The 60,948-nt window shown below is 43.1% G+C and overlaps 4 protein-coding genes across 9 annotated transcripts; 3 read left to right on the forward strand and 1 right to left on the reverse strand.

Moving 5' to 3' along the window:
* The first annotated feature begins 15,175 nt into the window (after positions 1-15,175).
* LOC136756964 (galactose-specific lectin nattectin) lies at positions 15,176-31,583 on the forward strand. 6 transcript variants are annotated; one of them, XM_066712362.1, is made up of 10 exons: positions 15,176-15,585; positions 19,356-19,591; positions 22,869-23,104; positions 27,887-28,122; positions 28,617-28,715; positions 28,805-28,906; positions 29,002-29,175; positions 30,241-30,392; positions 30,584-30,705; positions 30,889-31,583. In XM_066712362.1, exons 5-10 carry the CDS (start codon positions 28,619-28,621, stop codon positions 31,046-31,048), a joined length of 807 nt encoding a protein of 268 aa, XP_066568459.1. In that variant the 5' UTR covers positions 15,176-15,585; positions 19,356-19,591; positions 22,869-23,104; positions 27,887-28,122; positions 28,617-28,618; the 3' UTR covers positions 31,049-31,583. The 6 variants fall into 6 exon arrangements, with proteins under 6 accessions (XP_066568459.1, XP_066568462.1, XP_066568461.1 ...); XM_066712364.1 differs by lacking the exon at positions 15,176-15,585 and having other exon boundaries at positions 19,181-19,591; positions 28,092-28,122; XM_066712359.1 differs by lacking the exon at positions 15,176-15,585 and having other exon boundaries at positions 19,182-19,591.
* An 874-nt stretch (positions 31,584-32,457) lies between these two features.
* On the reverse strand, positions 32,458-39,597 carry lag3 (lymphocyte activating 3). The gene is made up of 8 exons (XM_066712366.1): positions 39,080-39,597; positions 37,208-37,328; positions 36,808-37,025; positions 36,357-36,620; positions 35,832-36,122; positions 35,413-35,664; positions 35,065-35,189; positions 32,458-33,265 (listed from the first exon to the last, which is right to left on the reverse strand). Exons 1-8 carry the CDS (start codon positions 39,126-39,128, stop codon positions 33,143-33,145), a joined length of 1,443 nt encoding a protein of 480 aa, XP_066568463.1. The 5' UTR covers positions 39,129-39,597; the 3' UTR covers positions 32,458-33,142.
* Positions 39,598-49,568: 9,971 nt separating this feature from the next.
* mrpl51 (mitochondrial ribosomal protein L51) lies at positions 49,569-54,170 on the forward strand. Its single transcript, XM_066712368.1, has 4 exons — positions 49,569-49,803; positions 50,059-50,143; positions 53,532-53,639; positions 53,884-54,170. The coding sequence occupies exons 2-4, from the start codon at positions 50,059-50,061 to the stop codon at positions 54,078-54,080; spliced, it is 390 nt and encodes a 129-aa protein (XP_066568465.1). The 5' UTR covers positions 49,569-49,803; the 3' UTR covers positions 54,081-54,170.
* Positions 54,171-54,719: 549 nt separating this feature from the next.
* On the forward strand, positions 54,720-60,737 carry vamp1b (vesicle associated membrane protein 1b). The gene is made up of 5 exons (XM_066712369.1): positions 54,720-55,499; positions 57,100-57,241; positions 57,493-57,651; positions 57,977-58,028; positions 58,164-60,737. Coding segments are annotated over exons 1-5 (372 nt in total). The 5' UTR covers positions 54,720-55,497; the 3' UTR covers positions 58,181-60,737.
* The last annotated feature ends 211 nt before the right edge of the window (positions 60,738-60,948 follow it).

The following is a 60,948-nucleotide window of genomic DNA, read 5'->3' on the forward strand; positions in this document are numbered from 1 at the left end:
TTTCACTTGTTTGAATACTTCTATTAATTTTCACTATTGTTTTGATTTTGACCAGTGCAGAGCGCAGCAGGCAGTTACGCCTGGATGTGAGAAGGGAACAGGACAGCACTGCAGGGAGCAAGGCAGGAGGGTGTGCAGCAACTGGGAACAATAAAGGCCAGGAAGACCGAACCTTGAGGACCAAAGGAAGCCACTGATTGGAACAGGGGAATGGGTCACGACAGGATAAGTACACTGTTCTATGGGAAAACTCTCCTGTTTTGAATGAGAGTTTTGGTTGATTGCTGCGCACATTTCCTGGTTCCTAGCCGTCTCTTTGTAATAAGAACCTAGTATCTAAGTATAGATACTGGACAGATTTTTGTATGATTTCTACTGATCTCGTAGGGCTGGTAGAGGCGGTGTGTTCCCCTAGTGGTCAGCTGGGACTGAGGTGGAAAGCAGTGCACCTGTGGAGAGACGCACTGGGGAAGAGGATAGCAGAGGGACGTGAATGGGGAAAATAACATCTGTAGTGTGTGTGGTTTCACTTACCTGGCCTCAACGATGCGTCCCTCCTGAATTTCCTTTTCTTGTTTCACTCTCCCATCCCAGGATTGGTGGCACTGCAGAGCCTGGTCCAGAGGCTCACATTGTGGAAGGGGGACCCCGTGCTGCCAAGCCCCCTAGAGATCTACCTGCTACAAACTCAAATAGACATTGGTGGCTAAGAGACTCCCTTTTGTGAATTTGCACTGTATTTCTGGGACTTTGACTTTGGTGGCGGCAGGACAGGCTTGGCTTTTAGTACAGTTTTATGGGGGATTTTTAGGATTAGTTTTAGTGTTTTATTGCCTGTCTTTTAAACTTTTTTTTTTGATTGCCAGCGCAATTGCCTATTGAAGGCAGTTTTAGTTATTTTTATTAGTAATAGGGCGTCTAGCCTGACTGACTTTGTGCCCCGCCTGGCAACCATTGTAATATACTTTGTTTTGCAACTCCAAACATTGACTCTGTGGTGTGTACATTGGGATCTTGCTAAAGCCTCTGTGTGGGGAGAGGGGGAATAGGGAGACCCCCTCCTCCCTGGAATAAAATTGGGGTGGTGTGGTCACGTGATGGTGGCAATTGTTTCCCCCCTTTGTCATGGTCACATACACCTGCGAGAACAAACATTGGAGATGTTAAAAATCAATATCTGCATCTATAAAGTGATGTTTTCTGCTCCCTAGGTTAAAACCTTTTTAAAGAGATTTGGGCAGAAATCGAACACTTCAGGTTAAGCTCACAGCAGCCACCATCTCAATCTCTGATATCCAACTAGACTTTACAGACTACCCCCATTTAAAAAGAGCCAGCTTTATAAAGTTGGTGCGACCAGGTCCTCCCACTTGGGGTTCACATCACTTAGCCACAAAACAGGGGCGATTCAAAATAAATAAAGACGTTGTCTGGCCAGAAATACCCATACAAACACTTTTAAAGTTATCAAAATGAGAATTCCATATTTATCCTAAATCGCTGCATCTCTATTAATACTTTAAACACAGAAAAGAAAACCCTAGTCTCCTGTTATGTAGGCGATGGTTCCCTCCTCTGCCTTCATAAGTGTGACTAGTGCGCCGCCACCTGTGCTAGGATGACGTCACGCAGCGGCCATGACAAGCGCTGCCACCGCATAACGCTTACTTCAATACACACACAAATGCATGTAATGACTTTACACCAGTTAGCACTGGGCAAATACACAGCCATATTAGCATTGTATTCAAACCAAGCAATCACTGAACCTTCAGTATCATCTGAGCTCAGGTTTAAACCCTGCTCTCCCCCTGCGGCCGACGAGCAGAGCGCCTCCGTGACGACAGGAGTACGGCAAGCCGGTGTGACATTTAATCCTTAACCGGATGTTAATTAGTATGCATTTTTGATATCAAGAATACAATTACTGATATCAAGAATTAACTGCCAATTGTTGATATCAACAATTGTATTTTTGATATAAGTTGTATTTTGGATATCAGCAATTCAATTCTTGATATCAAAAATGCATACGTTCTGTTCTTTATTTTCATATTTGCGGTACATTTTCTGGAGGTAAAATGTCTGCAACTGAGGTGAATGCGTTCTTCGGGCAATACAGAGAAAGTGCGCAGCGGTCAAACGGGCTCCGCAACTCAGCTGCAGCAAGTCCACTCTGCGATTTGAAATTGAAGGTTTCGTCAGCAGGCCAGTACAAGACGAACTTAACACAAGCCTTCAGGATCTTCGAAATGTAATCATTGGCGGAACTAGAGTTGTATACATGGGGTGGCCAAGGCTACTTCAGGGGGTCCATAGACCATGACAGAAAATTAGTGTGTAACTCTAACCTGGCATCTAAGGAGCATGAATGAATCCTATGATAGCTGATTAGAGGTAGAAGTGATAATTCACTTAAGCCGGAGTTGTTCAATGTGGCAGGCAGTGTGGTCCAAAAGGGTCACTTCACTAGAACTCTTTAACATGCTATGAACAGTCAGTGTCTCTACCTCGGACCTGCAGCTCTGTTTCTCTCTCACACACACGCACGCACACAGTACCGTACTCACATACTGGAGAGACTTGGGTCACTGTTTTCATAAATGTATAATCTGGGTCTATAAGTGTTGAACATCCAAAACATTTTCAGAAAATAAAGCTCAAGCACCAAAGAGATAAGATAGCATTTGTATGTTACATGAATTGCATAGTTTATTTACAAAGTCTGATATCTCTCCCTTTCTTTTCATGTTTAATTGGCCCTATGCAAAACTAAGACATTCTATGGTTACATCTAAGCATCCAGTCTCAAACTTAATTAATTACTAGTTAGATCAGGGGTAGTCAATTATTTTGTGTCAAAGTACAAAGTTCTTGGTTAAGGTATAGTCAAGATCCAGACATCACCTTCAAATGACCCTTTCCAACACACACAATTCTGTGAATTAGTAATATCCCCCGTTGCTTATATTTAGTACATTAATCTGACAAAGTACAAAAATAAAAGGTTTAAATAAATGTATACATTAGTATTAAAACGGTTTCAGACCACTTACATTTTAATTGTTAAAGATTATTGTAGTCATATAGATAAACATAATAGAAACTTTCAAGCAGTTTGTGTTTTATTAGATTTAAGTTTTTTAACATTCCCCTTTGTCTCACTGTGCACTGCACAAAACTAGTGTTGAAAAATGAGGGCAGGGTGTATGGAGTAATTCAGGGCGGGTGGGGGGGTGCTCCCCGCTCCCCCATAAGATTTTGACAATTGGAGACCTGAAATGCGTGATTCGAAGTAAAAAAAACATAGCTCAAAATCTCCAAGAAATCAGGTAGATTTAGACTCAAACATACATTTGCTTCACAACCACATATCACCTACGAAAAACACATATCAACCAACATTATATGTGCAAACTAGACGCGGTTTCTGGTGCTTCTCAATCACAGATCTATGTCGCTGTGTCTCTGTAATTGAAACGGGTCATTGCATTGGAAATCAGCCGTTTCCACCCCTGACTTTGGAGTTTCTAGGTGAACACAAGCTGTGGCACCGTGCACCACCCAGTCATGTGTATACACTTTTATATTTTAGAGGCAAGGTTGACATTTTAGCTGCTTATTTATAGAAATCAGGAAAACCGAATAGCGGTTTTTGTGTTGTGTTTTTGACAGGACACAGTGCCGCTCTTGCCCAGTCCAGACTGTACAGAGACACTGAACCTGGAATCTGCGAGCAATACTACCAAAAATACAGATTTCCAGAGAACAGCTGAAATTACTGTTAAATCAGGGGTTTAACGCAAATATGTCTAAACTTCATATGTTCTGCTTCATACGTCTATAAGAAATTGAAGACCCACGGGATCTCTTTGAAACGAAGATTTTCTCCCATCTCTGATGAAGAGCTAGATGATAATGTTAGACGCCTACATAATGAGTATCCCCGATCTGGAACATTGCTATATTACGGACTCGTAGCGTGATGCCATTTAATTGCTAATTGATCGTTATAATCCAGTATTAAATGTACATTATAGAAAGTTGATGTTATTATTCTGCAAAGGTGGTGTGCGTTTCAGAATTTAAAATCAGTAGCCTATAGGTAGACCAATCGTGCTTTTTAATCCATCTTTTTAAACTACAATACCGACAGAAACTACAGCCAGGCACAAATACAGTTTATAAAAGGGGTCTTAAAACATTCAATCTATGAAGATAATGATCTTTTTACACAATAAGAGCATTGATTTATAAACATGTGTTTTAATAGATGATGAGGTCTTCAGAGACGCAGGGTGCGCTGCTCTTTGACAAGGATAGATGGAGTAATGCCATCCCTAGACGGACTTGCCACGTCCCGTTTCCAAACAGCTTGTGGCACATTGACAGTCACATGCGTCTTGTTAGGTATGTACAGTATGTTAAATTCTAAAAATGTGAAACAAAACTGCAGCAATCTTTGTATATTATTTGTGCACAGTATTTTAGTTTTATAAACTAATGCATCACCATGCAAGTTTTTCCACAGAGCTAATACAAGTCAGGTATACAACCTCAGGATTCATCTTGTTTCTATTTTTCAGGTGGGGAATTGTTACCCATGGATGTGTAGATGGATTGTCCCATCTTGTCACCTACCTAAACTGCAGCACTGATAACAGGCATAGACTGTTCTGTCACACTTCTTGAAAGATACATGTCAGCATGGCTTACCATCTAGAGTCAGGTCTGACCACGGAAGTAAAAATACTTAAGGTAGCTTTGTTCATGAACCTTATTCAAGGAATCCAGCGAAGCAGTCATATTACAGGGGAGTACGTTCATACGCATTGAGCATTTATGGAGAGATGTGTTTGTTCAGGTGTTGGACAAGTTTTATCATCTTTTTTACAGCTATGAGGAAGAGCAGATTCTCAATCCATCCGAAGACATTCAGGTGTTTTCCTTACAAATGTTTTTTTTTGCCAGAAATTCAGAAGAGGCTTGAACTTTTCAGATAGGGGTGGAACAGACACAAAGTTCAAACAGAACACAACAGAACAGAACACCACAACAAATCTGGACTGAAGGTATGCTAAGCAACATTGAATCAGACAGTACGGCAATTAATAATGTGTTTGGCACAGATCCATTAGTGGAAGCCAACTTTGAAGGTCTTGCCCCCCCTCCCCCTCCTCCTCCCTCATCTCTCACTGCTGATGATTTCGCCTCCTTTTTCTCCTCCAAGATTGCAGACTCCACCCTCATCTCCCATCACACCCAAACCTCCCACCGATCAAGCTTCCTTTTTTTCATTCTCGCCTCTCTCAGATGCTGAAGTTTCTGCTCTCCTCCTACGTCACAAACCTACAACGTGTGCCTTGGACCCTCTCCCTTCTCGCCTCTTCCAAGCGACCGCTCCTGATCTTCTCCCCTTCATCTCCTCCCCTTCATCTCCTCCCTCCTCAACTCCTCACTCCTCTCTGGCTGTTTCCCCTCTGCATTTAAACAAGCTGCTGTCATCCCACTGCTCAAGAAACCAACCCTTGATGCCACCTGTCCTCAGAACTACCGCCCTGTCTCCCTACTCCCCTTCCTCTCAAAGACGAGCGGGCGGTCCACCGTCAGCTCTCTGATTTTCTGTCCCAACACTCACTCCTTGATCCTCTGCAATCCGGCTTCTGCACAGCTCACTCCACTGAGACGGCTCTCCTTGCTGTCACTGACTCCCTCAGCCGCGCTCGGGTGCCTCCCTCTCCTCAGTCCTCCCTTGACCTCTCCGCAGCATTTGACACCGTTGATCACTCCATCCTCCTCTCCTGCCTCGCTGACCTTGGGATCTCTGGGTCTGTTCTCACCTGGTTCCCCTCCTACCTCAGTGACTGGTTCTACCAAGTGACATGGCGAGGCTCCTCATCCACCCCCCAACCTCTCCTCACAGGCGTTCCCCAAGGCTTGGTCCTGGGCACGCTCCTGTTCTCTCTCTACACTCGGTCACCTCATCGCATCCCATGGTTTCTCCTACCACTTCTACGCTGATGATGCCCAGATCTTCCTGTCTTCTTCTGACCCTCTCATCGCCTCTCGTATCTCTTACTGCTTGTCTGCTATCTTCGCCTGGATACACTCGCACCACCTCAGGCTCAACCTCTCCAAATCGGATCTCCTGTTTTTCCTCCACTCTTCCTCACCTTCTGCTGATCTCTCCATCTCGATCCCCTTGGAATGCACCACACTCTCTCCTTCTTCTTCCGCAAAAAATCTAGGAGTCACCCTCGATCCTGCGCTCTCCTACTCCCAGCACATCACCACACTGACAGGCTCCTGCAGATTCTTCCTGAGCAACATACACCGGATCCGTCCCTTCCTCACCGACTACTCGACTCAGCTGCTCGTCCAGTCACTGGTCCTCTCCCGCCTGGATACTGCAACTCCCTCCTGGCCGGCCTGCCTGCATCTACTACCCGCCGCTCCAGCTCATCCAGAACTCTGCGGCTCGTCTGGTATTCTCTCTGCCACGATTCACACACGCTACTCCACTGCTCCCGATATCGGCACGCATCCAGTTCAAGACATTGACCCTCACCTACCGCTGTCTTGACCACACTGCACCAAGCTACCTTCAGTCACTCGTCTCTCCATACATCCCCTCCAGACCACTGCGCTCCTCCAGTGCCAGAAGACTAACTCTGCCTCCTCTCCACTCTCCTTCCTCCAGAGCCGCTCCTTCTCATCCCTGAACCCTAAATGGTGGAACGACCTGCCCACCGAAGTCAAAACAGCAGAGTCCTTGACCTCTGGCGCTTACTCAAGACACATCTTTTCCGACAGTACTTGTAATATTAGTCCTTTTATTATTGCTAGATAGCACTTCACAGTTTTATTATGCTTCTTGCGTTTTTGATTGTTTTCCTCCTTGCTCCCTTTCCTGTAGCCCTTGACTGTGACCCTACATCTTGACAGCACTTACTGTACTTGTGTAAATTGTGAATTGGAATTTGTAAAATGTATTTTGAATTGCTATGCTTTAGTTAAATTGAATTTATAATGATTGATGCCTTGTATTTCACTGTATTTTTGCACTTTGTTTTGCACTTATGTTGTAAGTCGCCCTGGATAAGGGCATCTGCCAAGAAATAAAAAAAAATAATAATAATAATAAAAAGGTCTGCTTGCAAATTATGGCATTGCTCCTGCCCAGCTCGATGAATCAGTTGAAGACAATGAAGAGAACTTGCAGACTCTGAGATTTCCAGAGCCAGAGGTCTATGTTAGCCTGGAACAACAAGAAGCTGTACGTCTTATTGTTTCAGAGTACACTTGTTGTATAGTGCACTATTATTTCTACAACAAATAGGCACACACATGAAACCAGAGTTGCCTAAATAAACGTGTAGGCTTTTATTACGTCTCTTCAGAACTGACGCTCCCAGTTTACCAAAAACAGGATGTGACCCGGAGGCGTGACGGGTCACCTAGAGGGACAAACTACTGTAGCAATACACAACAACACTGATGTCAGAGAAAAGTATGTGACTTGCTGTAGAGAGGTGGCGCGGCCCGTCAGAGGTACCTGACATGCTTTTTTAAAAGCAGAACTTATATTTTCCCAATGTTCACAATGCAAATTCAATGTTTTTTTCCTTTTTTTTTGGTACACTTTGATCTGAAATTGTTTTGTTGATGGCTAAGTGTCACCTTGCTATAAAACTATTATAGTCAATACACTGGAGAGAATACAACATGACAAAATGCTATGTTAATGCATTTATTAAACACTTCCAAAAAACTTTGGGTACTGTGTTATTGTGTATTAAGATTTTTTCATTCAGAGAAGTAGATGTCACAGGCATCTGAAGCCTACCCCACATCCTTAGAAATACCAGTAAACTGAAAAAAGTGTAGGCAATTAAAATAATGTTCTTACATCAATGCATAAAAATCAAAATGTAAAAATATGAACTTTTTTCTAATAATACAAAAAAATTACAAACAAAAATAAAATTGCACAAAGCTGAGATTTCATGCTTTCCCAAAGCCAACAGACTCCTTTACTGCTCTCGTAATTAACATTTTAAGTTCATTTTCATCCTCAACCCCTCTTGGGAGGTAGATTGAAGCATATGGGATCCTGCAAAGCCCCTGTTCCTGTTGATAGAAATCAATGGAAGATCTGCTTGGGAATCCAAGAGAAGGAATTGCATCCGCTCCAGTGATGAAGATCAACAAGTCTTCATATGTCACTTCGGTTTCCTTCTCTATGGAAGAACAATATTTAACACAACTGATACATATGTTTATTTATTTTGAAAAAATTAACAGATACCACTTTGGTATAGATTTGTTTTATATACAGAAAAAAATTACTTACCATTTATCATGTTAACAAATAGTTCCCAGGCGTATATAGTTTCCTCCTGTGCTTCTCTTTTGTTGGATCCGTCCACACTCCAGCAAATGTCAAAAAGACATTTAAAAGCAGTTCTAGTCAGCGGTGTTCTTGTGTTTGTGAAGACAGGTAGGAAAGCCAGCATGTTTTCCCTGACCATGTCCCACAGATTCCCAAGGCCATTCAGCCCCTCAACAAACTGACCAATCATGCTTGCAGTCCTAAAAACACAAAATATAAACCAACATATGTTAAGTGCTCTATTAGTACTTCAGATTATAAAATATTTATCTGGTTTATAAAAATTTGTATAGGACAACACCTGTGATAGATGTAGTGCTTCACAACACTTGAATAAATATTTCCAATGTCTTGGACTTGGGCTGTGAAAATCCATGGCACACCATACTCACTTATCCAGTCACCAAGCTTTTGTTTAAGGTCTTCTACATCATGCTCTAACATGAACTGTGAAAACTAAAAAACATAACAAATGAACAAAACAAATCTAGACATAAAATATTGTACTGCTGGGGTTTAAAATATTTTCAAATTGACATTTTCTAATGTTTTTCTAACAGTTTATAAATACACTACACTGTAATTTCTGTTGTGTGTCTGCATCAGGGAGATAGCTGTAATCAAAATTGTCTAACTTTGGTGACTCTCCACACATCAATTTATACAAGGTGAGGTTAATGCCCTGATCCCTGGCCCACCATGTGCCAGAGTCCAGGCCATCAGCTTCCCTGCTTTGAAATATTTCCTCTCTTCTAAAGCTTTCTGATCATATGTGAAAAACAAGTGCCCTGGTCTTCCCTCAAATACTCCAAAACTGGACTGCACTTCTAACATAAGAAGCCTAACAAAAGAGAAAATAATGCATTTGACATGTGTTATGTACTCGGTTTGAAAGCAACAGCACAAAACAGAACATTTAAGTACAATAAACTGCTGGCATCAATGAAAAAGGGGATTAATGAGATAGTATGGGGTTTCTTAATTTCTTGTATGTGTATTAAACAAAGGACATACCTGAAAAACTCGCATTGGGGTCCTCCATAATCATCCGCTTCTTCCCCAACAAATTCAACATGAGGACCTTTGTCCCATTGGAAGTTCGGTTTGTTTACTGCTTTAAGAGTATCGTGAAGTATCTTCCTCCTCCTTACAATTACAGTAGTTTGAAGTTCAAGGGTAGTGCTTTCCAATTTATATACTTTCAACAAGGAAGTCAAATCCACATCTGTCTAAAATTTCTAAAAAATCATATAAATACTGTGACATTCACAATAATGTACAACTCTGATTTTACGAGAACAAAAAATAAAGACTTACGATTCCAGTAGTTCTGTTGTTACTACTGTGATCAATCATTTCTTCTTCATCACTGTCACTAGAAATGCTAAGCAGGAAGTCCTCCCATAAACATATCACACAGCAATGCATTATATTAATGGGCAGATATAGCTGCATTCTGAGACATCTGTAGTATCCTTTATTTAATGGGTTGGAAACCCTGGTTCTGCAAGTCCTTCCCTGACTTTTGTTAAAATTTTGCCCCAAATTACTTAATTGGAACAAGGTCCTGACTCTCCGTGATCATTAAAGATCCCAATGCACTGTTCGAAAAGGGTAGGTGTACCAACCCTTTTGTCCTGGCCAAATTCCAAGTGTTTCCTCATATTCACCCACTCCACTTCCAATTGTAATGATTTCCTAATCATTATAACGCAGTTTGATATTAAAGCGCTATAGAAAAAAATCTAATAATATTAGACATTATTGTTCAATTAAAAAACACAGGATACCGTTTAGGTAGAGTTTCACAAGTTTGTTGGAACTGGGTTCTGCTGCACCGTCTGCTGCCCTCTGCAATCGTCTATAATAAATCTACACAAAAATTAAGAGCTTTGATTTCTATGGGCTTGATCTGTCATTTTATTAATTTAAGACACACACAAAAGTCCTATTACTATACTTTAAAATGTATTACTAAAACATATTAAAAGATTTGTTCTGATTTTAATACAGGATGGCATTATGCATTCACAGTTAACTTAACAAGGAACCAAGGAGAACATGAAAACTCCCAAAATCCAGTGACTTAAAATCTCTGTAGTGTTTTGCTAATTGGTATATAGGAAATATTAAAATATGTTAAAGATAGTGTATTAGTAAATAAAGCTTACATTTGGTGTTCCTGCATTTTGCCATTCTGATTCACTTAACGATTCATCCTGTTTGAAATAAAACATTTAAAAAAGTTATGTTTGCTTCATGTACATCTTACATGCTTGTTATAGCCTCTCTCTGTTTAAACGAATGCTGAATTTGTGTAAAATTCAAATAAAGGTACAATTATTAAATGTTATGAAATAATGACAAATAATTAGTGAACACTAACAAGACAGTGAACTTATCAAGGGGTGTTGCATTTTAAGGGTTACCTCAAAGTTTGATATTTTATGTGAAGGTTGTTGAACAGCTTGAGCTGTATTTGCCACCAAAGTTGTTTCAGTTAAAATCAGCTGCTATTGATGCTCATGAGTCTATGGATTAAATGTCACAACGGCTTGCCATACAGGAGTGAATTGGATGTGTATATGCATAGAGAACTGTTACAGATGTAAACCGCTAAATCAAACTTTTCCCCTTTCCCCCTCGCTATGCCTCTGTAGATCTTCCTCGGATTATTATCATTGAAATGCAGATGAACTGAAGGCGCTGTGTGAGGAGCGCACTGCTCTGCAGGTTTGACTGGCATCACTCTGCAGTGGATTGGACAGCCGGAAGCTCTTTTTTTGTGCTGCAGGGAGTTTCATGTGGACATTGTTGTGGATTTTTAGTTTTTCTGGATTGCCTTGGCTTTTAACTATTTTAAATCTTTTTGTTTTACAGTTTTTAGCATACCGGAAATCTATAATACAATAAATGCGCCCTGTGTTTGTCTCCATGCTGTGGACAGGCATAAGATCCAGTGATTGATCTCTTTCTGTAAGTGAGGACCAGAATTGGCAGTTTGAGTCCTAGTGCCTACGGTGGCCCTGATATGGTGGCCCTGAAGTGCAACTGCTGAAAAAATAAAACAGCATTTTCAGAAGCAATTACGGAAAGGATGAAAGGATGAATGGGTGAAAGGGTGATGAAAGTCACGTCGGCCGAGCCTGCTTCCCCGGAAGAGTCAACAAATTTTGAGAAAGGGGCGCCAACTGCGCAGTGCGCTAAGTGTCATATTAATATTGCTGTGTCTTCTGCTCTCTGTCCACTTTTTGGTGACATATTAACAGTTATAGGGCTGTCCTAACATGTATTCGAAATTAATGAAAGCTTATAGGAGACAGAATGGGGTTAAAAGTAGCTATATTTACTAAATGAACAACTGTACTTCATTATTACAAGGCAGTGTGACAGTGCTTTATTTTTATTATTATTCTTAAGCACTGACAGAAAACATCCGTTAACAATTCCATCAGAAGGAGCAGTTTACGGATTTAATAGACAAGAGCAGGAGCTAATTTGGAAATGCAAAATGAGACGGCTTTAACAAATATGAATATCTCCAAAAAACTAAGAAACAATAATAAACAACACATTCATATAAAATAGTATTTTTATTTTAGGGCGGCACGGTGGCGCTGGGTCGGGTCTCGGCTCGGTGTCTGTCTGCGCGGTTTCCCGGGTCTCCCGCTTTTCCCACCGTCCGCCAGGTTGATCGGCAAAGATAAACTGCCTGCACTGGGCTGCGTCCGTCCTGGGGTGTTCCTGTGTTCCTGCCGATCCGCCATGGGCTTCCCGCCACCCTGACCAGGATAAGCGGCTTCGAAAATGGATGGATTTTTATTTTATTAAGGACTTTTGCATTGTCTCTCTAACTTATCTTAATTCTACATGCGTTTTATACTGAATGTACTTTTCTGCTTTAAAACCACGACCTGTCTGTAGTGTTCTGTACAAAACCTGTTGGGAACCTTAACCTTTGTTTTATTGTCTACTTCAAATAAACCATTCACAAATGTGCCTGCACAAATGTATACATTATAAAGCAAACAAAAAAAAAAAATATATATATATATATACATTAACCCATTGATACAATAAAGTTGTAAGAAAAGTATATTTAATTTATGTTATTATTATTATTATTATTATTATTATTATTATTATTATTATTATTATTAATGAGTGTTATTCTATCTTTTGGAATTGCCCTCAAATTTGCCTGCCCCAATTATGCGTGACCAGACATTGTAATTTACATTGGATCAGGACTACTTTACTTTTTTAATGTAAAATCTTTCAAATACAGTTAACACAAAATAAAGCTTCTACAATAAATTAATAACTGTAACAGAAAAAACACCAACCGAGTACATACTCACTCTAAACATGTATGATTCTTCAGCGGTTCTATCGACCCTTTGGGTTGTTCGTGAGTTAAAGGGTTCGTTAAGAAGCGTGAGTTCGGTGGTAACACAAGGGAGCATTTAAGAGCCCTTTTCATCATAATCGCGATTGATTTAACACACATTCAACTGCTTTAAGGATCCTGGTTTGCAGGACCCTTTAGGGTTCCTCTACAGTATCAACCCTGGGAATCCAAAAAGGTTCTTATTAGAACCTTCACTTCGTACAGTTTACGTATAAGCTGAGTACTGTAATTGTATAAGAAAATATACATGTTTAGGTAAATTAGTGTTACTATTAGCTTTCATTCATTTCTGATACATTTTAGGACAGATCTATAACTCTTAATATGTCAGCACAAAGTGGATAGAGAGCAGAAGATCACAACAATATTAATATGATACTTCATGCACTGCGCAGTTGGCGCCCGTTTCTCTGTTGTCTCTTCTGAGAAGCTGCTCGGCCGACGTGACTTGCTTGCTGTCCAATGGCATCTGTCAAATATACTTCACAATGTCCCTCCCTTTCCGTAATTGCTTCTGAAAATGCTGCAGCTGTTGCTTTATTTTTTCAGTAGTCGCAGGGCCACCGTAGTAATGTCATTCTTTATCAGTCTCCATGAGCAAAGTCCCGTTAGCATAAATCCAGGACAGGCCAGATGTACAGGAGGTCGCCTAGGGCCCCAGAATATCAAAGCGCCCCTAAAATTTCACATTTATTTATTTTATTAAAAAAAAAACAAATCCACTGGGCGCAGGTTACATTGGTGCTGCTAATGCGACAGCGCTATGAGGTGGAGAGATGGCATCTTTTAAAAGAAAAGAGAGAGGAGATACGAGGCTGGGAAGGTGCAAGGCAGAGATATGCTTATAGACAGTGGCGTAGCCAGGAGTTCCTGCGTAACAGAATGAGTAATTCAAGGCAGGGGGGTCTGGGGGGATTACTCCATAAAATGTTGAACATTTGAGACCTGAAATGCGCGATTGTGTGTCATTTCGAAGTCGAATCAGGCAGAATTTGACTGAAACGTATCTTTGTTTCACAAACACACATCAGTACTGGGCACATTCAGTGAAAAATCACACATCGCCCAACATTATGCAGCAAACTAGACGTGGTTTCTGGTGTTTGTCAGTCACAGATGTCTATTTTGGTGGAGTTCTGTAACTGAAACGGGTTACAATGCACAACGGTCATTTGTGCACCTGATAGAAATATGCGTCTTCATTGGAAATCAGCTGTTTCCACCGCTGATGATGGACTTTCTAGGTGAATGCAAGCATGATGCCCGAATTCATCAATAACATCAACATACAGTACTCTGAGGTGCTTAGTTATGTACAGGTGAGCGAGCACATAAAGACTTTCTTCTGGAGCGCAAACATGTTCTGGGAGTCTGCGCATGTCCGTGTGTTTAGAACTTCACTGAGGAAAACACTGGTGAACACTGATGAGCACTGGTGAACACTGGGAGAAGAGTACAGAGTTGCCTCTTGTTAGTTACATGTAAGTAATTACGAAAAAAAAAAATCGAAGTTTATTAAACAAAAAAGCATGGGACCCCCGCACCACCTCAATTCAAACACTGAGGGAACAGCGGGTCAGCTGTTCAGGGTTGTGCTTGTCCACCTCACTCAGCATGGCGTCACATAGTGTCCAGTCAGTCAGTGTTAATGTGCTGTAGTGTCCAGTCAGTCAGTGTTAATGTGCTGTAGTGTCCAGTCAGTCAGTCAGTGTTAATGTGCTGTAGTGTCCAGTCAGTCAGTGTTAATGTACTGTAGTGTTCAGTCAGTCAGTCAGTGTAAATGTGCTGTAGTGTCCAGTCAGTCAGTCAGTGTTAATGTGCTGTAGTGTCCAGTCAGTCAGTGTTAATGTACTGTAGTGTCCAGTCAGTCAGTCAGTGTTAATGTGCTGTAGTGTCCAGTCAGTCAGTCAGTGTTAATGTGCTGTAGTGTCCAGTCAGTCAGTCAGTCAGTCAGTGTTAATGTGCTGTAGTGTCCAGTCAGTCAGTCAGTGTTAATGTACTGTAGTGTCCAGTCAGTCAGTGTTAATGTACTGTAGTGTATAGTCAGTCAGTGTTAATGTGCTGTAGTGTCCAGTCAGTCAGTGTTAATGTACTGTAGTGTCCAGTCAGTCAGTCAGTGTTAATGTACTGTAGTGTCCAGTCAGCCAGGCAGTGTGTGTACCCCCCTCAGTGTGAAGAAGAGGATATTGTTGTTTCAGGTGCACTCAAAACATTATGCAATCAGAGAGAGAGAGTCAGAGATAGAGGAAGTGTACATATTTCACAATTTCGGCATGTCCAGTTTTGTGTTATTCACTTATTGCGTCAGATTCCCAACCTCTCCCTCTCCTCCTCCACGTGTTGTGTTAATGGACCGTGGTGTCCAGTCAGTCAGTGTTTCAACACTCCATTTCTCAATTAATCTCTCTCCCTTTCCCTTTCTCCCTCTCTCCCTCTCTCCCTCCCTATCTCTCTCCCTTTCCCTCTCCCTCTCCCATTCTCTCTGTGTTGGTTCATTCTGTACTTTCTTCTTCCCCACACCCTCTGCACCCCATGCTGATAAATAGCAAACAGAGCGAGAGAGGTTAGAGTGACAAAGTACAGAGAGACACGCTTTGAACCTTATCCAGTGAAACAGCAGGGACAGAGAGAGACAGCAAGGGAGGACAAATGAGCCAGCATTAGAGAGAGAAAAAGAAAGAGAGGAAAGGAAGGAGAGAGAGCAACTAGTTGAAAGAATACAAAGAGAGAGTATAATTATTCACATTACAGCTCATCTGCAGACGTGATACTACAGACACAGGTAATACAATGAATATACGCATACTACTGCTGCTAATACTTAAAATAATAATAATACTGATACTACTACTATTGCTGATAATTCTAAGTCTAGTGATACAAATACAACCCATCACAGTGTTATTGCAACAACTACTTCAGTACTATTAGCATTGCTTCTGCTACTGCATTACTACTACTGCTACTGCTATACATTGTGTAGTATTTAATCACTCTGTAGATTCAAATATAATCTATCCCTCATTCTCTCTCTCTTACAGTCAGTGTTAATGTGCTGTAGTGTCCAGTCAGTCAGTGTTAATGTACTGTAGTGTCCAGTCAGTCAGTGTTAATGTACTGTAGTGTTCAGTCAGTCAGTCAGTGTTAATGTACTGTAGTGTTCAGTCAGTCAGTCAGTGTTAATGTACTGTAGTGTCCAGTCAGTCAGTCAGTGTTAATGTACTGTAGTGTCCAGTCAGTCAGTCAGTGTTAATGTACTGTAGTGTCCAGTCAGTCAGTGTTAATGTATTGTAGTGTTCAGTCAATCAGTGTTAATGTGCTGTAGTGTTCAGTCAGTCAGTCAGTGTTAATGTACTGTAGTGTCCAGTCAGTCAGTGTTAATGTACTGTAGTGTCCAGTCAGTCAGTGTTAACGTGCTGTAGTGTCCAGTCAGTCAGTCAGTGTTAATGTGCTGTAATGTCCAGTCAGTCAGTGTTAATGTGCTGTAGTGTCCAGTCAGTCAGTGTTAATGTACTGTAGTGTTCAGTCAGTCAGTCAGTGTTAATGTTCTGTAGTGTTCAGTCAGTCAGTCAGTGTTAATGTACTGTAGTGTCCAGTCAGTCAGTGTTAATGTGCTGTAGTGTCCAGTCAGTCAGTGTTAATGTACTGTAGTGTCCAGTCAGTCAGTGTTAATGTGCTGTAGTGTCCAGTCAGTCAGTGTTAATGTGCTGTAGTGTCCAGTCAGTCAGTCAGTGTTAATGTGCTGTAGTGTCCAGTCAGTCAGTGTTAATGTGCTGTAGTGTCCAGTCAGTCAGTGTTAATGTGCTGTAGTGTCCAGTCAGTCAGTCAGTGTTAATGAAGTGTAGTGTCCAGTCAGTCAGTCAGTGTTAATGTGCTGTAGTGTCCAGTCAGTCAGTCAGTGTTAATGTGCTGTAGTGTCCAGTCAGTCAGTGTTAATGTGCTGTAGTGTCCAGTCAGTCAGTGTTAATGTACTGTAGTGTCCAGTCAGTCAGTGTTAATGTGCTGTATTGTCCAATCAGTCAGTCAGTGTTAATGTGCTGTATTGTCCAATCAGTCAGTCAGTGTTAATGTGCTGTAGTGTCCAATCAGTCAGTCAGTGTTAATGTGCTGTAGTGTCCAGTCAGTCAGTGCTAATGTGCTGTAGTGTCCAGTCAGTCAGTGTTAATGTGCTGTAGTGTCCAGTCAGTCAGTGTTAATGTGCTGTAGTGTCCAGTCAGTCAGTGTTAATGTGCTGTAGTGTCCAGTCAGTCAGTCAGTGTTAATGTACTGTAGTGTCCAGTCAGTCAGTCAGTGTTAATGTGCTGTAGTGTCCAGTCAGTCAGTGTTAATGTGCTGTAGTGTCCAGTCAGTCAGTGTTAATGTACTGTAGTGTCCAGTCAGTCAGTGTTAATGTACTGTAGTGTCCAGTCAGTCAGTGTTAATGTACTGTAGTGTCCAGTCAGTCAGTGTTAATGTACTGTAGTGTTCAGTCAGTCAGTCAGTGTTAATGTGCTGTTGTGTCCAGTCAGTCAGTGTGAATGTACTGTAGTGTCCAGTCAGTCAGTGTTAATGTGCTGTAGTGTCCAGTCAGTCAGTGTTAATGTACTGTATTGTTCAGTCAGTCAGTCAGTGTTAATGTGCTGTAGTGTCCAGTCAGTCAGTGTTAATGTGCTGTAGTGTCCAGTCAGTCAGTGTTAATGTGCTGTAGTGTCCAGTCAGTCAGTCAGTGTTAATGTGCTGTAGTGTCCAGTCAGTCAGTGTTCATGTGCTGTAGTGTCCAGTCAGTCAGTGTTAATGTGCTGTAGTGTCCAGTCAGTCAGTGTTAATGTACTGTAGTGTCCAGTCAGTCAGTCAGTGTTAATGTGCTGTAGTGTCCAGTCAGTCAGTCAGTGTTAATGTACTGTAGTGTCCAGTCAGTCAGTGTTAATGTACTGTAGTGTTCAGTCAGTCAGTGTTAATGTACTGTAGTGTTCAGTCAGTCAGTGTTAATGTACTGTAGTCTTCAGTCAGTCAGTCAGTGTTAATGTACTGTAGTGTCCAGTCAGTCAGTGTTAATGTACTGTAGTGTCCAGTCAGTCAGTGTTAATGTACTGCAGTGTTCAGTCAGTCAGTCAGTGTTAATGTGCTGTAGTGTCCAGTAAGTTAGTGTTAATGTACTGTAGTGTCCAGTCAGTCAGTGTTAATGTGCTGTAGTGTCCAGTCAGTCAGTCAGTGTTAATGTGCTGTAGTGTCCAGTCAGTCAGTGTTAATGTGCTGTAGTGTCCAGTCAGTCAGTGTTAATGTACTGTAGTGTTCAGTCAGTCAGTCAGTGTAAATGTGCTGTAGTGTCCAGTCAGTCAGTCAGTGTTAATGTGCTGTAGTGTCCAGTCAGTCAGTGTTAATGTGCTGTAGTGTCCAGTCAGTCAGTCAGTGTTAATGTGCTGTAGTGTCCAGTCAGTCAGTCAGTGTTAATGTGCTGTAGTGTTCAGTCAGTCAGTGTTAATGTACTGTAGTCTTCAGTCAGTCAGTCAGTGTTAATGTACTGTAGTGTCCAGTCAGTCAGTGTTAATGTACTGTAGTGTCCAGTCAGTCAGTGTTAATGTACTGCAGTGTTCAGTCAGTCAGTCAGTGTTAATGTGCTGTAGTGTCCAGTAAGTTAGTGTTAATGTACTGTAGTGTCCAGTCAGTCAGTGTTAATGTGCTGTAGTGTCCAGTCAGTCAGTCAGTGTTAATGTGCTGTAGTGTCCAGTCAGTCAGTGTTAATGTGCTGTAGTGTCCAGTCAGTCAGTGTTAATGTACTGTAGTGTTCAGTCAGTCAGTCAGTGTAAATGTGCTGTAGTGTCCAGTCAGTCAGTCAGTGTTAATGTGCTGTAGTGTCCAGTCAGTCAGTGTTAATGTGCTGTAGTGTCCAGTCAGTCAGTCAGTGTTAATGTGCTGTAGTGTCCAGTCAGTCAGTCAGTGTTAATGTGCTGTAGTGTCCAGTCAGTCAGTCAGTCAGTCAGTGTTAATGTGCTGTAGTGTCCAGTCAGTCAGTCAGTGTTAATGTACTGTAGTGTCCAGTCAGTCAGTGTTAATGTACTGTAGTGTATAGTCAGTCAGTGTTAATGTGCTGTAGTGTCCAGTCAGTCAGTGTTAATGTACTGTAGTGTCCAGTCAGTCAGTCAGTGTTAATGTACTGTAGTGTCCAGTCAGCCAGGCAGTGTGTGTACCCCCCTCAGTGTGAAGAAGAGGATATTGTTGTTTCAGGTGCACTCAAAACATTATGCAATCAGAGAGAGAGAGTCAGAGATAGAGGAAGTGTACATATTTCACAATTTCGGCATGTCCAGTTTTGTGTTATTCACTTATTGCGTCAGATTCCCAACCTCTCCCTCTCCTCCTCCACGTGTTGTGTTAATGGACCGTGGTGTCCAGTCAGTCAGTGTTTCAACACTCCATTTCTCAATTAATCTCTCTCCCTTTCCCTTTCTCCCTCTCTCCCTCTCTCCCTCCCTATCTCTCTCCCTTTCCCTCTCCCTCTCCCATTCTCTCTGTGTTGGTTCATTCTGTACTTTCTTCTTCCCCACACCCTCTGCACCCCATGCTGATAAATAGCAAACAGAGCGAGAGAGGTTAGAGTGACAAAGTACAGAGAGACACGCTTTGAACCTTATCCAGTGAAACAGCAGGGACAGAGAGAGACAGCAAGGGAGGACAAATGAGCCAGCATTAGAGAGAGAAAAAGAAAGAGAGGAAAGGAAGGAGAGAGAGCAACTAGTTGAAAGAATACAAAGAGAGAGTATAATTATTCACATTACAGCTCATCTGCAGACGTGATACTACAGACACAGGTAATACAATGAATATACGCATACTACTGCTGCTAATACTTAAAATAATAATAATACTGATACTACTACTATTGCTGATAATTCTAAGTCTAGTGATACAAATACAACCCATCACAGTGTTATTGCAACAACTACTTCAGTACTATTAGCATTGCTTCTGCTACTGCATTACTACTACTGCTACTGCTATACATTGTGTAGTATTTAATCACTCTGTAGATTCAAATATAATCTATCCCTCATTCTCTCTCTCTTACAGTCAGTGTTAATGTGCTGTAGTGTCCAGTCAGTCAGTGTTAATGTACTGTAGTGTCCAGTCAGTCAGTGTTAATGTACTGTAGTGTTCAGTCAGTCAGTCAGTGTTAATGTACTGTAGTGTTCAGTCAGTCAGTCAGTGTTAATGTACTGTAGTGTCCAGTCAGTCAGTCAGTGTTAATGTACTGTAGTGTCCAGTCAGTCAGTCAGTGTTAATGTACTGTAGTGTCCAGTCAGTCAGTGTTAATGTATTGTAGTGTTCAGTCAATCAGTGTTAATGTGCTGTAGTGTTCAGTCAGTCAGTCAGTGTTAATGTACTGTAGTGTCCAGTCAGTCAGTGTTAATGTACTGTAGTGTCCAGTCAGTCAGTGTTAACGTGCTGTAGTGTCCAGTCAGTCAGTCAGTGTTAATGTGCTGTAATGTCCAGTCAGTCAGTGTTAATGTGCTGTAGTGTCCAGTCAGTCAGTGTTAATGTACTGTAGTGTTCAGTCAGTCAGTCAGTGTTAATGTTCTGTAGTGTTCAGTCAGTCAGTCAGTGTTAATGTACTGTAGTGTCCAGTCAGTCAGTGTTAATGTGCTGTAGTGTCCAGTCAGTCAGTGTTAATGTACTGTAGTGTCCAGTCAGTCAGTGTTAATGTGCTGTAGTGTCCAGTCAGTCAGTGTTAATGTGCTGTAGTGTCCAGTCAGTCAGTCAGTGTTAATGTGCTGTAGTGTCCAGTCAGTCAGTGTTAATGTGCTGTAGTGTCCAGTCAGTCAGTGTTAATGTGCTGTAGTGTCCAGTCAGTCAGTCAGTGTTAATGAAGTGTAGTGTCCAGTCAGTCAGTCAGTGTTAATGTGCTGTAGTGTCCAGTCAGTCAGTCAGTGTTAATGTGCTGTAGTGTCCAGTCAGTCAGTGTTAATGTGCTGTAGTGTCCAGTCAGTCAGTGTTAATGTACTGTAGTGTCCAGTCAGTCAGTGTTAATGTGCTGTATTGTCCAATCAGTCAGTCAGTGTTAATGTGCTGTATTGTCCAATCAGTCAGTCAGTGTTAATGTGCTGTAGTGTCCAATCAGTCAGTCAGTGTTAATGTGCTGTAGTGTCCAGTCAGTCAGTGCTAATGTGCTGTAGTGTCCAGTCAGTCAGTGTTAATGTGCTGTAGTGTCCAGTCAGTCAGTGTTAATGTGCTGTAGTGTCCAGTCAGTCAGTGTTAATGTGCTGTAGTGTCCAGTCAGTCAGTCAGTGTTAATGTACTGTAGTGTCCAGTCAGTCAGTCAGTGTTAATGTGCTGTAGTGTCCAGTCAGTCAGTGTTAATGTGCTGTAGTGTCCAGTCAGTCAGTGTTAATGTACTGTAGTGTCCAGTCAGTCAGTGTTAATGTACTGTAGTGTCCAGTCAGTCAGTGTTAATGTACTGTAGTGTCCAGTCAGTCAGTGTTAATGTACTGTAGTGTTCAGTCAGTCAGTCAGTGTTAATGTGCTGTTGTGTCCAGTCAGTCAGTGTGAATGTACTGTAGTGTCCAGTCAGTCAGTGTTAATGTGCTGTAGTGTCCAGTCAGTCAGTGTTAATGTACTGTATTGTTCAGTCAGTCAGTCAGTGTTAATGTGCTGTAGTGTCCAGTCAGTCAGTGTTAATGTGCTGTAGTGTCCAGTCAGTCAGTGTTAATGTGCTGTAGTGTCCAGTCAGTCAGTCAGTGTTAATGTGCTGTAGTGTCCAGTCAGTCAGTGTTCATGTGCTGTAGTGTCCAGTCAGTCAGTGTTAATGTGCTGTAGTGTCCAGTCAGTCAGTGTTAATGTACTGTAGTGTCCAGTCAGTCAGTCAGTGTTAATGTGCTGTAGTGTCCAGTCAGTCAGTCAGTGTTAATGTACTGTAGTGTCCAGTCAGTCAGTGTTAATGTACTGTAGTGTTCAGTCAGTCAGTGTTAATGTACTGTAGTGTTCAGTCAGTCAGTGTTAATGTACTGTAGTCTTCAGTCAGTCAGTCAGTGTTAATGTACTGTAGTGTCCAGTCAGTCAGTGTTAATGTACTGTAGTGTCCAGTCAGTCAGTGTTAATGTACTGCAGTGTTCAGTCAGTCAGTCAGTGTTAATGTGCTGTAGTGTCCAGTAAGTTAGTGTTAATGTACTGTAGTGTCCAGTCAGTCAGTGTTAATGTGCTGTAGTGTCCAGTCAGTCAGTCAGTGTTAATGTGCTGTAGTGTCCAGTCAGTCAGTGTTAATGTGCTGTAGTGTCCAGTCAGTCAGTGTTAATGTACTGTAGTGTTCAGTCAGTCAGTCAGTGTAAATGTGCTGTAGTGTCCAGTCAGTCAGTCAGTGTTAATGTGCTGTAGTGTCCAGTCAGTCAGTGTTAATGTGCTGTAGTGTCCAGTCAGTCAGTCAGTGTTAATGTGCTGTAGTGTCCAGTCAGTCAGTCAGTGTTAATGTGCTGTAGTGTCCAGTCAGTCAGTCAGTCAGTCAGTGTTAATGTGCTGTAGTGTCCAGTCAGTCAGTCAGTGTTAATGTACTGTAGTGTCCAGTCAGTCAGTGTTAATGTACTGTAGTGTATAGTCAGTCAGTGTTAATGTGCTGTAGTGTCCAGTCAGTCAGTGTTAATGTACTGTAGTGTCCAGTCAGTCAGTCAGTGTTAATGTACTGTAGTGTCCAGTCAGCCAGGCAGTGTGTGTACCCCCCTCAGTGTGAAGAAGAGGATATTGTTGTTTCAGGTGCACTCAAAACATTATGCAATCAGAGAGAGAGAGTCAGAGATAGAGGAAGTGTACATATTTCACAATTTCGGCATGTCCAGTTTTGTGTTATTCACTTATTGCGTCAGATTCCCAACCTCTCCCTCTCCTCCTCCACGTGTTGTGTTAATGGACCGTGGTGTCCAGTCAGTCAGTGTTTCAACACTCCATTTCTCAATTAATCTCTCTCCCTTTCCCTTTCTCCCTCTCTCCCTCTCTCCCTCCCTATCTCTCTCCCTTTCCCTCTCCCTCTCCCATTCTCTCTGTGTTGGTTCATTCTGTACTTTCTTCTTCCCCACACCCTCTGCACCCCATGCTGATAAATAGCAAACAGAGCGAGAGAGGTTAGAGTGACAAAGTACAGAGAGACACGCTTTGAACCTTATCCAGTGAAACAGCAGGGACAGAGAGAGACAGCAAGGGAGGACAAATGAGCCAGCATTAGAGAGAGAAAAAGAAAGAGAGGAAAGGAAGGAGAGAGAGCAACTAGTTGAAAGAATACAAAGAGAGAGTATAATTATTCACATTACAGCTCATCTGCAGACGTGATACTACAGACACAGGTAATACAATGAATATACGCATACTACTGCTGCTAATACTTAAAATAATAATAATACTGATACTACTACTATTGCTGATAATTCTAAGTCTAGTGATACAAATACAACCCATCACAGTGTTATTGCAACAACTACTTCAGTACTATTAGCATTGCTTCTGCTACTGCATTACTACTACTGCTACTGCTATACATTGTGTAGTATTTAATCACTCTGTAGATTCAAATATAATCTATCCCTCATTCTCTCTCTCTTACAGTCAGTGTTAATGTGCTGTAGTGTCCAGTCAGTCAGTGTTAATGTACTGTAGTGTCCAGTCAGTCAGTGTTAATGTACTGTAGTGTTCAGTCAGTCAGTCAGTGTTAATGTACTGTAGTGTTCAGTCAGTCAGTCAGTGTTAATGTACTGTAGTGTCCAGTCAGTCAGTCAGTGTTAATGTACTGTAGTGTCCAGTCAGTCAGTCAGTGTTAATGTACTGTAGTGTCCAGTCAGTCAGTGTTAATGTATTGTAGTGTTCAGTCAATCAGTGTTAATGTGCTGTAGTGTTCAGTCAGTCAGTCAGTGTTAATGTACTGTAGTGTCCAGTCAGTCAGTGTTAATGTACTGTAGTGTCCAGTCAGTCAGTGTTAACGTGCTGTAGTGTCCAGTCAGTCAGTCAGTGTTAATGTGCTGTAATGTCCAGTCAGTCAGTGTTAATGTGCTGTAGTGTCCAGTCAGTCAGTGTTAATGTACTGTAGTGTTCAGTCAGTCAGTCAGTGTTAATGTTCTGTAGTGTTCAGTCAGTCAGTCAGTGTTAATGTACTGTAGTGTCCAGTCAGTCAGTGTTAATGTGCTGTAGTGTCCAGTCAGTCAGTGTTAATGTACTGTAGTGTCCAGTCAGTCAGTGTTAATGTGCTGTAGTGTCCAGTCAGTCAGTGTTAATGTGCTGTAGTGTCCAGTCAGTCAGTCAGTGTTAATGTGCTGTAGTGTCCAGTCAGTCAGTGTTAATGTGCTGTAGTGTCCAGTCAGTCAGTGTTAATGTGCTGTAGTGTCCAGTCAGTCAGTCAGTGTTAATGAAGTGTAGTGTCCAGTCAGTCAGTCAGTGTTAATGTGCTGTAGTGTCCAGTCAGTCAGTCAGTGTTAATGTGCTGTAGTGTCCAGTCAGTCAGTGTTAATGTGCTGTAGTGTCCAGTCAGTCAGTGTTAATGTACTGTAGTGTCCAGTCAGTCAGTGTTAATGTGCTGTATTGTCCAATCAGTCAGTCAGTGTTAATGTGCTGTATTGTCCAATCAGTCAGTCAGTGTTAATGTGCTGTAGTGTCCAATCAGTCAGTCAGTGTTAATGTGCTGTAGTGTCCAGTCAGTCAGTGCTAATGTGCTGTAGTGTCCAGTCAGTCAGTGTTAATGTGCTGTAGTGTCCAGTCAGTCAGTGTTAATGTGCTGTAGTGTCCAGTCAGTCAGTGTTAATGTGCTGTAGTGTCCAGTCAGTCAGTCAGTGTTAATGTACTGTAGTGTCCAGTCAGTCAGTCAGTGTTAATGTGCTGTAGTGTCCAGTCAGTCAGTGTTAATGTGCTGTAGTGTCCAGTCAGTCAGTGTTAATGTACTGTAGTGTCCAGTCAGTCAGTGTTAATGTGCTGTAGTGTCCAGTCAGTCAGTGTTAATGTACTGTAGTGTTCAGTCAGTCAGTGTTAATGTACTGTAGTGTTCAGTCAGTCAGTCAGTGTTAATGTACTGTAGTGTCCAGTCAGTCAGTGTTAATGTACTGTAGTGTCCAGTCAGTCAGTGTTAATGTACTGTAGTGTTCAGTCAGTCAGTCAGTGTTAATGTGCTGTTGTGTCCAGTCAGTCAGTGTTAATGTACTGTAGTGTCCAGTCAGTCAGTGTTAATGTGCTGTAGTGTCCAGTCAGTCAGTGTTAATGTACTGTATTGTTCAGTCAGTCAGTCAGTGTTAATGTGCTGTAGTGTCCAGTCAGTCAGTGTTAATGTGCTGTAGTGTCCAGTCAGTCAGTGTTAATGTGCTGTAGTGTCCAGTCAGTCAGTCAGTGTTAATGTGCTGTAGTGTCCAGTCAGTCAGTGTTCATGTGCTGTAGTGTCCAGTCAGTCAGTGTTAATGTGCTGTAGTGTCCAGTCAGTCAGTGTTAATGTACTGTAGTGTCCAGTCAGTCAGTCAGTGTTAATGTGCTGTAGTGTCCAGTCAGTCAGTCAGTGTTAATGTACTGTAGTGTCCAGTCAGTCAGTGTTAATGTACTGTAGTGTTCAGTCAGTCAGTGTTAATGTACTGTAGTGTTCAGTCAGTCAGTGTTAATGTACTGTAGTCTTCAGTCAGTCAGTCAGTGTTAATGTACTGTAGTGTCCAGTCAGTCAGTGTTAATGTACTGTAGTGTCCAGTCAGTCAGTGTTAATGTACTGCAGTGTTCAGTCAGTCAGTCAGTGTTAATGTGCTGTAGTGTCCAGTAAGTTAGTGTTAATGTACTGTAGTGTCCAGTCAGTCAGTGTTAATGTGCTGTAGTGTCCAGTCAGTCAGTCAGTGTTAATGTGCTGTAGTGTCCAGTCAGTCAGTGTTAATGTGCTGTAGTGTCCAGTCAGTCAGTGTTAATGTACTGTAGTGTCCAGTCAGTCAGTCAGTGTTAATGTGCTGTAGTGTCCAGTCAGTCAGTGTTAATGTACTGTAGTGTCCAGTCAGTCAGTGTTAATGTGCTGTAGTGTCCAGTCAGTCAGTCAGTGTTAATGTACTGTAGTGTATAGTCAGTCAGTGTTAATGTACTGTAGTGTCCAGTCAGTCAGTGTTAATGTACTGTAGTGTCCAGTCAGTCAGTCAGTGTTAATGTACTGTAGTGTCCAGTCAGTCAGTCAGTGTTAATGTGCTGTAGTGTCCAGTCAGTCAGTGTTAATGTGCTGTAGTGTCCAGTCAGTCAGTGTTAATGTGCTGTAGTGTCCAGTCAGTCAGTGTTAATGTGCTGTAGTGTCCAGTCAGTCAGTCAGTGTTAATGTGCTGTAGTGTCCAGTCAGTCAGTGTTCATGTGCTGTAGTGTCCAGTCAGTCAGTGTTAATGTGCTGTAGTGTCCAGTCAGTCAGTGTTAATGTACTGTAGTGTCCAGTCAGTCAGTCAGTGTTAATGTGCTGTAGTGTCCAGTCAGTCAGTCAGTGTTAATGTACTGTAGTGTCCAGTCAGCCAGGCAGTGTTAATGTACTGTAGTGTCCAGTCAGTCAGTGTTAATGTACTGTAGTGTTCAGTCAGTCAGTGTTAATGTACTGTAGTGTTCAGTCAGTCAGTCAGTGTTAATGTACTGTAGTGTCCAGTCAGTCAGTGTTAATGTACTGTAGTGTTCAGTCAGTCAGTGTTAATGTACTGTAGTGTTCAGTCAGTCAGTCAGTGTTAATGTACTGTAGTGTCCAGTCAGTCAGTGTTAATGTACTGTAGTGTCCAGTCAGTCAGTGTTAATGTACTGTAGTGTCCAGTCAGTCAGTCAGTGTTAATGTGCTATAGTGTCCAGTCAGTCAGTGTTAATGTGCTGTAGTGTCCAGTCAGTCAGTCAGTGTTAATGTGCTGTAGTGTCCAGTCAGTCAGTGTTAATGTGCTGTAGTGTACAGTCAGTCAGTGTTAATGTGCTGTAGTGTCCAGTCAGTCAGTGTTAATGTGCTGTAGTGTCCAGTCAGTCAGTGTTCATGTGCTGTAGTGTCCAGTCAGTCAGTGTTAATGTGCTGTAGTGTCCAGTCAGTCAGTGTTAATGTACTGTAGTGTCCAGTCAGTCAGTCAGTGTTAATGTGCTGTAGTGTCCAGTCAGTCAGTCAGTGTTAATGTACTGTAGTGTCCAGTCAGTCAGTGTTAATGTACTGTAGTGTTCAGTCAGTCAGTGTTAATGTACTGTAGTGTTCAGTCAGTCAGTGTTAATGTACTGTAGTCTTCAGTCAGTCAGTCAGTGTTAATGTACTGTAGTGTCCAGTCAGTCAGTGTTAATGTACTGTAGTGTCCAGTCAGTCAGTGTTAATGTACTGTAGTGTTCAGTCAGTCAGTCAGTGTTAATGTGCTGTAGTGTCCAGTCAGTTAGTGTTAATGTACTGTAGTGTCCAGTCAGTCAGTGTTAATGTGCTGTAGTGTCCAGTCAGTCAGTCAGTGTTAATGTGCTGTAGTGTCCAGTCAGTCAGTGTTAATGTACTGTAGTGTCCAGTCAGTCAGTGTTAATGTACTGTAGTGTCCAGTCAGTCAGTCAGTGTTAATGTGCTGTAGTGTCCAGTCAGTCAGTGTTAATGTACTGTAGTGTCCAGTCAGTCAGTGTTAATGTGCTGTAGTGTCCAGTCAGTCAGTCAGTGTTAATGTACTGTAGTGTATAGTCAGTCAGTGTTAATGTACTGTAGTGTCCAGTCAGTCAGTCAGTGTTAATGTACTGTAGTGTCCAGTCAGCCAGGCAGTGTGTGTACCCCCCTCAGTGTGAAGCAGAGGATATTGTTGTTTCAGGTGCACTCAAAACATTATGCAATCAGAGAGAGAGAGTCAGAGATAGAGGAAGTGTACATATTTCACAATTTCGGCATGTCCAGTTTTGTGTTATTCACTTATTGCGTCAGATTCCCAATCTCTCCCTCTCCTCCTCCACGTGTTGTGTTAATGGACCGTGGTGTCCAGTCAGTCAGTGTTTCAACACTCCATTTCTCAATTAATCTCTCTCCCTTTCCCTTTCTCCCTCTCTCCCTCTCTCCCTCCCTATCTCTCTCCCTTTCCCTCTCCCTCTCCCATTCTCTCTGTGTTGGTTCATTCTGTACTTTCTTCTTCCCCACACCCTCTGCACCCCATGCTGATAAATAGCAAACAGAGCGAGAGAGGTTAGAGTGACAAAGTACAGAGAGACACGCTTTGAACCTTATCCAGTGAAACAGCAGGGACAGAGAGAGACAGCAAGGGAGGACAAATGAGCCAGCATTAGAGAGAGAAAAAGAAAGAGAGGAAAGGAAGGAGAGAGAGCAACTAGTTGAAAGAATACAAAGAGAGAGTATAATTATTCACATTACAGCTCATCTGCAGACGTGATACTACAGACACAGGTAATACAATGAATATACGAATACTACTGCTGCTAATACTTAAAATAATAATAATACTGATACTACTACTATTGCTGATAATTCTAAGTCTAGTGATACAAATACAACCCATCACAGTGTTATTGCAACAACTACTTCAGTACTATTAGCATTGCTTCTGCTACTGCATTACTACTACTGCTACTGCTATACATTGTGTAGTATTTAATCACTCTGTAGATTCAAATATAATCTATCCCTCATTCTCTCTCTCTTACAGTCAGTGTTAATGTGCTGTAGTGTCCAGTCAGTCAGTGTTAATGTACTGTAGTGTCCAGTCAGTCAGTGTTAATGTACTGTAGTGTCCAGTCAGTCAGTCAGTGTTAATGTGCTGTAGTGTCCAGTCAGTCAGTGTTAATGTGCTGTAGTGTCCAGTCAGTCAGTCAGTGTTAATGTACTGTAGTGTCCAGTCAGTCTGAGTGTGTACACTGTATTCTCCCTCTCTTTCTCTGCAGTGATGGATGAATCGGATAACTACACCTCTCTGCATGAGTACAATGATGACAGTCTCAAGGGGAAGAGACCTATCCTTCCCCCCGCCAACAGTCTCCAAGGTAAAACAGCATTACTCTGTGTATCAGTGTGTCAGTCAGTGTGTCAGTCAGTCAGTGTGTCACTGTTGATTGATGTCCTATGTGCTCAGGTGCGCAGGGCTTTGTTAAGAGAGCGATGCACCAGACTCACCTGATCCTCACGGTGGCGCTTCTGATCTCTGTGGCCGCAAACATTGCCTTCACCATTGTCTGTGAGTCACTCCACTCACTCTGTGTATGTGTGTGTGTCTGTGTCTCAATCTTTATCAGTAAAGTCAATATAAATCTCTCTCTATATCTCTCCCAGTGTCTGGAAGACAGGAGCCCACCCCCCCGTGTCCGAATGTAAGCAGGCAGTGTACCGACGGGCAGGGAGACCCCACCCTAATCCTCCAGATCTCAGACCTGGAGACACGATATTCTTCCCTGTGTAAAGAGTTCAAGGCACTGGGCAGAAACTGCTCCCTCACTGACAAGCAAAGTGAGTGAGAGTCTCAGTCAGTCAGTGTTAATGTGCTGTAGTGTCCAGTCAGTGTTAATGTGCTGTAGTGTCCAGTCAGTCAGTCACTGTTAATGTACTGTAGTGTCCAGTCAGTCAGTGTTAATGTGCTGTAGTGTCCAGTCAGTCAGTCAGTGTTAATGTGCTGTAGTGTCCAGTCAGTCAGTCAGTGTTAATGTGCTGTAGTGTCCAGTCAATGTTAATGTGCTGTAGTGTCCAGTCAGTCAGGGTTAATGTGCTGTGGTGTCCAGTCAGTCAGTGTTAATGTGCTGTAGTGTCCAGTCAGTCAGTCAGTGTTAATGTGCTGTAGTGTCCAGTCAGTCAGTCAGTGTTAATGTGCTGTAGTGTCCAGTCAATGTTAATGTGCTGTAGTGTCCAGTCAGTCAGGGTTAATGTGCTGTAGAGTCCAGTCAGTCAGTGTTAATGTACTGTAGTGTCCAGTCAGTCAGTGCTAATGTGCTGTAGTGTCCAGTCAGTGTTAATGTGCTGTTGTGTCCAGTCAGTCAGTGTTAATGTACTGTAGTGTCCAGTCAGTCAGTGTTAATGTGCTGTAGTGTCCTGTCAGTCAGTCAGTCAGTGTTAATGTGCTGTAGTGTCCAGTCAGTCAGTGTTAATGTGCTGTAGTGTCCAGTCAGTCAGTCAGTGTTAATGTACTGTAGTGTCCAGTCAGTCAGTCAGTGTTAATGTGCTGTAGTGTCCAGTCAGTCAGTATTAATGTGCTGTAGTGTCCAGTCAGTCAGTGTTAATGTACTGTAGTTTCCAGTCAGTCAGTGTTAGTGTACTGTAGTGTCCAGTCAGTCAGTGTTAATGTACTGTAGTGTCCAGTCAGTCAGTGCTAATGTGCAGTAGTGTCCAGTCAGTGTTAATGTGCTGTAGTGTCCAGTCAGTCAGTGTTAATGTACTGTACTGTCCAGTCAGTCAGTGTTAATGTGCTGTAGTGTCCAGTCAGTCAGTCAGTGTTAATGTACTGTAGTGTCCAGTCAGTCAGTGTTAATGTGCTTTAGTGTCCAGCCAGTCAGTGTCTCTTTCTGTCTCTCTCTCTCTCAGTCCAGCAGTGTCAATCCTGTCCTGACCAGTGGCACCACTTCTCAGACAGCTGCTTCTATTTCAGCCGCAAGAAGATGGATTGGCCGTCAGCACAGACACAGTGTGAGGATCTGGGTGGCCGGCTGGTCATCGTGCACACACACCAGGAGCATGTGAGCCTTTGACCGCTGACTGACCACAACACTGACTGACGACTGTGATTTTACTCTCATTCAATTCCGCTCTTACACTATTCATACTTGTGTGTTACTCCACCCTTACTCCACCTTTACACTGCCCTAACTCCAATATTCTCCAGTTGCCATCTCTTTTACTCCACACTTACTCCACCCTTACTCCACAGGACTACCTGCAGCACGAAGCGAAGAAGCTTGGCGGGTTTGACTACCATTACTGGATCGGCCTGAGTGACCTAAAGACCGAGGGCGACTGGAGATGGGTGGACAACACTCCTGTGAACCTAACGTACGGAGAGCCACCCTATGTGTGTGTGTGTGAGAGAGTGAGTGAGTGAGTGAGTGTGTATGAGTGAGTGAGTGAGTGAGTGAGTGAGTGAGTGAGTGTGTATGTGATTGTTTGTATTTATGTGCTGTAGTGTCTACTTGATCCATATGTATATCCTATACTAGCTCCCTCTCTCTGTCTCAGGTACTGGGCAGACACAGAGCCTGATAACCACCTGTCTGGGGGTCTCCATGGGGAAGACTGCGCTGTACTCAACTCACACACGCGCTCCTGGCACGATGTCCCCTGTGAATTCCTGTACCCAGCCATCTGTGAGACCAGCGCTCTCACTTTCACTGCCTGACTGGCAAACTGACTGACTGACTGACTGAGATACTGACTGACTGACTGACTGAGATACTGACTGACTGACTGACTGATATACTGACTGACTGACTGACTGACTGACTGAGATACTGACTGACTGACTGACTGAGATACTGACTGACTGACTGACTGATATACTGACTGACTGACTGACTGACTGACTGAGATACTGACTGACTGACTGACTGACTGACTGAGATACTGACTGACTGACTGACTGAGATACTGACTGACTGGCATACTGACTGACTGGCATACTGACTGACTGACTGGCATACTGACTGACTGACTGCTGGCACACTGACTGACTGAATAATTTTGCCCTGCTCTGCATAGGAGATCTGTGCTGCTCAATTGATTTTCCAGGAATGGAGTGATTTAGAAACTGCTCGTTAATGAGGTACAATGATTGGTGAGTGGCAGTTCTGATGTCTGTGATGCTCTGTGATCGGTGAGTTATTGGGCTAAGTCACAATTCATTTTATTGATTTCAAGTAAATCTCTTTCCATCACTGACTGTGTGACAAGACTATTATTTCTCACAGTAGTTGTACAGTGCTAAACTATACTGTACTATATTACACTGCATTGTACTGTGCTATACTATGCTGTTCTGTACTATACTATACTTTTCTCATCTGTACTATTCTACACCCTACTGGTCTATATCAAACTATTATACTGCACTATACTGTATTGTTTATCACTATACTTTAGTGTAATGTACAGTCCCATTCTATTCTGCCCTATAATATACTACAATGTGCCTTACTAAACTGTACTATGATGTATTTTACTTTGCTGTACTGTACTATAAAACACACTGTACTGTAAAAAACTTTACTATACAATACTGTACTATTCTATACTACACTTCACTGTACTATACTATGTGTTTAACTGTTGGTTGCCCTTGTATTTTAAACTTAACTGTATTGTACTACATTATAATGCACTAAACTGCAGTATCTGTATTGTAATATAATGCTATACTCTACAGCACTGTAACTGCTATACACATTGCACATTGCTTTATTATTCCTCTTTCTGTCTCTCTGTCACTCACTTCCGTCCTCCATTTTGAGTTTGGCTCACTCCCTTTCCCTCCGCCTCTCTCTCATTCTCTCTATCTAATGGTGAACGTCCTCTTGTATTCTGTCTCCCTCGTGTGGTGAGATCGACACACTGCAGCACAGCCCAAACTCTCCCCGCTCTCTCTACAGCATCTACAGTGTCCCACAGTCTCTCTATACAGTCTCTCTCTCTCTCTCTCTCTCTCTCTATCCACTCAGCTGCGATGTGTCCAGTCGTCTCTCTGGGCTGAATCAGTGTGTTTCACAGACACACAAATTGCTGACAAGATTCCACTGAAGCCAGTCTAGTCTGACCAACCAAAAGCGATTTAATATTTTTGAAAACAGGTTATTCAACGCAGATTTTTATTAATAACACAAATGAAACAAAAAGAGCCATTAATATATACAGGTATTACACACGCAAGAACATTAATAATAATAATAATAATAATAATAATAATAATAATAATAATAATAATAATAATAATGATTCAACAGACAGGAAGACAGGAAGATAATTCATTGTCAAGTCCAAATGGCAGTTAGAAACAGTTAGAGTTAGAAATGAAAAACATTGATTGTGCCTCTTAATGTGTAAAACACAAATGTAATATAAAAGGATATTTTTTCAATACAAATTTTACGATTTCCAGAAGAAAAAAATATTGTGATAATATTAAAAAATAAAAGTATTATTATTATTGTTGCCTGTCTGCCAAGGCTGCCAGTGGTCTGCAACGGAAATGCTACAGTTAGAAGCTGTGATAATTTTCTGCTGTTTTTTATGGTGTGGGGGTAATTTCCACTGAGCCAACTTTCTGCCAACGGTATGTTGTGTGTGCCAACAGTGTGCCAGTCAAAAGTATAGCAGACCAAAACTTGATATTTTGAATCTTTTTAGATGCTATGTTGCATTGGGGAATTTTGCCAACAGTGTGCCAACAGAAACCCCACAATTGGCAAGACGATGGCCAGGAGAAGGAGGGAGAGGGGAGTTAAACGTCTGCGCAGGCTGCAGCTTCTGTCACTTTCTTCCTGTCTTCCCTCGTAGGGGAGGAGCGAGGGAATGAGGAGTGAATGACTGTCTCTAATGCTGGGTACTGCAGGATCATCACTCGCTGCAAAAAGAGAGACAGAGAGAGAGAGAGAGAGAGAGAGAGAGGGAGATAAAACACTATAGACAAACTGACTGACTGGACACTACAGCACATTAACACTGACTGACTGACTGGACACTACAGCACATTAACACTGACTGACTGGACACTACAGCACATTAACACTGACTGACTGGACACTACAGCACATTAACACTGACTGACTGACTGGACACTACAGCACATTAACACTGACTGACTGGACACTACAGCACATTAACACTGACTTACTGACTGGACACTACAGTACATTAACACTGACTGACTGACTGGACACTACAGCACATTAACACTGACTGACTGGACACTACAGCACATTAACACTGACTGACTGGACACTACAGCACATTAACACTGACTGACTGACTGGACACTACAGCACATTAACACTGACTGACTGACTGGACACTACAGTGCATTAACACTGACTGACTGACTGGACACTACAGCACATTAACACTGACTGACTGGACACTACAGCACATTAACACTGACTTACTGACTGGACACTACAGTACATTAACACTGACTGACTGACTGGACACTACAGCACATTAACACTGACTGACTGGACACTACAGCACATTAACACTGACTGACTGACTGGACACTACAGCACATTAACACTGACTGACTGGACACTGCAGCACATTAACACTGACTGACTGCACAATACAGCACATTAATGCTGACTGACTGGACACCACAGCACATTTACACTGACTGACTGGACACTACAGCACATTAACACTGACTGACTGGACACTACAGCACATTTACACTGACTGACTGGACACTACAGCACATTAACACTTACTAACTGACTGGACACTACAGCACAATAACACTGACTGGACACTACAGCACATTAACACTGACTGACTGGACACTACAGCACATTAACACTGACTGACTGACTGGACACTACAGCACATTAACAGTGACTGACTGGACACTACAGCACAATAACACTGACTGGACACTACAGCACATTAACACTGACTGACTGGACACTACAGCACATTAACACTGACTGACTGACTGGACACTACAGCACATTAACAGTGACTGACTGGACACTACAGCACATTATCACTGACTGGACACTACAGCACATTAACACTGACTGACTGGACACTACAGCACATTAACACTGACTGGACACTACAGCACATTAACACTGACTGGACACTACAGCACATTAACACTGACTGACTGACTGGACACTACAGTACATTAACACTGACTGACTGACTGGACACTACAGCACATTAACACTGACTGACTGGACACTACAGCACATTAACACTGACTGACTGACTGGACACTACAGCACATTAACACTGACTGGACACTACAGCACATTAACACTGACTGACTGGACACTACAGCACATTAACACTGACTGACTGACTGGACACTACAGCACATTAACACTGACTGGACACTACAGCACATTAACACTGACTGACTGACTGGACACTACAGTACATTAACACTGACTGACTGGACACTACAGCACATTAACACTGACTGACTGACTGGACACTACAGCACATTAACACTGACTGGACACTACAGCACATTAACACTGACTGACTGACTGGACACTACAGTACATTAACACTGACTGACTGGACACTACAGCACATTAACACTGACTGGACACTACAGCACATTAACACTGGCTGGACACTACAGCACATTAACACTGGCTGAGACTCACACACAGTGCCGCACACTGTCACTCACACACTCACCCTGCGGTGGTTCCTGTACATCTTCCCTGTGATCAGCAGCAGCACCACAAACAGGACGCTCATGGTCGTCACCATGGCGATGTGCCCAGATGACCCCCCTGCCTCTGGCGCCCCCTCCTGATGACCTGAAGGGGTCAAGAGGTCAAGAGGTCAGTGGAGAAACAGAGGCGGCGCGCTTGTGAAGTATTAGTAGTAAGAGCAGCAGTAGTTGTAGTATAAGATTTAATATTATTATATTTTATTATTGGTTGTAGTAGCATTATGTTAATTAATTATTAGTTGTAGTATTTGTGGATCGTTAGTAGTAGTAGTAGTAGTATCAGTATTATTATCAGTTTTGTTACTTACCCACAATGGGAACATAGAAGCTGGCATTTCCCAGAATTCCCTCTGCCCCATAGAACTCGCACAGGAATTCCCCGGTTGTCACTTCCTGTGACCTCCCTGTGACCAGGAAGCTGTTACTGGGACCGGAGGTCAGCGGGGTCACCAGCCGGGTCCCGTTGGAGTCAAAGATCACGTGGCTCCACTCGTATCTCTGCACCCCCGTGTTGTTGCTGAGCTCACAGGTCAGGGTGAGGGGGAAGGTCGTCACCGAGACTACAGGGAGAGAAAAGACATATTGGTTAAATACATGCTCTGACTGTCACACGCTCTCTTTTCTCTCCCTCCTCCATCACTTTGTCTGCCTCCCTCCCCCTCTCTTTCTCTCTCACTCATTCGCTCTTCCCCTTCTCCCTTCTCCTCTCCCTCCTTCTTTTCCTCACCTTTGGCAGTGACCAGCCGCACCCTCCTCTCCACCCTCTTCCCCTCCACTTGTCCGTAGCACCGGTACATCCCGGCATCCCTCTCCTCCGCCACCGCCAGCTGGAGAGACACGTCCTGGGAGGAGAAGGGAGCGAGGGAGGAGGGGCGGAGGACAGGAGAGACTGCCCCCTCTGTCTCCCTCTCCCAGCCGCTCTGCTGCGCGGACAGCGCCTCGGTGAAGACGCAGGGCAGGGACACAGCCGCCCCCACAGCCACGAACACGGTGCTGTCTCTCGCGGGGGACATGATTCCTGACACGCAACAACATAATGCAGACAGTCTGTCACAGGGAGTCAATGTTACTGCAATGTAGTGTGTTGGATTAGATTACGCTATCCTGTATCACACTGTACTGTATAAGAACGTGCTGTAATAGTCTGTACTGTAAAAACCTTAATAAAAATCAGACTAATAACACAGAGACCACAGTCCAATCAATCAACAACCAATAATCAATTAATCAATTAAATCCAATGCCCACTGACCTCTGACTGCCAGCGTGTGCGAAGCTGTCCCTGTGTCTCCGTGGTGGTGCACCACACAGGAGAACACGCTCCCTCTCTCCTCAGGCACTACAGCGACCAGCTCCAGGCTCCGCCCCTCCCGGGTGACCTTTGACCCTGGGCGGCTGAGTGGGAGGGGACGATTGTTAACGTGCCAGCTCACTTTAGCCCCCTGTGGCCATGGAGTGACACTGCAACTCAGAGACACAGGCGATCCCTCCACAGGGACAGAGGGAGAGGCCAAAACTGACGAGAGAGAGAGAGAGAGAGAGAGAGAGAGAGAGAGAGAGAGGGTTAATACACTGACTGATTGACTGAATACTGCAGCATATTAACACTGACAGAGGGAGAGAGATAGAGACAGAAACAGAGATAGACAGACAGAGACAGAGAGAGAGACAGAGACGTAGAGACATACAGACTCCTCTCTCACCAGCTATGACTCGGAGCAGCACTGTGCGGTCCACACTCACAAATCCTCCTCTCACTCGGCACAGGTACACTCCTTCATCGTGCTCCCTCACTTTCTCTATCCGCAGGCTGAAGTCACCCTCGGGGAAGCCGGAGTGGGGGCAATGCGACCTTTTACCCTCGCCCGACCCCCGAAACTCCATCCCACTCCTCTCCATCCTCCACACTGTGCTGTCCGTCCTGAGAGAGAGAGAGAGATTGGAAGGGAGAGAAAGAGGGTTAATACAGTCCATTAACACTGACTGACTGACTGGACACTACAGGACATTAACACTGACTGACTGGACACATCAGCACATTAACACTGACTGAACACTATAGCACATTAACACTGACGGAGAGACACAGAGAGAGAGACTCACATGTTCTTCCTCTTTGTCCAGTGGATGGTGAGGGGGGTGCGGGGCGGGGGGGTGGAGTGACAGGGCAGAATAACTGTTGCCCCCGGAGACACGTACACCTCCACCTCCTCGCTCTCGGCACCTGTCAGCACAGACCAGTCAGTGTGGTCAGCACAGGGGCGTGTCCATATGGGTGGCATGGGGTGGCAGCTGCCAACCTTGAAATGAGCTCTGCCACCCCACTTGCCACCCCAGCCATGTTCAAAGACCTTGTTCATTTACTCATTGCTATTGATTCGAATTTATTTGTAGTATATTTAAATTATTATACATCTTAATGAGACAGGAACCCACGTATAAATTCCCGGCTATCAATCCGATTGTGAAATTGCGATTCGCTCACACACTTGCTCTGTGAACATCTTCAGTAACCATTTACCGTAATTTCTTAATTTTGGTTACTATTGTGAATTATTAAAAATAATTTAATTAACTTTTCAGTAAAAGTGTGCTTCAATGCCAAAGTATATTGTAATCTAGATGAGAATAGACACTAACTGAAGCCATGGATATTCAAATCCACCAAAGCTTTCAAACATGCTTTTAATTGTAGGGTTTTAATAAAGCATATTTGTATTGGTTAATAAGCCCTACACCAGTAGTGTGTCGGCTTTGAATGAGAATAACTGTAGATTGGGAAACTGGTAGGAATAGTTTTGTCTGAAGTCTGAAGAAGGATTTGATAGTCATTTGAAATAAATTAGCATTCTTGTCACTGTGCAATCAACAATTCTGTCATCGTACGAATTTGAACGAAATTAGAAAGGGCCGTCTGCAAAGGGTTAACTGTACTTGAATTGTACTGTATTCACAACGTGACTCCCCAAGATAACTACCCAGACAGTTAACTTGCAGGATATTTATGCAAAGTAACTTGCTAGCTTTATGAGACAATTTGAACGGCTCTTTCGTCAGCCTACTGATCGAGGTTATCATTAAGTAAGTGCTGCTATAGCTCATTTAAGCAAATAAGGCTATATGATGCAAAAGCAACATCATTAACATGCCATAAGTGTCAATAAGGATGCTGTACAGATCTGCCTGTGCGTGTCTTATACATTGCTAATGTAAATCTACTTCGGTGAAAATTAGTCCAAAATGCTGTAACAATCATAGATCCGTTTCCACTCGTGTTGTTGTTTTATGGTAGATAATATTTCAATTAATTTATGATACATTTATTTGGCTTTACATGCTCACTAGATGAGACAGAGTAACACAAGACGAAGAGGGAGGGGATATTAAGTTTCTTTATGAAACAATATATTCAGTTGGTGTTTTTCGTCAGATAGCAAAAACCAGTTGGAAAATGAACTATGACAAACAACACTACAACTTCATCAGCATAGGTCTAATTGATTTTGATTTGGCTTAGCCTGATTGCGGGGTTTAGTTCGCTAGCTTGCTACTGTTGTTACCTGTCTGACATGTTTGTTTGCCATTTTAAATACAAGTTAATGTGCAAATGATTTATTTTCAATAAAGTTTGTGTCTTGGATAAATACAATGTCTTGCATTTTCTAAATCTCAAATTAGAGCGCTGTAAGTGAGGCTGTATCGAACTGAACCGAACATACTGTTTGATTTAGTTATCATTGTTCCAGAGTAATTTGAGTGGCAGCGTAAATCGCATTTCCAGTGAATGTCCTATACGCAACCAGCTGGTCGTGCCACCCCATATTTTGCTCTTGCCCTCCCTTTGCCATCCCATGTATGAAACCCTAGACACTACTGACCAGTACACAAATAATACATAATAATGGACTAAACACAATACCAATAATACTAATACTAATACTACTACTACTACTAATAATAATGGCGGTCTCGCACCTGTAGCCCACAGAGCGGCTCCCAACAGCAGAAGAATCGTCCGGGACATCTCTGACAGGCTGTCTGTCTGTCTCTTGGTCTCTCTCCCCCTGTCCACCTGTCTCTCTGTGTCGCTCTGCCTGCCTCTGCTCTGCTCTCTCCTTTCCGTCTGTTCCTTCCCTAGTGTCTTGTCTGCCCCCGTTCCTGTTCTTTCGTTCTGTGATTTCCCTTCTTTATTCCTTATTCTGTCACTTTTCGCGTCGCTTTGTCTCTGTCCCTCGCCCTGTCGGTCTGTCTGTCTGTCTTGTCTCTTCTTGTCTAGCTCTTTGCGCGCTGTCTCTCTGCGTGTCTTTATCTCCGCCGCTGATGAAATGTTTAAATTTCCAATGTTGTTATTTTACAGTCCGCTATTATTGTCTTTCTTTCTATCTGTTGATCGTGTTATCTGTTCTTTATTTCTCTCTGGCGTCTCTCTCTGTCTACTCTGCGCGTCTCAGCGACTTTTTGAACGGAGGCGGTAATACGGGACTCCCTATGAGGGCGGGCGGGCTGGTCGGTCTCTCTCTCTCTCTCTCTCTCTCTCTCTCTCTCTCTCTCTCTCTCTCTGTTTCTCTGTTTCTCTCTATCTGCGTCACGTGTGAACCGAGAATCCCCGCCGGCGCCTTTGATGTTCTTGAGAAGCGGCGCTCGTGACGCCAGTCGGAAACTCGCGCTGCACCGCAGAGCTCGAGACAAAAACACGGAGACAGCTGAGTGACAGTGATTGACAGCTGAGTAACTGAGTGATTGACAGCTGAGTGACTAAGTGACTGACAGCTGAGTTACAGTGATTGACAGCTGAGTGACTGAGTGATTGACAGCGGAGTCACTGAGTGATTGACACCCGAGTCACTGAGTGATTGACAGCTGAGTGACTAAGTGACTGACAGCTGAGTGACAGTGATTGACAGCTGAGTGACTGAGTGATTGACAGCTGGGTGACTGAGTGATTGACAGCGGGGTGACTGAGTGATTGACAACTGAGCGACAGTGATTGACAGCTGGGTGACTGAGTGATTGACAGCTGAGTGACTGAGTGATTGACAGCTGGGTGACAGTGATTGACAGCTGAGTGACTGAGTGACTGACAGCTGCAGGCTGGGGGGCTGGGGCTTCATGGATCACTCTAGAATATATTGTATTGGTACTTTATATAATATGGGGAAAGAGAGACAGACAGTGAAACAGAGAAAAATCAACAGAGACTGAGAGGGAGAGAGAGAGAGACAGAGCAAAGACAGGGAGGGAGACCTGTAGAGAGAGCAATAGAGATACAGAGAGAGAGATACAAGGAGAGAAAGGTGGACAGAGATAGAGAGACAGACAGACAGACAGACAGACAAAGAGACCTGGAAACCTCATTACTATAATTAACAGCCACGTTGTCAGAAAGCTTGTCAGCGAATTAATTAGCCGGTCTTCCAGTAAGGAGTATGTTGTGATAACGAGTTTACGTAAGAGAGAGCGAGTGCTGACTCAATCTCTCCCTCCGTCTCTCCCTATCTTGCTCTCAATTCTATTTAATTCAATTCAATTTAAAAAACAGCAAAGCTTTATTGACATGGCTAAGTTCCATCAGTGTTGCCGAAGCACAGACAGACAGACAGGCCCAGGACTCAGATCAATGTGTCTGTCAGTCTGTGAGTACAGATGGCCCCAGCTGTGGTGGGGGGGTGATCCTGTACAGACCACCATGACCATGACTACTCCCCTGAGGTCTACTGAAACAGCTGATGGGGATCCAGTAGAGGTTTTCGAGAAGCCAGGGCAGTTAGCTGTGTTCTATAATCTGACAGTGCAGAGTCTGACACAGAAAAATGAAGGAACCCCCATTGTTGTGAAGCAGAGCCTTCCCCCATACACAGATGCAGGTTTCTGAAAAGTCCGATTTCAGAAGATGTCTTCAGACAAAAAGTTTGGACGGTGTAGGGAGATCAGAGGGCTCATAAGTACATTTTTAAGTAGACAGATGACGAGGGAGTTGAAATAAGCATTGGGTGAGTTAAGTGTGGCTCTTACCACTTTGTGACAGAGGGATGGGGGTATGGAAGAAGGTTTACAGTAAGTGAAGAGAGATCAGAAGTAAAGCAGAATTTCTGAGAAGTTTTTTTGTTTTAAATAGATTGCACACAATTGGCGAGGTGTGTCACTCCCACAGTTGAGTGTGTGTGCTGTAACTGCAGCTGCACAACCCCCTTTGAATGTACAGTCAGCACAGGCTTTGGATCCAGTTTTGACTCATGTAAAGAAAAGCATTCAACAACAGGACCAGTTGCCTGACCCCTGCCATGGTTTTAAGACTTTGGCATTAGCTGAGGATATTTTGGCATACACCACGGGGACCGGGGAAGTGTTGTGGGTTGTCCCTAACACTCTCAGGTCTGATCTTTTGTATGTGGCCCATAATGCAGGAGGTCATTTGGGCATACAAAAGATGGGGTAGGCTTTGTAGTACTTTTTGGTGGCCAAACATGATATAAGACATTGAGACACACTGCCTAAATTGCTTGACTTGTGCACATATTAATCTGGATGCTGTGGCTAAAAAAGACTGTGGTCTACTTGTCTGTGTGAAGGACCTTGGATTAATTTACAAATTGATAATGTAGGCCCCCTGCCCTCCTCAAAAGGAGGATACAGGTACATTCTTGTAGTGATAGACACTGTCACAAAGTGGGTCAGAGCCTTTCCAATTAAATCAGATACAGCCAAAGCCACTGCTGAAGTCCTATCGGAAGAAGTCTATTGTAGATGGGGACTTCCAAACACTTTGGAAAGTGACAGGAACTAATTTCACTTCACAAATTTATAGAGAGCTGTCACATGTATTAGAAATTGAACATTTGCTTCACATCGCACACTGTCCTCAGTCTACACTACCATGTAAAATGGACAGTGTGATTATTTGAACATTACTTTGTTTTTGACAATGACACTGGAGGAAAAGGAAACATCCAGTTTCCCAGTGCAATGTCCTACACTACACGACGAGCCGATGCGTGGACTTGTGTATACACCGACATATAAGACTTTGCTCAATAATGTACAATGGGTTAATGTGCCAATCATTGCCAATGTTCAGGACTGGATATTGACGTATTTCAATGCTGAAGATGTGTACTGGAATGTGTCAACTATTACAGATATTGGGGAAGTTAAAAATGGCTTGGTATATCTGTATCATGTATAATGGCAGGATATGGTACGCCATGCTGGACCAGGGATGTTGTCTTGATAATGGGACACATACAGCTGTGATGTTACTAGAAAGTATGATTTTCCTGATGGTTTTGATTCTGAAATTATGTGCATAATCATGCTTAAAGCTTATCCTCAACTGGGGTATAGAGGCGATGGTAGCTGGTGTGTTACTAGGCTGTGGTCACTGAGCCGGTACTTGGTCAGGATCTGTCTCTGCTCCATGTCTCTTACAGTGAAGAAACTCTGCCAGGGTGGACTCTCTGTTTAGGGCCCGACAGCGGTCCAGTTTGTTCTGTACTTCAGTCTCCCTGTCCCGCTGCTCCAGACAGGAGTCTCTGTTGTGGTTTACTGCTGGTCGACTCTGAGGCAGGCTGGCAGTGCTGACCTGCAGCTGCTCTGCGTCAGAGGTGAGGGCCGGGGCTGCAGGACCGGCTGGCTGAGGGACTCTTTTCTGGGCTGAGCTTGGGGCGGGGCAGAGTCTGGGTCACTGCTCCTCACATGTGTCCAGAGACCGAGGCTCTGCTCTGTCTGTGGTGACAGTGGGGCCTGAGCCTGCCCAGCAGCCTGGTCTGGGGTTTCTGTTGTCCTTGTCCTGTTCTTCTGTACAGTTCTGCATGCAGGGTTTCTATTAGCTGTTCATCCCATTTTCTGCAATCCTGCTGACTGACTCTTTCTGCTATTTCTTTTAATGCATTCACTTCCAAGGTAATGTGATCTGACACAGATTGTCATGCCCAGGTAGGTGTAGTGTGTCTAGGGTGATGTTTCCTAGCTCCCTCTCTCTCTTTCTCTCTCGCTCTCTCCCTCCCTCCCTCTTTACCTCTCTCTCATTCTTTGTACACTGTTTGTCACTCACTGTGTGGAAACTAACCCAGACTCACTTTGACTCAGAAGTGTGTTTACAGGCCATGTAATTTTCCTAAATTTCGGTCAGCTACGCTTGTTTGTGTCTGTGTGCGTGTGTCTCTGTCTGTCTGTGCCGCTCTGTGTGTCTCTGTGTCTCTCTGTGTCTGTCAGCATCTGTGTGTGTGTGTGTGTGTGTGTGTGTGTGTTGGTCTGTGTGTCTGTATGCATGCATTTATGTGTGTCTCTGTTTCTGTGTTTATGTGTGTGTTTGACAGGTGTATAATTACAGTACAGTGTCTATTACAGGTGTGTATATATAGTACAGTGTAGTACAGGTGTAAATATACAGTACAGTGTAGTACAGGTATATACTCTTTCTCTTTCTTTATCTGAAGAGCTCTTCCTCTTTCTTTATCTCTCCTCCCACCCTCTCTTAGGCATCCCCTTCTGTCCCCTCCATCCCCCTCCCACCCCTCTCTATCTCTCTCTTCTGTCAAGTGGAAAATCTTATGATGCCCCTTCAGATCTCTTTTCTCCCACACCTAATTGTTTTGTCATATTCAAATTAATCTCTCTCTCTCTCTCTCAGTCTCTCCCTCTCTCTAAAATTCAAATTCAAATTCAAACTCAAATTATCTTTATTAGCTTCACCAGAGTGCTCTGGTGTTACCAAAACTTTCAAAACGCATTACAGCACAGGGATAACACAGAGCAATACAGTACAAAATCATAGTGTATAAATAAGGATGAAGAAACAGAAACAGAAACTAAAATCACTGAACATTAGTGTCTCTCTCCACTGTTGTTAATGAATATAAACAAGAACAACAACAGAAAAGTCTATAATCCTCCACAGCTCCATTAACAGAACCCCAACAACTGGAACTGTCCTATAGACAGCCCCCCCCTCCATCCCCAGAGACACAGGGTGTTGCAGGGTGTCCACACTGTCCCTTGGGCTGTGAGAAGGTGCTGCAGGGTGTCCTGTAGCAGGCTCAAAAACATTTGGCTGCTAGGGGTGCGGTGCGCTCTTCCTCTCCCGCTATAAGACAGATAATTGAATGTGATCTGGAAGGAGTTTCAACTCTTGTGTCATGATTTCAAATGTTTGGCCCGTATTTCTCTGTATTTTGAGCAGGACAACAGGAAGTGAGATTCTGTTTCATAGTGACGGCACAGCCTATTTATTTAGGTATTGATGGCTCTATTTAGGGCCTGATAGCATTGAAGTTTATTCTGTAATTTTGTTGTCATTTTTTTTTTTTTGGTTGATTTGTTTGTTTGTGGCTTGGATCTGAAGCTCACTGGTTTCACTTGGGCTCAGTTCTGTGAGCCTCAGAACCTTTTGGCCCAGGGGTCCTTGCTTTGTCGATCTCTCTCTCAATTCAATTCAATTTCAATTCAAGGGTGCTTTATTGGCATGACAAACAGTTTCGTAGTGTTGCCAAAGTAGTTGCTCTCTCTCTCTCTCTTTCTCTCTCTCAGCAGCTCTTTGTCCAACTCAGAGATTCCAACATGAACACATTTGAAGGGGGCATCTTAATATTTTCCATTTGAAAGGAGAGAGAGACAGCGAGATGGAGAGAAAGAATGGTGTGAATTTGAATATGACCAAACAATTAGGGGTGGGAGAGAGGTGTAGAAGGAGAGAGAGAGAGAGAGAGAGGGAGAGAGAGAGAGATTTGATAGGGCATCTTAATATTTTCCTTTCAAAACAAGAGAGAAAGAGATTTTATATTTTCCCTTCAAAAGGGGAGAGAAAGAAAGGGGGGATATGCATATGACAAAAAGAAGGGGGGAGGGAGAGAGGTAGAAAGAGGGGAAAGGTAGAGACTGGCAGAGATAGAAGGGGAGAGAGACAGAGAGAGACTGAGCAACTAGGTCATTCACATTATATTTTCAAAATATTTTGGGGGAATTGACTAAAAGACAAAGAAGGCTGAGAAAGAATGAGAATCTATTATTATTATTATTATTATTATTATTATTATTATTATTATTATTATTATTATTCCAATCCAGTCCAATGGTCTTGTATCAGTGCAGTTCCAAAGTATGTTGAATGCCAAAAAAAAGAGAATTATTCCTTGCAATACCTAAGATGAACAAGGAGAAGAGAGGGAGGGGGGTGTATTATCTGCCTGCAGTGCTGTATTGAGATACAGCACTTATGATTATTTAAAAAAACATCATCATAATAATACCGGTAAGAACACCAGCAGTAACAATAATTGTCTGTGTTTTAAAATCAACACGATCTGGTTGTTCCTATGAGAATGTATTGTGCACAAACATGCATTTCATATTTTCCGAAAAAAATAAATGTGCCACTGATCAAAATTTGGATATTAATCATTCTCTCCCTCCTTCCCCTCCGCCTTCTTCTCTCTCTCTCTCTCTCTCTCTCTCTATCTATCTCTGATTGCGTAAATATCAGAAGCCACAAAGCCACAACTATAGCTATAGGAAATAGCACTCAGCTCTAACCCATATAACACAGTCTGGTTTACCACTGACAAACACACACACACAAACACACACACTTGGAGACACAAAAATGCACACAGACAAAGAGAGAGAGATGCATAGACACATGCACAAATACACGCACACAGATGCACACACACAAATACACACACAGAGATACATGCACACACCAATACACACACAGAGACACACACATAGATACACACACAGAGATACATGCACACACACAGAGATATACACACCAATACACACACAGAGATACATGCACACACACAGAGATACACACACCAATACACACACAGAGATACATGCACACACAGAGATATATGCACACACACAGATACATGCACACACACAGAGATACACACACCAATACACACAGAGATACATGCACACACACAGAGACACACACAGAGACACACACACAGAGATACATGCACACACACAAATATACACACACCAATACACACACAGAGATACATGCACACACACAGAGATACACACACCAATACACACACAGAGAGATACATGCAAACACAGAGACACACACAAATGCACACAGAGATACAGAGACACACAGATACATAAACACACAGAGACACACACACAAATACACAAACACACATTCACAGAGACACACATGAATACAGATACATACACAAGGAGACACACTGAAAAATTACTGAACTGGGCTGTATTTCACTGTATTGGACTGTAGAGAACTCTATTGGTCTATACTGGCCTGTATTGGACTGTATTGGACTTTATTGACCTGTAGACTATATTGGACTGTACTGGACTATATAGCACTGTACTGGTCTGTCTTGGGCTGTACTGTTGTGTATTTGTCTGTATTGGTCTCTATTGCTCTGTATTGAGGCGCACTGTTATTGATGACCTGTGCAGACAGCTGATGTCAATGGAAAAACCCAGAGACGAGCACTAAAGATACCAAATCAAACAGACACATTAATAGCTCCTGCTATTAATACAGCGCAGCTCAGTACTAACCGACTGACTTTCCACTCACACGCTCTGCAGCATACTGACACACACACACAGAGACACAGAGACATACACTGAGACACACAGACACAGAAACACAGAGACACAGAGAGACACACCTAGACACACACACACACACACACACACACACAGAAACATGGAGACGCACACAGAGACACACACACACTGACAGACACAGAGACACCAAGATGTACACACACACACACACACACACACACAGAGACACAAAGACGTACACCAAGACACACACAAACACAGAGACATAGAGATACAGAGAGACACTGACACGCACACAGAGAGACACACCTAGACACACACACAGAAATATGGAGACACACACACAGAAATATGGAGACACACACAAACACACACACACAGACTCAAACACTCTGAGCACTGAAGACACACCCAGACACTGCACTGACAAACTGACACAGACCAGTACAGACCAGACACAGCACTACCACACTGATGCAAACCAGTCCAAAACAAACCAGTACAGTCTGCTAGATTACAGACCAGTACAGTCTTCTAGATTATACACCAGTACAGACCAGTACAGCTCATGCAGCGCACTGTTATTGATGACCTGTGCAGACAGCTGATGTCAATGGAAAAACTCAGAGACGCACACTACAGATACCAAATCAAACAGACGCACAGATTGAGGCTCCTGCTATTAATATAGCACAGCTCAGCACTAACCAACTGACTTTCCACTCACATGGTCTGCAGCATACTGACACACACACACACACACGCACAGAGACACCAAGATATACACACACACAGAGACAGAGACGTATACCGAGACACATACATAGACACAGAAACACGGAGACACAGAGATACACAAACACAGAGATGTACACACATAGAGACACACACATACACAGAGATACGGAGATGTACACGGAGACATAGAGACACACACACACACAAGGAGACACGGAGACACAGAGGGACACAGAGACATCGAGATGCACACAGAGACACGGGGACACACTGAGACGTACACAGAGAGACACACACACACTGACACAGTCACACACAGAGACACACACACACACATTATTAAACCGCATTATTGCTGATTTTTCCACAGCCCAGTAACTGCCTATATTTTCTATGCAATGTGAATGAGACATAAGCACATTATTACATCACTTCCTGTCAGCTAAGAAATATATATTACATATATTACAATATTCAATATGACATATACTCAGCAAAAAAAGAAACGTCCCTTTTTCAGGACACTGTATTTTAAAGATAATTTTATAAAAATCCAAATAACTTCACAGATCTTTATTGTAATGGGTTTAAACAATGTTTTCTATGCTTGTTCAATGAACCATAAACAATGAATGAACATGCACCTGTGGAACGGTCGTTAAGACATTAACAGCTTACAGACGGCAGGCAATTAAGGTCACAGTTATAAAAACTTAGGACACTAAAGAGACCTTTCTACTGACTGAAAAACACCAAAATAAAGATGCCCAGGCTTCCTCCTCATCTGCGTGAACGTGCTTTAGGCATGCTGCAAGGAGGCATGAGGACTGCAGATGTGGCCAGGGCAATAAATTGCAATGTCCGTACTGTGAGACACCTAAGACAGCGCTACAGGGAGACAGGAAGGACAGCTGATCGTCCTCGCAGTGGCAGTGTAATAACACCTGCACAGGATCGGTCCATCCGAATATCACACCTGCGGGACAGGTAAAGGATGGCAACAACAGCTACCCGAGTTACACCAGGAACGCACAATCCCTCCATCAGTACTCAGTACTCAGCAATAGGCTGATAGAGGCTGAACTGAGGGCTTGTAGGCCTGTTGTAAGGCAGGTCCTTACAGACATCACCGGCAACAGTGTCGCCTATGGGCACAATCACACCTTCACTAGACGTGATTTCCTGCAAGACAGAAATGTCAGTGTTCTGCCACGGCCAGCGAAGAGCTGGATCTCAACCCCATTGAGCACGTCTGGGACCTGTTGGATCAGAGGGTGAGGGTAGGGCCATTCCCCCAGAAATGTGCGGGAACTTGCAAGTGCCTTTGCAGAAGAGTGGGGTAACATCTCACAGCAAGAACTGGCAAATCTGGGTCAGTCCATGAGGAGGAGATGCACTGCAGTACCTATGCAGCTGGTGGCCACACAGATACTGTCTGTTACAATTGATTTTGACCCCCCATTTGTTCTAGGACACATTATTCCATTTCTGTTAGTCACATGTCTGTGAAACTTGTTCAGTTTATGTCTTAGTTGTTGAATCTCTTATGTTCATACAAATATTTGCACGTTATGTTTGCTGAAAATAAAAGCAATTGAAAGTGAGAGGACGTTTCTTTTTTTGCTGAGTTTATAACACTGACTGACTGTCAGCACTCACAAACTGACATGAACCAGTACAGACCAGACACTGCACTAATGCAATCCAGTCCAATACAGACCAGTACAGTCTGCAAGATCAGGGGTTCCAAACTAAAAGGAAAAATGGAGAACATAGAACCTTATTCCCCAGTCTGGGAAGCTCTGTGCTATTTACAGTCCAGTACAGACCAGTACACTCTCGTTATGTAATGCTAAACTAGTGCTGATACACTGTACATTAGTAGTAGTTGTAGAAGTAATATTATTAGAAGTTATGTTATTATTATAACTAGAATAATAACATTTAGAATCATTAGCCTAATAATTGTATGAGTTAACTGGAATCACTTGGTGGCGTAGCGTTGCTTCCCTCTACAGACCAAATGAAATTCGTGCAATAAGAAAAGTGTAAATGCGCCTCCATTTCGAACAATACCATTTATATAGTTTTTTTTAAGACAGAAAACCGACAGGCTCCATTTTGTGAGGTTTTACGGTAAGTCGAGGTGAGTTTAAGACCGAAAGGGACGCTGGGATATATCACAAAATGGCGGCCCCCATGTTTGGAGTACAGTGTCATTGATGTTTGTCGTTTTGTTTTTTGTATTACGCGTATTAACGTATGCGGTTTTCGGCAACAACGTCACGAATAAATACCGCATTGTCTCCGTTTTCGAGTGATACTCTTAATTATAGGTTTTATCACATTGATTGTAGTTATCGTTTGAAAAATCGCGTCTAGTGTGACAAGTTCGTGTTGAAAGAAGCAGAGTAAGTTAATGTGCTGTAGTGTCCAGTCAGTGTTAATGTGCTGTAGTGTCCAGTCAGTCAGTGTTAATGTGCTGTAGTGTCCAGTCAGTCAGTGTTAATGTGCTGTAGTGTCCAGTCAGTCAGTGTTAATGTGCTGTAGTGTCCAGTCAGTCAGTGTTAATGTGCTGTAGTGTCCAGTCAGTCAGTCAGTGTTAATGGACTGTAGTGTCCAGTCAGTCAGAATGTTTAATCTGTGTTAATCTCTCTTTGTGTTAGATGTCAGTGTTGCTGGGCAGTGTGTGGAGAGCCGGTGTGTCTCTGTTTAAACCCACACTGCAGACAGGCAGGCAGATAAGCACAGGTGAGTGTGTGTGAGTCTCTGTGACTGTCTTACTCTCATTTTTTCAGTGTGTCTTCCTGTCTCTCTATCCCTGCCCTGGTGACTCTCTTGTACAGCATCCTGTGAGATCCTGATGAGAACCCATAGGAGCCTGCATCAGGTCCTGTTTCCTGCGTCTCATCTGCGACCCTGTGGAATCTTGGTGAAACCGTGGTGCGAGTCGAGTGTTGCTTCCCCAGGTTTATCAAGGGCTTTGTCATGTGAAACGTGACAAACTGGAGTCCACACAAAATACTTTGTCTGAAAGGAAATATAAATATGCTGAAAATGCCATGAAGTCCTCCTGGTCTTTGACCTTTTAGTGATTTTGTGCCAGGCATATTTTGAGCTGTTAATGAACTCTGTCAAATTCAGGGCTTCCGGGCTCGTGTGTTATTAGTGCCGGCCCAGTGACTGTGTGGAAAATCCACTGCCCCTCTTCACTGGATAGCACACCGCTCATCTCAGCCCTGTTCATGAACTGGGCACCCTCATTTATTAACCTTTGCAGATTGTAGGATGAATAATGTGAACTCTGCCCAACCTCTGGGCAAATTGTAGGGAAGAGAACACCCTCTCCCTCTCTCTCTCTCTCTCTCTCTCTCTCTCTCTCTCTGTGTCTCTCCCTCCCTCCTTCCCCTCCCTCTTTGTCTCCATCCCTCTGTCTTTCCCTGTCTCTTCCTCTCTGTCACTCCCTCCTTCTCCTCCCTTTCCCTCCATCTCTCTCTCTCTTCCTCTCTGTGTCTGTCCCTCCCTCCCTCTGTCTCTCTGTGTGGGTATGGAGGTCATTTCTATTCTGATTATTGAACATAAGAAAGTTTACAAACGAGAGGAGGCCATTCTCCCCATCGTACTCATTTGGTGTCCATTAATAACTAAGTGATCCAAGGATCCTATCCAGTCTGTTTTTGAATGTTCCCAAACTTTCAGCTTCTACCACATCGCTGTGGAGTTTGTTCAGATTGTGACGCCTCTCTGTGTGAAGAAGTGTCTCCTGTTGTCTGTCTTGAATGCCTTGAAGCCCAATTTCCATTTGTGTCCCGGGTGCGTGTGTCCCTGCTGATCTGGAAAAGCTCCTCTGGTTTGATGTGGTCGATGCCTTTCATGATGTTGAAGACTTGGATCAAGTCCCCACGTAGTCTCCTCTGTTCCAGGGTGAAAAGGTTCAGGTCCTCAGTCTCTCAGTAGGACATTCCCTTCAGACCTGGAATAAGTCTGGTTGCTCTCCTCTGAACTGCCTCTAGAGCAGCGATATCTTTCTTGAAGTGTGGAGCCCAGAACTGTCCACAGTATCCAGATGAGCTCTAACTAGTGCATTGTACAGTCTGAACATCACTGCCCTTGTTCTCAATTCTACACTTTTGACAATATACCCTAGCATTGTGTTTGCCTTTTTTATTGCTTCCCAGTACTGATCCCTGTGGAACTCCATTAACAACCTCACCCCAGTTAGAAGCGACTCCTCTAATCGACACCCTCTGTTTCCTAGACATCAACCAGTTCATAATCCATCTACTTACATTACCCTGAATGCCTACAGCTTCCAATTTGAGGATCAGTCTTTGGTGTGGAACCTTATCAAAAGCTTTTTGGAAATCTAAGTATATCATATCATATGCTTTCACGTGATCTACAGCTGCAGTTGCATGTTCAAAAAATTATAATAAATTAGTAAGACATGATCTGCCTCGTCTAAACCCATGTTGACTATCTCTAAGAATATGGTTTTCATTAAGATGCTCCTCTATTTTCTGTCTAATCATTTTGTCCAACATTTTACAGGTGATGCAGGTGAGACTGATTGGTCTGTAATTTCCTGGCTCAGTTTTGTCCCCTTTCTTGTGGATTGGTATGACATTTGCTGTCTTCCAGTCAGTTGGCACATCCCCTGTTCTAAGTGTCATTTGGAATATTTGAGTTAGTGGCCTATAAATAATTTCCCTCATTTCTTTAAGTACTGTTGGAAGTATCCCATCTGGCCCAGGTGATTTGTTGGTTTTTAATTCTGCTAGTCCCTTTAGTACCTCCTCCTCATTTATCCTGATCTCTCTTAGGGTTTGACTGGACTGATTGTCAACCTGTGGCATGTTATCTGTCTTTTCTTTTGTAAAAACCTCTGTGAAATACTCATTTAAAACATGTGCCACATCTTGTTCGTTTTCCAAGATACCTCAATTTTTGCCCTTTATCTGTTTCACTTCCTCCCTTATTGACCTCTTGCTGTTGTAATATTGAAAAAAGCTCTTTGCATTAGTTTTAGCTCCAGAACTATGTTTCTTTCTATTTCACTCTTTGCTTTCCTGATCCCTTTCTTAAGGTCTCTTTGCAGCTCAACATATTCTATGTATTTTGTTTAGTCTCCATCCCTTTTGTATGCGCTATACAACATTTTCATTCTCTTTATATTTTTTTGCATACCTCTATTAAACCATTTTGGCCAATGTTTTTTGGTCCTCAATCTGGTCCTCAATTTCCTCAAGTTTTGGTACAAATTGTAGTAGTATATTCTTAAAATATACCCATCCATTTTCAACTGACTCTGTATCCATTGTGCTCCAGTCTACCTCTTCTAAGTGCCGCCTCATACCTTCAAGGTTTTCTTTTCTAAAATTGTAGACCATCGTTTTATACTTGGACCTTGTTTTTTTGAAAGAATGCCTCAACGCTAACCATGTTGTGATCACAATTTGCCATTGGTTCTCTAACTAGTGTCCCTCTGACTCTATCTTGGTCATTTGAAAAGATCAAGTCAATGCATGCTCTCTCCCTGGTTGGTTCCCTGACAAATTGAGTTAGAAAGCAGTCATTTACCATCCCAACCATTTCTATTTCTGCCTCTGTCGTCCCAACCGGGCTTTCCCAGTCTATGTTTGGGAAATTGAATCCCCCATTATAACATGAGTTATTGGTGATTGATTATGCGGTCAGGATGTTATTATCACCCTCGTGTTTATTGTTTACTGATAATTAGCTATTTTTTATTTTTCATTATTGATTCATCAGTATTGATTATTGATTGGGTATTGATGATGTCTCAGAGCATGCTGTCAGGTCAGGATGATATCACTTATCACTGAAATTGATTGATTGTTGGTCATCTCATTGTTGGCTGTAAGCTCAGGATATTCTCATAATCCTTAGTATTATCATCATTATTTAGATCATTCAGTATTGATGATTTAATATTGATTATAGGTTATTGATTGATTATTTGTGCTTGATTCCCCTCAAGGGCTTAGCAGCAGTGTCAGTGTTTATTATTATTATTATTATTATTATTACTACTACTACTACTACAAATAGTTGTCGTTGTCATTATCATCATCATGATCCGAGGTTATTGATTATTGATTGGTTATTGATTACCCAGGGGTGTGCAGCAGGGTGAGGATGCACGCGATCCCACTCCCAAAGCAGACGGACCGCTGGAATGAGAAGCGCAGTGTGTACGGGCTCTACGACAACGTAGGCATTCTGGGTAAGAGAGGGAGGGGAGGTGGAGAGGTGGAGAGATGGAGGGAGCGAGAGGGAAAGACGGAAGGGGGTGAAGGAATCTATAGGTTGAATGACCGCTTACGAGCAAGCGGAGAGGGAGAGGAGGAAGCGAAGAGGCAGCATTAGTAGTGACAACTGTAATCGTATTATTTTATTAGTAGAAGTAGTAGTAGTATCCTCCTCACCCTCTCTATTCTGTTGACTCCTCCCCACCCACGGCTGTCCAGGCGACTTCAAGGCCCACCCCCGGGACCTGATTGTGGCCCCCCGTTGGCTGAAGGGATTCCGCGGCAACGAGCTGCAGCGCTGCATCAGGAAGAAGCAGATGGTGGGCGACCGCATGATGACCTCTGACCTCCACAGTCTGGAGAAGAGAATTAGCTTCCTGTACCGGCACTTCAACCGATACGGGAAACACAGATAGATAGACAGGAAGTCAGACAGTCAGTCAGTCTTTTGTGCAATTGTTATTTGTTGGTGTGCTTTTGCTTTTGAATAAAGAGGGTATACACATTCACTGTCTCCGTTTGTCTCTGTGTGTCTCTGTCTGCCTGTGTGTGTATTTTTCCTTGTCTCAGTTTGTGTCTCTGTCTGTCTCTCTGCCTCTGTTTGTGTGTGTGTGTTGGTCTGTCTCTGGCGAGCTCTGTCAGAAAGAGAGCTGGTGTGAGTGTGGGTGGGGAGAAGGAAAGGTGAAGGAGAGTGAAAGGTCAGGGAAAGAGGAATGGGGGATGGAGAGAGGTAAGTGATGGGAGTGAGATGGGGGGGAGGGAAGACAGGATAGTAAATTAGTGAAATAATTGGGAGATGGAGAGATCAGAAACTAGCATAGTCAACAGTCAGTGACTGAGTGTGTGTGTCTCTACTGCAGTGCGCCCGAGAGAGATCTGCAGTACTGCAAGAAAGAGGGAGGGAGAGAGAGTAGCGATGTGTGCTGCGCCGTCCCTTCCAAAACAAACGCGCTGCATACAGATAGAGGGAGAGGGGGACTTACGCATAACTGCGGTATACTGGGGTATTACCGACAGACACGCACACTGCCCCACCCCCACCTCTCTCTCTCTCTCTCTCTCACTATCCAAGACCCGCAACTCCAGTTTAATAGAGGAAAGCCAGCGAGCCGGCTCGTCCGCTCAGTCCCAAAAGCGAGGTGACCGACCGCTGTAAAAGAACGGCGGAGACCCACAAGGAAGGACAGACAGAGGCAGAGACAGACTGACTGACGGTCAGACGGAGGGAGACAGACAGACTGACGGACAGACGGAGGGAGACAGACAGACTGACGGACAGACGGAGGGAGACGGGGCTGGAGTGCGTTAGTGCGCTCACAGTGCGCATAGTTCGCTTTCTTCTTCTTCGTTTTCCGATTTGGGGATTGGAATTGATTTTGTTTGATTTGTTGGCGTTTTGCTGTTGCTTTGCATTGTGGATTACAAGCCCAACAAACGTTATAAAACAGTTTGGGCCGATTTTATGCTATATAGCTTATACTAAAAACGCGTCGCGTCACTATTGACAACAGCCTCCTATTCTCTCTCTCTCTCTCTCTCTCTCTCTCTCTCTCTCTCTCTCTCTCTCGGATACTTCCCGCTCGCATCCACTGCGTCAGCCTCTCTCTCGCTCTCCCTCTCCATCCCTCTTTCTTTCTCTCTCTCTCCCCACTGCGGTTGCGACCAAAAACTGCAGTCTTTGCATTTCTTACCTGCCTATCTGTCTCCCTCTCCCTCTGGCTCTTTCCCCCCTCCTTTCTTCTCCTCTTTTTCGTGGTGTGTTCTAGTCTTTCTTTCTCTCCTTGAATTCTCTCTCTCTCGGAATTCGACCTTCCGCACCTCAACCACAGAACCATGTAAGTCGACTCGAGTTATTTATTTTAATTTACAATCATAACTTATTATTATTGTTCATATTATTGTTGTTGCAACTTTATGTACTCTTTGTTTATATATGTATACGTAAATGTGCACTGCAGTCTTTACTGTATCTATAGTATTTGTCTAGTATCTATCTACAGTATATAGGGGATCAATTTATATTGTATTTTATGTATATGTCTGTCTGAAGTTTAAAAAGGAAGGTCACTCATTTTGAATTTGCTTACTCATCTCTCGCTCTCTCTGTATCCCTCTCTCTCTCTCTCTCTCTCTCTCTCTCTCTCTCTCTCTGTCTTTCTGGGGCAGACAGGCTCTAATACCCTGCAATATGCCACACAATATATCCACAACTCCGTACAGCACAGTGTAATACAAGGCGTCACGATACAGTACGATACAATACCGTGCAATAAAAGACAATATAGCACAAACCATCAGATTTTAATAGTCATTGTAATCCAGTCTAGTGTAACTCAGTGCAGTATAATATAGGTCAGCAAAGTGTTAATACGGTGGTAACACAGTACACTGCTAATACAGTCCAATGTTAAAACAGGCCAGTGTTAAACAGCACAGTGTTTATACAGTCCAATATTAATGTGAATACAGGTCAGTATCATGTAGTGTGAATATTATTCCTGGTCAGTGTAAAGGTCAGTTACACAAGCGCTGATCCAGGATGGGCTGTGAGACAGGGACACTCCTCCACAACATCTGGACCAGCAACAACACCAGCTGCTCACACACACGCACACACATACACACAGTACAATATATAGTACAGTATACTTAGCACAGTATAATCCAGGACAGTCTAATATACCAAAGTATTGCACCACATTGTAGTATACTACAGCACAGTACAAAATAATATACTGCAATACAATACAGTACAGCAGCATAATATAGCCAGTAAATGACAGTGCAGTACAGCACAGTACAATATAAGATAGTGCCATATAGCACAGTACCATATAATATATACTACAAGACAGTATAGTATAACTCACTACTCTCTCCATCTCTCTCTCTCTCTCAAATTCAATTAAAAAAACCTGTCAGGCCAAAGCATTGACAGACAGGTCTAGTGTCCAAGAACAGCATCCTGAGAACAAAAAATACAGGAATTATTTCAGTTGTTTACAGACATTTTGCTCTCAATTCATACCAATCTAATTCAATAGTGCTGTATTGGCACAGCCATCACTGGCAGTGCTGCCAGAGCAGTGTTCATATTGAAATACAAAGGAGACAAGAGTGTGTGTATAATAATGTATAGCAGGTATAGGAGGTGATAATGATACAGAGTGAACAGAACAGCAGAGAAAACCAGCAAAAGAATTAAAGTAAAATTATACAATACGCTCTGTTTTGCTGTACTACACTATACTGCATACTGTGTATTCAAATGCAGTGTAAAACAGTACAATATAGTATTATACAGTACAGTGTAATAATATAGTACAGTATAAAACAGCACTAATAGATCAGTAACACTGTCCAGTCAGTCAGCACTTCTATTAACCCCCATCTATTAATTCATTAACATCTATTCATCGCTCTCTAACTCTCCAGGTCAGCCCCGGCCCCCGCCCCTGATGCCACGGCCCCCCCTGCTGGGCCCCCGGGAGCCCCAGGAGGAGAAGGGGCCCCCCCAGGACCCCCCAACCTGTCCAGCAACCGCAGGCTACAGCAGACACAGGCGCAAGTGGAAGAGGTGAGAGGGTGGATAACGACACCGTTTCCCATGGGCTGGTGCAGGTGCATTATGGGAAATTGAGTTCTCTGTTTCCTTTTGTTAATGCACCATGTTACAGCATCTCACTCTCCCTGTCTCCAGCTTTCTCCCCCCCCCTCTCTCTGTCAGTGCAGTGATAGGATAGTATAGTGTAGTGTCCTATCAGTCAGTGTTAACCCTTCTCCCTCTCTTTCTCTCTCTCTCTCTCTCTCTCTATCCCTCTCCCTCAGGTGGTGGACATCATGCGGGTGAACGTGGATAAGGTCCTGGAGCGTGATCAGAAGCTGTCCGAGCTGGACGACCGGGCCGATGCCTTGCAGGCCGGAGCCTCGCAGTTCGAGAGTAGCGCTGCCAAGCTCAAGAGGAAGTACTGGTGGAAGAACTGCAAGGTACAGCCACACACCCATTAACCAGTTAGGAACAGGGTCGTTAACCAATTAGGTTGCTCAAACTCATCAAGCAAATAGCGACATGAGTGACTGACAGACACACTGACTGACACACTGACTGACTGACTGACGGACACACTGATTGACTGAATCACTGACTGACTGACACACTGATTGACTGAATCACTGACTGACTGACTGACTGACTGACGGACACACTGATTGACTGAATCACTGACTGACTGACACACTGAATGACACACTGATTGACACACCGACTCTCTCTCTCTCTCTCTCTCTCTCTCTCTCTCTCTCTCTCTCTCAGATGATGATTATGATGGGAGTAATTTGTGCGATCGTTGTTGGCATTATTTTTCGTGAGTATTTACATCTCTGTGTCTCTATGTGTGTCTGTTCTTGTGTGTGTCAGTGTGTGTGTCTATCTGTGAGGGTGTGTAGGTGTGTGTTTGTTTATAGCATGTTAACCTCTCTCTCTCCCTCTTCCTCTCCAGTCTATTTCTTCACTTGAGCTCTTTTTCCAAAGCCAAAGACAAACAGAGCGAACGACAGGGCGAGAGAGTGAAGGAGGACAAGAGGAAGAGGAAGACAACGACAAAGGACAAAACTCCGCCTCCTCCGCCATTCCCATCATCTCCCACCGCCATCCACATCCCTCCCTCCCTCCTCTCCCTCTCTCTGTTTCTCTCAGTAGAGTGTTAGGATAGTATAGTGTACAGTCAGTGTGCCTGTATTAACCTTCCTCTCTCTATCTCTCTCCCTCCCTCTCTCTCTTTCTCCCTCCCGCTTACTTTTGTGTCTCCATCCTATTGTGTGACAGTATCAGAGAAAAAGAGAGAAAGAGAAGGAACGTATGTATACAGTTATACATGACTTATATGGAGTAATAACAATAATAATTTTGTGATTGTACATTTTAGTCATTTTAGATTCTCATTTATTTATTTATTTATTTATTTATTTATTTATGTATTTATTTATTTTGTTTCGAATTGATACACAACAATGTTTAGAAATTATAGCATTTCAAATTCTTTAAAATAATTCCTGTTTATGCAAGCAGTAACTGGAGCCACTATACTATATCATAGTCAGAGTACAGACACTATACTGTATACATACACTTGTACTGTATATATATATATATATATATATATATATATATACCTATACTGTACTTTATAAGGTACATTATAGTTAAGTTTATAGGAGTTGAATTGTATTATATTACAGATGTAAAGATGTTAGAATACCCTCTCTCTATATATTTATCTCTCTCCCTCTCTCCCCCTATATATATAGAGAGAGGGGGAGAGGGGGAGAGAGAGATACAGAATATATATATATATATATATATATATATATATATATATATATATATATATATTCTATTTATTGTGTGTGTGTTACAGGGAATTGTTCTGTGTCAGAGGTGGAGAGGGAAGGAGGGGGGAGAAGAGAATGAGTGACAGGAGAGAAGAAGAAAGAGAGAGAGAGACAGACACCACTATTAGACACACAAACACAGAGAAGGCCAGACAGATACACACTGTACTGTAGCCCCCTATTGTAACAGCACTACTCTACTGCACTGTTACTACAGCCCCCTATTGTAACAGCACTACTCTACTGCACTGTTACTACAGCCCCCTATTGTAACAGCACTACTATACTGCACTGTTACTACAGCCCCCTATTGTAACAGCACTATTCTACTGCACTGTTACTACAGCCCCCTACTGTAACAGCACTATTCTACTGCACTGTTACTACAGCCCCCTATTGTAACAGCACTACTACACTGTTACTGCAGACCCCTATTGTAACAGCACTACTCTACTGCACTGTTACTACAGCCCCCTATTGTAACAGCACTACTACACTGTTACTGCAGACCCCTATTGTAACAGCACTACTCTACTGCACTGTTACTACAGCCCCCTATTGTAACAGCACTACTACACTGTTACTGCAGACCCCTATTGTAACAGCACTACTCTACTGCACTGTTACTACAGCCCCCTACTGTAATGTTAGTATATCTGTCTCTTGTGTTATTGTACTGAAGTGCAGTGTGTCTGTACTACCACCCCTTTCTCTCTCACACATTTACTTTCTCTCTGTATCACTCCAGCTCCTCCTTCCACACACACGCTTCCTTACTCGCTCACTCTCTTACACACATCGTCCTGTGCACTCTCACACACACTCCCTTTCTGTCTCTTACACTCTAACACACTCACTCACTGTATCACCCTCATTTTAGTCACCCGCTCTCTCTCCGTTTTCCTCCCCTCCCTCCCTCTCTGATACATTCTCCTCTCAGTGCATCTTCACTCTTCCACTAAATATGTCAGTCTGTCTCTTGCTGTTCCTCCAAAACACACTTTTCTCTCATGATCTCTTGTGGTGTCTAGTGTCTGTGCCATTCTCCTGTTTGCATTTGGTGACCAGTTTTCAGCCCCATATACATAAACTTTATGTGTGTGTGTATATATAGAGAGAGACACACACATATAAATTAAAACGCATAACATTAAAGTACATTCATAATATCATATCTGACCCACCCCTCCCCCCACAAAAAGAAAAACATTCTAGAAAAAAAAATATTATTTTGCAGGGGTTTTTTAATCGTTTTGTTGGCTGTTTGTTTATTGTTGTAGTCGTGGTTTTTGCCCCTCAACTTCCTGTTTCCCGTTTCCTACTTCCTGTTCCCGGAGCGAGACACGGCCTCATTTTGCGTGCGTGTGCGTTTTGTGTGCGTGGGCGTGCGTGTGCCACTTTTGGAGAAATGCAAAACATTATCTTGTAAGATATCGAAAACAATAGTAATAAACTCATGATAATAATGAATACAAATATAATTATTTAGAATATTAAAAAAGTAAAAAAAAAGTTGCATTAAGAAGAGAGAAGAATTCATTTTAAAAGCAGTTTCAAGGGAAAAGAATATTCACTACAATGGACATTAAAAGCCAGTTTTGTTGCTGCTATTGGACAGTTCTTTCGCTGTTTCGTTGACGCATGTAAACTATACTCGCCTTCAATAAACTCAATACGAGAAACTCGGGTGTCCGAGTCTTGCCTTGCCTCCAGTGCTGCCGGTGTTTGTCGCCGCCTGCGGGTGAGTGCAAGTACTGCAGCGGAGCCTGGCTGCTCCCAGTACACTGCTCCTCCGCCGTCTATGTATAGACAGACACAGTCAGTAGCACTACCTAGGGTTGTGTTATTATTAGATTATTAGATACCATTAGTGGTAGTGGTGGTTTTAACATT

Source organism: Amia ocellicauda, chromosome 1 (assembly GCF_036373705.1).
Source record: "Amia ocellicauda isolate fAmiCal2 chromosome 1, fAmiCal2.hap1, whole genome shotgun sequence".
Classification (NCBI taxonomy): domain Eukaryota; kingdom Metazoa; phylum Chordata; class Actinopteri; order Amiiformes; family Amiidae; genus Amia; species Amia ocellicauda.

Excerpts from the sequence above, each read along its gene's own strand:
- vamp1b (XM_066712369.1), top strand. Across the intron at positions 57,242-57,492 it reads CACAGGCGCAAGTGGAAGAG|GTGGTGGACATCATGCGGGT; the intron begins GTGAGAGGGTGG and ends CCTCTCCCTCAG. Across the intron at positions 57,652-57,976 it reads ACTGGTGGAAGAACTGCAAG|ATGATGATTATGATGGGAGT; the intron begins GTACAGCCACAC and ends TCTCTCTCTCAG.
- mrpl51 (XM_066712368.1), top strand. The coding sequence starts at position 50,059 with ATGTCAGTGTTGCTGGGCAGTGTGTGGAGAGCCGGTGTGTCTCTGTTT. Across the intron at positions 50,144-53,531 it reads AGGCAGGCAGATAAGCACAG|GGGTGTGCAGCAGGGTGAGG; the intron begins GTGAGTGTGTGT and ends TTGATTACCCAG. Across the intron at positions 53,640-53,883 it reads CGACAACGTAGGCATTCTGG|GCGACTTCAAGGCCCACCCC; the intron begins GTAAGAGAGGGA and ends ACGGCTGTCCAG.
- lag3 (XM_066712366.1), bottom strand. The coding sequence starts at position 39,128 with ATGTCCCGGACGATTCTTCTGCTGTTGGGAGCCGCTCTGTGGGCTACA. Across the intron at positions 37,026-37,207 it reads TGGACAAAGAGGAAGAACAT|GACGGACAGCACAGTGTGGA; the intron begins GTGAGTCTCTCT and ends TCTCTCTCTCAG. Across the intron at positions 36,123-36,356 it reads GCACACGCTGGCAGTCAGAG|GAATCATGTCCCCCGCGAGA; the intron begins GTCAGTGGGCAT and ends GTTGCGTGTCAG.
- LOC136756964 (XM_066712362.1), top strand. The coding sequence starts at position 28,619 with ATGGATGAATCGGATAACTACACCTCTCTGCATGAGTACAATGATGAC. Across the intron at positions 28,907-29,001 it reads CATTGCCTTCACCATTGTCT|TGTCTGGAAGACAGGAGCCC; the intron begins GTGAGTCACTCC and ends TATCTCTCCCAG. Across the intron at positions 30,393-30,583 it reads TGCACACACACCAGGAGCAT|GACTACCTGCAGCACGAAGC; the intron begins GTGAGCCTTTGA and ends CTTACTCCACAG.